Genomic DNA, 72,089 nt, shown 5'->3' on the forward strand with positions numbered 1-72,089 from the left:
ATATGGCTGACGTTTCTTGGCTTCAGACCTGAGCATGCATGGTTTTCACTATGCAAACTCCAATTTGTCCCTTTGTGACCCCTTTCTCCAGATTGGCAGTGGTTCCGTTTACACCAACAGTCTCTTCAAGCCCTCCAGGACATCTCCATCATTCTCTTCACAGTTCCTCCAAAATCTTCCCCTTAGCCACCCAAAAAAACTGTTCCAACATATCTGGTATTTGCAAACCACAGGAGCACCCCCACTCTCTGGTACCAAATCTGTTCTAGTTTGCTAGCTGCCAGAATGCAATATACCAGAAACAGAATGGCTTTTAAAAAGGAGAATTTAATAACTTGCTAGTTTACAGTTCTAAGGCCAAAAAAAGTCCCAATTAAAACAAGTCTATAGAAATGTCCAATCTGAGGCATCCAGGGAAAGATACTTTGGTTCAAGAAGGCCGATAAAGTTCAGAGTTTCTCTCTCAAGTGGAAGGGCAAATGGCAAACACAGTCAGAGTTTCTCTCTCATCTGGGAAAGAACACAGTGAACATGGTCAGGGTTCCTCTCTCATCTTGGAGGGCACCATGGTGAACATGGCATCATCTGCTATTTTCTTCTCCTGGCTTCCTGTTTCATGAGGCTCCCCAGGAGACATTTTCCATCTTCATCTCTGAAGTGCTGTCTGGTGGACTCTCTGCTTCGTGGTACTGCAGCATTCTCTGTTCTCTCTGAATCTCCTTCATTCTCCAAAACGTTTCTTCTTTTGTAGGACTCTAGAAACTTCTCAAGACCCACCCAAATGGGTGGAGACATGTGGTCACCCAATCCATCTTAACAACCACTTTTGATTAAATCACATCTCCAAGGAGATGTTCTGATTGCTGTTTCAAACATACAGTATTGAATAGGGGTTATCCTGCCTTTATGAAATGGGATTTTGATTAAACCATGGTGTTTCTAGGGGACATGCATCCTTTCAAACCAGCACACCAAACCATAGTACTAATTTCTATATATCTAGAAGAGCTGAAAGAAATGACAAACAGACATTGGCACACTGATGTTCATGGCAGCATTATTCCCAATCACCAAAAGATGGAAACAAACCAAATGCCCATCAACAGATGAGTGGATCAACCAAATGTGGTATATGCACACGATGGAATATTATGCAGCAGTAAGATAAAATGACATTCTGAAGCACATGACAAGATGGATGAGCCTTGAGGACATAATGCTGAGTGAAATTTGACAGACACGAAAGGATGGATACTGTATGATTCCACTTTTATGACCAGCCATAAAGATATCATCAGAGACTTATAATACAAAATATAGGGGATTTAGACATACATAGAAGCTAGAGATGGGTGAACTATTAGCTAATGAGGTTGAACTCCAATGTAAGGGAACAGATAGGAGTGAAGGTGATTCTCTAGTGGGTCTATAATTAATATTACCATACTGAAGATGAACAAGATTGAAAGGGGTTGTATAGACCTACTTGTCCCATTGACTCACACTAGAAATATGGATGAGATCTCATAAAAATTACTTCAAAGATCTGACTCTTGTATAAAGAGTGTTTAAATCCAGGGTACAGGGGGAAAACTGCTATTGCATGCTATGAGCTATGTTCAAAAGAAAACTATCAGCACAACCACAGCAACAGCAGAGGCAAATAATGGTGTGAGGGATAAGAGTTAAGAAGAGGTTTATATTTCCTATTTGATGTGTGTGTGTTTGTTGATTTTCTGTCTCTGGGAAACAATGAAATTATCTAAAATTGAGAATGTTGATGGACTGTGGACTTTGGGCCTTCTGTATGATGCCCAGTGAATGCAGGTAGCTGAAGGATGAACTGACAGAGAAGTAGAATGGCAAATGATAGTGTATACTTATGAATGAAGATTGTGTTGCTACAAAAAAGAACAGTGTTGTGAGGCATGCAACGATGTGAATGAGCATGTGGGACATTTGGTGTGACAAAATAAGCCAGAAACAAAAAAAAAAAAAACAATGGTGTGGCCACCTTTATAAAATGCTTATAAGAAAACAGAAGCTTGGATTGTAAGCTTTTAGACCAGACACATTAAGTCTAGAACAGTGATTATTATTTCTGGACTTTGAGAGGCTGTTTTATATATAGAACCTGATAATTAGAGATAAGAATGAAGCCAAACATGTTGAGCTTAAAGTAATTCAGAACATAGGAGTAAGGAAGACAGTGTCTATATTTTAGAAGCACACAGGGTCTTCGAGACCAAAGAAGAAAGGTTTATTTGATCTGGAACTGAAATTTTCTGTAGTGCATAATCTAACTCAGTTTATTCGTATAGCTCATTTGAACAGTTGAAACACAGAAAGCACATAGTAATAAAGAGATCCTTTAAACCTGCATAGATTATTGAAATGCCTGGAAACATCCTAGAGTATATTAAGCAGATAATCAAAGTATTGGCAAAGTCCCCTGAGGGAGGGAAAAAAGAATATGGAACTATTAAGGCTTACCATCAGGGAATCCCCTGATACTGTGTCAAACTTTAGGGATACCCAAATCAATAGGCCATGCACTTGATCACGAAGCTTACTCTTGTGAAGCTTATGTAGGTAGAAGAGAAGCTTAGACTACCTACAAGCATGCCTAAGAGTTACTTCTGGAGGACCTCTATTGCTTAGATGTGGTGTCAGTCTCTCTAAGCCCAATTCTCAAGTGAAATCATTGCCCTGGCCCATATATGGGACATCACATCCAGGAGTGAAAGTCTCCCTGGTGATGTGGGAGATGACTCCCAGGAATGAATCCAGACCTGGCACTGTAGGATCAGCAATTACATCCTGACCAAAAGGGGAAAAGAAGTGTAATTAATAAAGTATCAGTGGCAGAGAGAGTTCAAATAGAGTTGAGAGGCTACTATGGAGGTTGCTCTTATGCAAGCTTCAAGTAGATCTTGCTCCCTATTATAACCTTCCAACCCCAAACAGGACCATTCCAGCCAATCCTAAAGAACACCTAAGGTAATATATATGATTCCATAAGGGTTCCAGGCACTAGAGTAACTTTCCAGAAACCTATAGCCTACAGATGGGTTCCTGGTCCAGATAAGCCCACCCTCTCCAGAATATCAGATAGTTCCACCTCCCTACCCCATATTAGTGACAGACCCTTCTAATATCAGAAATTAGAATTGCCATAGCCCAAACAACCCCAATAAGAGGTATGAAAAGATCAAAGGTGATGGTGGAATTATACATAGAAGACAGGACTTAACAAATGAATATGAATGCTGAATCATTAAATTGATTTCTCTTTTAGTCTCCAGTATTTTAGAGCAGCTAGAAGGAAAAACCTAAAATTGTGAAATTGTAATCCATGTCATAGTCTGAAATATATTCTACAATTAATTGTGGTACTGTGCTTTGAAATTTACAGCTTTTTTGTATATATGCTATTGTTCACAAAAAAAAAGAAGGAAAAAAAGTTGATTATGATGACAAAAAAAAGTATTTAAGTCCTCTAGTCTCCTATGTTCTGGAGCAGCTAGAAGGAAAAAATCAAGAGAATCGTATGCTAGCCCATGATAAACTTTGGGATCTATCCTGTAACCATTTATTGAAGAGTGCTTTGAAAACTATTGCTTTTTTATTTATTTGCTTTGTATATATGTTATACTAAACAATAGAAAAGTTTTTTAAAAAGCATAACAAATTAAAGATCAAATTGTAAGCATTAACTATTATCATTAAATTCTGAAGTACTTTACTCTTTATATAAGCCTCAAACTCCAGCTAAAAATGTAATAAAGCTAATATAGTTAAAACCAAGATAAATCAATATACAAGGTAAAAAATATATATTGTCTGTATTTTAAAGTTTTTAACTCTTGTGTAAAATTTTTTTATGTTTATTTTGTCCAAAATTTGCACTGTCTTATTTAATCTGTCTAGTAAATTAAACTAATTCAACTCTATTTAATATAAAACCTGAAATAAGGAACAAAATCTTAATGTCTTGTTCAAGTTAATGTTTTATTCTCTACATTTCAGAGTGTTTGGGGCAAAATATAAAATAGTGTCTGCAAAGTCCCTTGGGAAAGATAAAAATTATTAGGAATTCCCCAGGTATCCAAGGCCTCAATTTTAAGGCTTGCCCTTCTAAAACTTTTTTCTATAAACCTATTTAAAATTAGTGCCTAAGAGCCATCTCCAGAAAATCTCTGCTGTTGCTCAAATGTGGTCTCTCTCTAAGCCAAACTCTAAGCTTCCCCCCAGAAAACTTCCTTCCTGGACATAATTTCCAGGAATATAAACCTAGCACTGCAGTGTGGAATACAGCTGACCTTAGCATCACAGAGAGCTAGCCCTGGCACTGTGAGACATGACCTCCAAAGATGAGCCTGGTCCTGAAATGGATGAACTGACCAAAAGGGGGAATAGAAATAAAGTTTGAATGGCTAAGAGATTTCAAATATAGTTGAGAGGTTATTCTGGAGGTTACTCTTATGCAAACTTCAGCCAGATTTTACAAACTGCCAAAATATGGCAAATCTCAACCAATAATGATCCTAGAAACCCTAAACAATATCTAATGCTGTATAGAATTTTACTTATTAAGTTTGTTTTTTCAGAAACTTAAAATCTCCAAGTTCTTCCAATGCCAAAGAAGTTCTGAAACCTAAAGATGCTAAGGTCTCCAAAAATAACAACTAATTTAATCAATTCATCCCTTTGTCCCTTAAATCTTACTAACAACTCACTCCTTAATTACCCTCCTATTAATTTTCCTCCTAAACCCATGCCTCTTACAATGTCTATCTAAGCTTGTTCACAGGTCAACAGCAGCCGTAACTAACAGCAGAATTCTGAAAACATATTTCTGCTACAGCAAAAATTTGAAACCTGCTCCTGTTGCAGCCCAATTAATGATTAATGATGCTTTGATGGCTCAAAGCAATTTTTCCTTCCACAATTTCACCTGGACACAGAAGGAAGTAGCCAAAAAGAAAACATGGTTTTCTCCATGCTTTTCTACCTCTAAAAATTGCTTTGAGCTAAACTAAAGCATACCCCCAAATCTAATTTCAGCTCTGGTCAATTTTATTCAAATAAAAAGGCAAGAATGTCAGTTCTCAGAAAATAAAACTTGACATACAAAATGGATTCTGTGGCATGGGGGCCCCTTCAGTTTCTCTCCCTCAGCAGCCCCTCTGACAAGACCTGATGTGCTGGCAAGATAGGTGAGCATGACTGTACCTACATCCTACTTGCCAGAGACCAGAGGCCAGACCAGATAACCATGAGTATGAAGTCATAATCTGCACCAGTCTTTTATCTCCCAGTGATGCCTACAGCCACACATCACTCCCACCCCTCTTGACTTGATTTTTCCTTTAAAACCACAAACTGTCAGAAAGAAAGTTGGAGCCATTTCTCTTTTGCTAGCAGGTATTGCTGGCTCCCACATGCCTGCTCTACCTTGCTTTCAATCTGTTTCTCTTTCTCTCTCAATCAACTAGTAAGCTTTAACTCACTGTCTCATGTGGAATACTTTAACCACCCTGTGCTTAACACATCCCACACTCCTTCTCCCCCTTTTTATGTATTTATTTGTTTGTTTGTTTATTTGTTTTTATCTTATTACTCATCTGCTCATACCCTGGATAAAGAGTGTCAGTCACAAGGTTGTCACATGGTTACAAGATAAAAGCCATACAGTTATAGAATCATCAAGAATCCACTTCACTGGGTTACAGTTAAAGAGCTTCATGTATTTTCTTCTAGTTTTTCTGATACAATAGAAACTAAGAAGAAATATCTATATAGTGCATATTAATAACCTCCAGAATAACCTCTTGACTCTATTTCAATCTCTCAGCCACTGAAGTTTTGTTTTGTTTCATTTATTTTACCCCTTTTGGTCAAGAAGTCATTCTCAATTGCATGATGCCAGGGCTAGGTTCATCCCTGGGAATCATGTTCCACATTGCCATGGAGACAGTTCTAGTTTGTTAGCTGTCAGAATGCAATATTCCAGAAATGGAATGGCTTTTAAAAAGGGGAATTTAATAAGCTGCTATTTTACAGTTCTAATGCCAAGAAAATGTTCCAATTAAAGCAAGTCTATAAAAATTTCCAAATTAAGGCACCAATAAGAGGTTATCTTCACTCCAGAAAAGCTGATGAAGTTCAGGATTTCTCTCTCAACTGGGAAGGCACATGGTGAACATGGCAACATCTTCTAGCTTTCTCTCTTGGTCTCTTGTTTCATGAAGCTCTCCCAAGGGCATTTTCTTTCTGTACCTCCAAAGTTCTCTGATTGGTGGATTCTGTGATTCTTGAAGCTGTGCTGTAGCTTTCTTGTGGCTCTGAAAGGGATTCTCTCTCCACAATGTTTCCTTTTTTAAAGGATTCCAGTCAAGGGCCATCTGGAATGGGCAGCATCACATCTCCCTTTAATCAAAAGTTAACACCCACATCAACTTCCCCAAGTTGAATTCTTGATATTCTCACAAGCAGTGTGGACAACCAAAGCAATAGGCTGAGCCTCAAATCTTGGGGGTTGTTCATATGAAACTTAACCCCACAAAGGATAGGTCAAGCTTACTTAAAATTAGGCCTAAGAGTCACCCCCAAGAGAGCCTCTTTTGTTGCACAGATGTGGCCTCTCCAGCCAACACAACAAGCAAACTCACCATCCTCCCCCTGTCTATGTGGGACATGACTCCCAGGGATGTGGACCTTCCTGGCAACATGGGACAGAAATCCTGGAATGAGCTGAAACTCAGCATCAAGGGATTGAGAAAAACCCTGGAATGAGCTGAGACTCAGCATCAGGGGATTGAGAAAACCTTCTTAACCAAAAGGGGGAAGAGTGAAATGAGACAAAGTGTCAATGGCTGAGAGATTCCAAACAGAGTCAAGAGGTTATTCTGGAGGTTGTTCTTACACATTAAGTAGATATCACCTTGTTACTCAAGATGTAATGGAGAGGCTGGAGGGAACTGTCTGAAAATATAGAGCTGTGTTCCACTAGCCATATTTCTTGAAGATGATTGCATAATGATATAGCTTTCACAATGTGACTGTGTGATTGTAAAAGCCTTGTGTCTGATGCTCCCTTTATCTACCTTGTCAACAGACTAGTAGAACGTATGGAATAAAAATAAATAATAGGGGGAACAAATGTTAAAATAAATTTAGTTTGAAATGCTAGTGATCAATGAAAGGAAGGAGTGAGGGGTATGGTATGTATAAATTTTTTTCTGTTTTCATTTTATTTCTTTTTCTGAATAGATGCAAATGTTCCAAGTAATGATCATGATGATGAATATGCAACTATGTGATGATATTGTGAATTACTGATTATATATGTAGAACGGAATGATCAAAATAAGAATGTTTATGTTTGCTTGTTTTTTTTGTTTTGGTATTTAAAAAAACTTTAAAAATTAAAAAAAGAGAAAAATCATGGAAATGTAACCCATACCAAACTTTAGAATCTGTTCTATAACTATTTGTTAAAAATGTACTTGAAAATTTATTGATTTTTTGTATTCTGTTATATTTCACAATAAAAATGTTAAAAAAAAAAAAAAGGTTAACACCCACAATTGAGTGAGTCACATCCCCATGGGAACAATTAAATAGCCCCCAGCCAGCAATATGAGAACATGGCTTTTCTGAGGTCCACCACAGATTCAAACTGGCACAAAGACTTACATCCCTGGGAGTCATGTCCCACTTAGGGGAGAGTGTTATGAGTGTATTTGCAGAGTTGGCTAAGAAAGAAAAGGAGGCCACATCTGAGCAACAAAATAGGTTCTATGGGGGGTGACTCTTAGCATTATTACAAGTAGACTTAGCTTCTTCTTTGCACAAATACATTTTATAAGGGCAAGACCCAAGATTGAGGGCTTGTCTTATTAAATTGGGAGTCCTTAATCCTTGCTATAATATCAGGAATTCCTGAGATGGGGAAGTTTAATATTTCCACATTTCTCCCCATTCCCTCAAGGGGCCTTTGCAGATACTTTTTTGCTTTCTGTCCAAAATACTTTGTGATCTATTGGGATATTACATTAACCTTTACAGGTTATCTCATTTTCTATTCTAGGTTCCATGTAATTATGTTGTTTGAATAAATTGAGCACACAAGTTAAATTAGATAGCACACCATGAAAAAAGTTTGTAAAAATAAACATTTCTTCCTTTGGTCTCACAAAGTAGTTGAAGTTTAAAACTGCAGTAAATATCATCCACTACCCTCTATTCTGATTTACTTCACTCCTAACCAAGTCCATATCATTCATATCTCTTTTAATTGAATCCTGGTCTCTTTCAACTTCTTTAACAGTTTCTACATGGGGTAGTACTGACTTTCATAGTAGCAGAACTCTAACTCTGAGCCTCAGATATCACACAGATACCCAAAGTTCTAAGGAACTACCAAGCACTGTGTTTTTAAACTTCCACTACTTTTGCCCCTATTATGGGTAAGGTTGAAACAGTGGCCACAGTTGTGACTTTCAGGGTGGCTGAAACAGCAGCTTAGAGCTAGCACCCAGTGAACTGAATTTGCCAATCATAAGCTGTGATCAGTGCTTGACTGTGCATCCCCACCCCCACCTTTCTTCTTTCCATCCACAGCATCCAGCCAGGTATTGGACCCCATGGCAGCCCACCTTGGGAGTGGGGAATGGGAACAAGCAGCCACTGTGGAGCAAGCTACTCACAGTTCTTTACCATTGTTTCTCAGCCTCTTAATCCCACTCTTCCCTGGATGCTGTATTGCTGTATAGCACTTGTGCTAGTTTCCAAGCTGCCAGAATGTGGTATACCAGAACTGGAATAGCTTTTAAAAGGGAGAATTTAATAAGTGACAGTTAGTTCTAGGCCTATGAAAACATCCAAACTAAGGCACCACAAAGAGGTTGCCTTCACTTATAAAAGGCCAATGAGTCTGGGACTGCTCTGTAGCTGGAAAGTCACATGGCTGGCATCTACTGGTCCCTTGCTCCTGGGCTCTGTTGCTTTCAGCCTCTGTTCCTATGGGAGTTCTTCATTTTACTTTTCCAAGGCTGGCTTTCATCTCTTGATTGCCCTAGGCATTCTCCAGGTTCTGGCTTGCTTAACATCTCATGGCAATGTCTGCTGGGCTCCAAGCAAATCCAAACATCCATGTTTGTATTCTCCATGTGTCGGTATATTTGTCAGCTCTGCTGTGAAGCTTCTGTCAGCTCTGAGGCTTCTGTCATTTCCTGACTCTCTCCAAAATGTTTCCTCTTTTAAATTATTCCAGAAAACTAATCAAGACTTATGTTAAATGAGTGTGGCCATATCTCCATCTAATCAAAAGGCCACACCCACAATTGGGTGTGTCACATCTTCCTGGAGAAAATGTAATCTAATGTTTCCAACCTACAATATCGAATCAGGTTTTAAAGAAATGGCTACTCCTCCAACATCGGATCAGGATTAAAATATGGTTTTTCTGGGGTACATAATACTTTCAAATCAGCACAGTCCTCCACTGGCCTCCAGAGCCCCAGAACAGTTATTTTGACAGCTCCCATCTTTCCAAAAACTGATTTGTAGAAGTGAGTCCTGGAGCTTCCTACTTTGCCATCATCCCTAGAAGTTCCCACCTTGTTCATTTTATTTTCTTTTAGGTGCATGGTCCAGGAATTGAACCCAGGTTTCCCACATATCAGGGAAGCATCTCCAGAGCCCCAGGATATAATCCATGTCCTCAGCATGACAATGATGATCCAGCTTAATCTCCCAGCATTAGTTATCACCTTGTCTGGTGTTTAGTTAAAACAAGCTTGTTTTATTAGAACAAGTTTAAGTTTGCTAAAGCTGATAGAATGCAATATGCCAGAAATGGATAGGCTTTTATAGAGGGGATTTATTAAGTTATGAGTTAAAATTCCAAGTCTGTGGAAATGTTCAAATTAAGGCACTAAACAAAAGGATATCTTCCCAGAGGAAAGGCAGCTGGAAGCCAGAACACTTCTGACAGCTGGAAAAGCTTATGGCTGTCATCTGATGTCTTTGCTCCCAGCTCATTATTTTCAGTTTCTGATCCCAGTGCCTTTCTATCCAAGAATCTTTAGGTTCTCACTTATCTTCTTCAAGGAAAACTGGATTTCATCACTTAGCTTCCCTTGGCTCTCTTCAGGTTCTGGCTTGTGAATCCTTGCTTAGCACTGTTGTATTCTGTCTTGCTCCTATCAGTCATGAGTGAGCTCTCTTAAAGGACTCTAGTAAATGGATTTCTCTGTTTCCCAGCATAACTCATCCTACCCATCTTTCAGGGTTCAGTATATATGTCATTTACTCAAAGAACTGTAACCCTCAGTGGTATTTATATGTTTTTCTCAGGTGCATCCAGGACTCTGTTCACCCCAAGATCTGTTAACACCATTTGAGTCTGCATATAATATTTCCTGAAGTTGGTTCCTGACTCACTTACATGAACCAACAAATTCCTTATTTTGTCAAAGCCATTTTGTCTTCAGATTTTTTCTGTTACTACCATAATCCTCAGTTATGGTGGATACAATAACTTCCAAGGTGTCAGGGGAGCTGCTTTAACCAAGGCCATGGAGAAATGGGCCATCAAACACAGTAGTGGAAACTGGGGAAGAAATATAACATGTGCAGGCTGTGCCCACTTGCATTCTCTCTGTTTTAGATATTCTCAGGCTACTTGAGAGCCCTCAAGGTCCTGTAATATTCTTCTAGTTAGTACAATGACTTCAGGTGGAAGAAGAGAAAAACAAGGCTATTGAGACTCAAAAAAACAGTAATAGGGCATCTGGTTCTGTGTCTAGGGATCAGCTCCTAGAAGGTGTTGTGAAAGTGGTCTTAGGAAAGGAGGCTGGGCTGTTGGCAGCATGTTCCCATAGGCAGCAGGAATTGGGAAATGTTACCTAGCAAATGGGTTAATTTGCCTGATGTACACAAAAGTCAATGCACTGACACTACAATTTTGAGAAAAGAGTGTTTTTACTGTAGAGTACTCAAGGAAGGAGTCAGTAGGATAGAGAAGAAAAACTCAAATCTGTTTCCCCAAGTCTAAGGAGTTTAGTGTTTTTATAAGGATTTAAACAAAGGGAGATGGAGATGATGATGTTTTTAGTTGTCATGTATTGATTTGTTTTGTTTGATTATCATTAATAGGAGTGTGAAATAGCTAGCCTGAGAAGTTTTTGAACATTGACAAAAGCCAGCTTGGGTAAGGGCAAACATTAGGTTATAACAGTGTTGTAAATTGCTCAGTTAACATAAAATAGCAACTAAAATTATAAATAAACGCCAATTACAATTACAAGCAAAACTGCTGTAGTCAATGATCATAATCTCCCCTTATTTTTCTTCGTTCCTCCATCTTGAGGGATTTGGGACAATAACCATTATGATGGCTTCAGGCTGAGGAGGGACATAATTATTAGGGGGCAAAGGAACAGAATTGTTTTGCTTGTAGTTGAAGATAGGCCTTGTTTTGGGGATGGGGCTGGCCCATCATCACTGTTCTGTTAGTTGTCCTAATTTTTTTTTGCAGGGCTTGGATGAAATACAGACACAAAACTTGAAGAATGGATGCTAATAATGATTAAAAGAGGACCTATAATCCTTTTATAATGTAGTTCTGAACCAATATTCTATTACTGAAGGAAGCCAATTAAATAAATCAAATGAGGGAGAGTTTGTGCCTATGGTATTAATTTGATTTTTCATTTGAATTTAATATTGTGATATTAGCAGACACATCAGTTATAAAGGTACAACATCGAGTTTTTATTATACCTCTGGCTTCTCCCTGAGAAGTGGTGACAATGTCTAAAGCTATTAGGTTTTGAAGAACTGAATTGCACGTAAGAGTGACTTCTGTGTTTAACAGAAAAATACTATTGAGACTGTCATTTAAGGATTGCCTAGTACATTTTTTAAGGTCTTCAGTGCCAATAATGTCATCTTTGATGCCTAGTGATGGAACAAATAAGGCTACAAGATGATCATGTTATGGAACATTGAGTGTGTTCATCTGGCTATTGGCAGTGGTGGGTAGACTGTTAGGAATTGTTTCCTTGATCCATAGAAAACCTAATGTGCAGGATCCTATTCAACCTGAGGACAACAAGAGCCATATACTGGTACCCCATAAATAGTTGGAGCTATCCAATAAATGCCAGGTCATCTTAACCAATCAGACCCAAATCAGTTGCTTTCTTGCAACATAATGTTTTTTTGGTATACCATTAAGAATATCCAGCCTATTTTTCTAGCATTTACATTGATTATACTATTGGGAATGATTCCTTTGCTTAACAAAGGGGGGCTGTTTAACTTAAATGGCCTCAGTTGTTTTAGTCTGCCAAAGCTGCCAGAATACAACACACCATAGATGAATTGGCTTTTAATAAAAGAGGATTTATTTAGTTAAAAACATATAATTCTTCAGAGAAAAGGCAGCTAACTTTCAATTGAGATTCTTTCTTATATGGGAAGTCACAGGGTGATCTCTGCTGGCCTTCTCTCCAGGCCTCTGGTTCCAACAACTTTCCCTGGGATGATCCCTTTTGGCATCTCTAAAGGCCTGGGCTGAGCTGTGAGTGCTGAGATGAGGTATGCTAAGTTGCTTGGGCTGTACCATGTTGAGCTCCCTCATTTAAGCATCCAGCCAATTAAATCAAACATCATTCATTGCAAACAGGCATGCCTCCTAGCTGACTGCAGATGTAACCAGCAACAGATGAGTTTCACATGCCATTGGCTCATGTCCACAGCAAAGAATTAGGCACCTTCACCTGGCCAAGTTGACACGTGAACCTAACTACCACACCAGGGGTTAACCATACCTTGCCATCCCATTGTTGTAAGTGTCCTTCTTCTTCCCTGACAGTTAAGTTTTTAATTAAATAATTGCTCAGCTCATTAAGTGGCCACTTGTCCAGTTATTTCATATGAAAAGTTAACCATATGCCCTGGGTCATTAATATTTATGGGTGAGTTATCTGTACAGTGGTTAGTTATATTTACAGCATTTAGACTCTAGCCATGTGTTTGTTGTTCTTTGATTAAAGTTTTTAAGTCTCTCCAGTTTGTTCCCTGGAGAGGTGAAACACACCAGGGCAGGCCAGAAGAACTGGAGAGTGGGAGTTGTCTGCATACCAAGCAGTTAGATCATTTCATGGAGGAGGCATAGGAATGTGCCCATTAGAGAAAGGGCTTCTTGAGGGAAACCAGGACTGAGGTATATAGATAAACCAAAAGGATAATGCATGGTGATGATTATTTCATTTTTTGTTTCTAAAACAATTGAAATTGTTCTAGCCCTTGGGAAGCAAGCAAAGATTATCCAGGGCATGTAAGATGATGATGTATAATCAAGGGGATAATGTACACAAGAATATATGGTTAGGCATCAAAAACTAACAATCGAGGCTTCCGGGTCAAGATGGCGGCATAACAACGTGCGCGTTTTAGTTCGTCCTCCAGAACAACTGCTAAATAACCAGAAACAGTACAGAACAGCTTCTGGGGCCACGTCAGTGACCAGACACACAGCGTACCCCAGTCTGGACCAGCTGGACCGGCTGCGAGCACCCCCCAAAACCGTGAGTTCCCAAAGCTGCGGCAGCCAGCGCCCCTCCCCCACAGGCCACTTCCAGAGGGGAAAGGAAAGGACTTTACCAGCAGCAGTGACTGGGCACAATCAAACGCCAATTTTGGAACTAATTAACAAATTCTGACTACTAAAAATAGGCCCCCAGCTTAGGTGAACCCAATCAAAGTGGAGGTTGCTCATTTTTGCCCCAGCACCAAGGGGGCAGGACTGACAGAAAAAGGGGGGAAAAAAAAGAAGGAAACAGGTTTTTGTGGCTGTGTATCTACAAAGGCTTGACTGCCTCTGGATACAGCAGCAGGACTTTTCAGGCTGCAACTACCCCAGGCATAGGCAGAAGTGAGTTCTTTTGGGGGCTTATCTGGAGCTTGTGCCTTCCCCAGGGGAGGGGTGAAGGCCCACCCAGGTGGAATCCCTCCATCAAGGAATTCAGACACCAGTGCTTGGTAATTTGAAGCCATTAAAACCAGCCTACAACCTCTCCTCTGTCACCAACAAACCCCCAGCCAAAGTTAAAGGTACTGCATCATCTTATGCTGGTGGGACCTGCAGTCAGACAAGCGCCACATACTGGGCAGGATAAGAAAAACAGTCCAGAGACTTCACAGGAAAGTCTTTCAACCTGCTGGGTCTCACCCTCAGGGAAAACCAACACACGTGACTCTTTCCTCCTGATAGGAGGCCAGTTTGGTCTGGGAAAATCTGGCTGGGGTCTATAATATCTAAGCAGACCCTCCTAAGTGTGTGTGTGTGGGGAAAGGTACCACACAAACAGGGCAAGAAACAAGAAAACAAGAACTGAAAAATTCTCCTCTGTTAAACAAAACTTAAGCTAAAGGTTCAGATAAAGCTGAACAGAATGTCAAAGAACAGATAAACAACAAATTTATCCAGCAAGAAAACCCTAGATAAAAGAAGTGAAAGCAATCTCCAGAATAAAATAATTAAGGTAATTAAATGCCTAGACACCAGCAAAAAATAACAAATCACACTAAGGAAATTGAAGATATGGCCCAGTCAAAGGAACAAACCAACAATTCAAATGACATACAGGAGCTGAAACAACTAATTCAGAATATACGAACAAACATGGAAAACCTCATCAAAAACCAAATCAATGAATTGAGGGAGGATATAAAAAAGGCAAGGAAGGAACAAAAAGAAGAAACTGAAAGTCTGAAAAAACAAATCACAGAACTTATGGGAATGAAAGACACAGTAGAAGTGATGAAAAAAACAATGGAAACCTACAATGGTAGATTTCGAGAGGCAGAACATAGGATTAATGAACCGGAGGACAGAACATCTGAAATCCAACAAGAAACAGAAACTATAGGAAAAAAAATGGAAAAATATGAGCAGGGACTCAGGGAATTGAAAGACAATATGAAGCGCATGAATATACGTGTTGTGGGTGTCCCAGAAGGAGAAGAGAATGGGAAAGGAGGAGAAAAACTAATGGAGGAAATTATCACTGAAAATTTCCCAACTCTTATGAAAGACTTAAAATTACAGATCCAAGAAGTGCGGCGTACCCCAAAGAGAACAGATCCAAATAGACGTACTCCAAGACATTTAATAACCAGAATGTCCAAGGTCAAAGAGAAAGAGAGGATCTTGAAAGCAGCAAGAGAAAAGCAACCCATCACATACAAGGGAAGCCCAATAAGACTATGCGCAGATCTCTCAGCAGAAACCATGGAGGCGAGAAGACAGTGGGATAATATATTTAAATTATTAAAAGAGAAAAACTGCCAACCAAGAATTTTATATCCAGGAAAATTGTCCTTCAAAAATGAGGGAGAAATAAAAACATTTTCAGACAAAAAATCACTGAGAGAATTTGTGACCAAGAGACCAGCTCTGCAAGAAATACTAAAGGGAACACTAGAGACAGATACGAAGGCAGAAGAGAGAGGTGTGGAGAAGAGTATAGAAAGGAAGACTATGAGTAAAGGTAAAAGGAAGGAAAATTAGATATGACATATAAAATCCAGAAGGCAAAATAGTAGAAGAAAGTACTACCCATACAATAATAACACTGAATGTTAATGGATTAAACTCTCCAATCAAAAGACATAGTCTGGCAGAATGGTTTAAAAAACAGGTCCCATGTATATGCTGTCTCTACTCAAAGGTCACGAGGCCAAGGACACAAATGGACATTTACATGTTTATAGCAGCATTATTAACAATTACCAAGTGATGGAAACAGCCAAAATGTCCATCAACAGACAGTTGACTAAACAAACTGTGACATTTACGTAAGATGGAATATTATGCAGCTGTAAGACAGAATAAAGTTATGAAGTATGTAACAACATGAATGGACCTTAAGGACATTATGCTGAGTGTGATTAGCCAGAAACAAAAGGACAAATACTGTATGGTCTCACTGACATGAACTGACGTTAGTGAATAAACTTAGAATATTTCCTTGGTAACAGAGACCATCAGGAGATAGAAATAGGGTGAGATATTGGGTGATTGGAGCTGAAGGGATACAGATTGTGCAACAGGACTGAATATAAAATCTCAGATATGGACAGCACAATACTACCTAATGTAATGTAATTATGTTAAAACACTGAATGAACCTGCATGTGAGAATGATAGAGGGAGGAGGACTGGGGACATAAATGAAATCAGAAAGAAAGATAGATGGTAAAGATCGAGATGGTATAATCTAGGAATGCCTAGAGTGTATAATAATAGTGAAATGTACAATGTACAAATTTAAGAAATGTTTTTGCCTGAGGAAGAACAAAGGAATGTCATTATTGCAGGGTGTTGAAAATAGATGATAATACTTTAAAATGTCGCCTTATGTGTGAGACTAAAGCAAAAAATGTTTATTTGTTATAAAATTTATATTTTGACTAGAGTATTTCCTAATATAACTCATGTAGATAGTTTGATTGAATGTCATAAGTACTTGGAATCTAAGGTAGCACATGAGATTTTGTTGGTTTGTCCAGAGTGATGCCCCGATGAATCCAGAGTGATTTGATCAGTCACTGGAAAAGTATTTGCAAGCTCCCTTCAGGGAATGGTGAGAGTGGGGAGAAATTCAACTTCCCCAAGTTGAATTCTTGATATTCTCACAAGCAGTGTGGACAACCAAAGCTATAGGCTGAGCCCCCAGGCTTGGGGTTTGTTCACATGAAACTTAACCCCACAAAGGATAGGTCAAGTCTACTTAAAATTTAGGCCTAAGAGTCACCCCCAAGAGAGCCTCTTTTGTTGCTCAGATGTGGCCTCTCCCTCCAGCCAACACAACGAGCAGTCTCACCACCCTTCCCCTCTCTGCGTGGGGCATGACTCCCAGGGGTGTGGACCTTCCTGGCAACGTGGGACAGAGATCCTGGAATGAGCTGAGACTCAGCGTCAAGGGACTGAGAAAAACCCTAGAATGAGCTGAGAATTAACATCAAGGGATTGAGAGAACCTTCTCAACCAAAGGGGGAAGAGTGAAATGAGACTAAGTGTCAATGGCTGAGAGATTCCAAACAGAGTTGAGAGGTTATCCTGGTGGTTATTCTTATGCATTAAGTAGATATCACCTTGTTGTTCAAGATGTAGTGGAGAGGCTGGAGGGAACTGCCTGAAAATGTAGAGCTGTGTTCCAGTAGCCATGCTTCTTGATGATGATTGAACAATGATATAGCTTTCACAATGAGACTCTGCGAATGTGAAAACTTTGTGTCTGATGCTCCTTTTAGCTACTATATCAGCAGAAGAGTAGAACATATGGAATAAAAATAAATAATAGGGGGAACAAATGTTAAAATAAATTTAGTTTGAAATGCTAGTGGTAAATGAAAGCGAGGGTAAGGGGTATGGTATGCATAATCTTTTTTTTCTCTGTTATCGTTTTATTTCTTTTTCTGTTGTCTTTTTATTTTTCTAAATTGATGCAAATGTTCTAAGAAATGATGAATATGCAACTATGTGATGATATTAAGAATTACCGATTGTATATGTAGAATGGAATGATCTCTTAATGTTTTGTTTGTTAATTTTTTTAATTAATAAAAAAAGTTAAAAAAAAAAAAGAATATATGGCTAAGTAGAACAATCTATATTTAACACTACCTTAACATAATTTTGTTCTTTAAAATAATTTTAAATCATTTATTGGTTTGAAGGTGTAACATGGTGATGAGAAATCTATGGGAGTGTACCTACGTTCAGAATTGGATCTTCTGGGTCCATCTGCTTCTATGTGTCTGTGAAAATGGTTGCACCTATGTGGTGATATTGTGAGCCACTGATTGTACACCATGTATGGAGTGTATGTGTGTGAAGATTTCTCAATAAAAGTATTTTTTTAAATAAATATTGATATAATGATTCAGCAGTGATATTCATTTGTTAAATCCTATCTTCTCTGTTATAACTCCACCTTCTCCTTTGATTTTTGTCCAATCTTTATGGATATTTGGACTATGCCCATTCTAACTTTTTCATGTGGGGGGAAAAGGCTGGCAATAATGTGAGATGGGAGATGGAACTAGTTGATGTTCTGGAGAGGCTGGCCCTTCTGGGTTTCAGGACTTATCTGACCTAGAAACTCACCTGGAGGTTGTAGCTTTCTGGAAAGTAGTCATAGTGCATGGAACTTTGTGGAATGTCAGATGGATCCATATGTGTTCTTTAGGGTTGGCAGGAATGGTTTTGTTTGGGGGTTGGCAAACCGTGGTGAATAACAATATCTAGCTTAAGCTAGCATAAGGATAGCTTCCAGAAAAGCCTCTCAATTCTATTTGAACTCTCTCAGCCACTGATACCTTATTTGTTACAATTCTTTTCCCCCATTTGGTTAGGTAGGTATTGTCAATTCCACAGTGTCAAGGCAAGCTCATCCCTGGGAGTCATGTCCTACATTACCAGGGAGAATTTCACCCCTGGATGTCATGTCCCATATAGGGAAAAGGGTAATGATTTTATTTGCAGAATTGGGCTTAGAGAGAGAGGCCACATCCAAGCAATAAAAGAGGTCCTCTGGAAGTAACTCTTAGGCATAATTATACATAGGCTTAGCTTCTCTGCTACATAAATAAGCTTCATAAGTGCAAGTTTCAAAATCAAGGGCTTTGCCTACTGTCTTGGGAGTCCCTAATGTCTGAGATAGTACTAGGGGTTTTCCCAGTGATAAAGCTTAATAGTTCCATATTTTTTCTCCCATGCCTCAAGGGACTTTGCCAATACTTTTAAATTATCTGCTCACATATTCTAGAATGTATCCTGGCATAATATTAAGCTATACAGAATTAAAAACCCTCATTCCTATTCTGGGCTCTATGTGTTTGGGCTGTTTAAATGATCTATCCAGAGAGGTTGAGTTAATTTATGTGCTATAGAAATTTTATGTTTTGGACAAAATCAACCTTTCTTCCTTGGGTCTCATTGAGTAAATGAAGTTCTGAAATACAATGTCCTCCTTACACCTGTATTCTGATTTACCTTAGTTCTGACCTGATCAGCTTTGTTCTTTTCTCTAATTGAAGCCTGATCTCTTTTTCAGTTTCTTTGACAGTTGTATGCTGCAATGCTGACTTTCAGACCTGCAGAACTCCTACTCTGAGTCTTAGGTGTCATACAGATGACAAAAGTTCCAAGGAAATACCAAGTTATACATGCACAGCACAGTCTTCCAAAAATCTAGAAATCACAATTATAACTCCAGACTAAATGTGACTGCTACAAAGCTTACAATCTAGGCTTTAGTTTTCTTATGAATATTTTCTAAAATAGACCACACAATATTTGCTTTTTTGTTTCTGGCTTATTTTGCATCACATAATGTCCTCCAGGTAATGAACATGATAAATGCACCTCATTACATGCCTCGTGACTTCATTCCTTTCTGTAGCCACACAATATTTGATCACATGTGTACACAGCAGTTCACCACTCTACTTCTTAGTCAATGTATCCTTCAGCCCCCTTCAACCATTGAGTATCATGCATAATGTGCAAAGTCAACAATCCATATCTCACATTATCCTCAGTTATATAATTATCAACCCTCTCAATTTTAGACAATTTTCATTGCTATCAAGAGCAAAATAACTGATAAGTACACCCTCACCAAATAGAAAATCCAAACATTCCCTTAACTCTTTTCCTTGCTCCCAATTATTTATCCCTGCCATTGCTGTGGTACTGTTGATGTCTTCCTATTAAGCATAGACCACAGCATGCAATAGCAGATTCATACTTTCAACTTATTTATTTATATTTGTAGTGTTAAATGGTGGGATACATGGATCTATACAACCCCTTTCAATCACATTCACCTTCAATATGGCAATATTATTTATAGACCAACTAATGAATTGCCTTCATTCCCTTACATATACATTCAACTCACTGGATAACCATTCACCCATCTGTAGCCTCCAGATATCTCTATGTCCCCTATATTCTATAGTATAAGCCTCTGAGTTTACCTTTACCAAGGTCATAAAAGTGAAATCATACTGCATCTATTCCCTTGTGTTTGGCTTATTTCACTCAGCATTATGTCCTCAAGATTCATTCATGTTGTCATATGCTTCAGGACTTTCATCTTACTGCTGCATAATATTCCATTATATGTATAGTCCATATTTTATTTATCCACTCATCTGTTGATAGGCACTTGAATTGTTTCCATCCCCTGGGAACTGTGAATAATGCTGCTATGAACATCAGAGTGCGACTGTGTTTGTGTCACTGCTTTCAGCTCTTCTGGGTATATGCCAAGTAGTGGTATTACCAGGTATAGGTTAATTTGATATTTAGTTTTCTAAAAAATTGCTAAACTATCTTCCATAGTGACTGTTACCATTATATAATCCCACCAGCATTGCATAAGTGTTCCAATTTCTTCACATCCTCTCCAACATTTGTAGTTTCCTGTTTGTTTAATAGCAGCCATTCTTGTATGAAGATCAAGTAGTCTTGATCTTCATTTCCCTTATAAGACTAATGAAAATGAGCATCTCTTCAAGTGCTTTTTTGCCCTATGTATTTGCTCTTCAGAAAAATATCTACTCATATCATTAGCCCATTTTTTAATTGGGTTGTTTGTTCTTTTGGTGTTGGGTTGTATGAGTTCTTTATGTATACAAGATATAAAATCTTTATCCAATATGTGATTTCCAAATATTTTCTCCCATTGAGTTGGCTGTCTCTTCACCTTCTTTTTTTAATGATGAACTTTAATGCATCTTCAAAATCAAATAGGTTTGGTATCTTGCTTCCATTGCTGCACAACTCCTTAGATCTTATTCATCAGCCTGCTGTTCATTTTTCATTGAAAATTTTCTTATATATTTGTTATTAACTGTGTGGCTTGCTGAATCAAAGCAGCTGAATTTGATACAAGTTTAATGTCATTTCCTTCAAGTATTAACACATCATTCTGGGCTTGAGATTCTGAACAGGTAACACCTTGCCTCATCTGAACCGTGCAGATTTATTTATCACCCAAGAAATTTTGGATTTCAACCAGAGACCCACATTGCTGAATAACAACCTTGATGGGGAAGTGACCGTACATAGGCCTCATCTTGTAATGGAATCCCAGTGTAACCCCCTTGATCATGTTCTATACATGAGTAGAGCTAGTGCAAACTGTAGCCAGCTTCTTTCTATTTCCACTTTTGTCAACCTGAAGCCTCTTCTTTTTCTCCTCAAGTAAACTGAGGTGTATATTGATATGCTTGAAGTCCCTATGCAAGGTTCTTCAGTTCTTCACAACAATTGTGCATCCCTTCAGCATGACGTCAAAATTTTTTGGAATGTTGGCAGTCTGATCGCTGAGAATGATCTTCGTTTTCACAGTAGATGCAGCAAAGAAAGAACATGTTTCATCATCATGTTCTTGTAGCCCATAAGGGCCCTGAGTATCGCTTCACCTTGAACAAAGTCTTTTAAGGCATAGAAGAACTTGATTTTAAGGAATTCCCATATATCTATTTTTCTTTCATTGCTTGTGCTTTGGGTATAAAGTTTAAGAAGCTAACTCCTATTAGTAGGTCTTGAAGATGTTTCCCTATATTTTCTTCTAGGACTTTTATGGTACTGGCTCTTATATTTAGGTCTTTGATCCACTTTGAGTTAATTTGTGTATAGGGTGTAAAGTAAGTGTCCTCTTTCATTCTTTTGGCTATTGATATTCAGTATTTCATGCCAATTTATTGATAAACTGTTTTGTTATAGTTCAGTGGATTTGAGAGTCTTGTTGAAGATATATAGATTTGGTGGTCTATTTCTGCACTTTTGATTTGATTCCATTGGTCATTCCTTCTATCTTTGTGCCAGTACCATGCTGTTTTGACTACTGCGGCTTTACAATAAGCCTCAAAATCAGGGTCTGTCAATCCTCCAACTTCATTAATTTTCATCAGGATATTTTTGGCTATTCAATGTCTCTTTTTCTTCCAAATGAATTTGATAACTAGTCTTTCCAGGTCTTCAAAGTGGGTTGTGGGAATTTTAGTTAGTATTGTGTTGAATCTGTAGATCGATTTGGGTAGAACTGACACCTTAACTACATTTAACCTTCTTATCCATGAGCAAGAAATGTCTTTCCACTTATTTAGATCTTCTTTAATTTCTTTTAACAATGTTATGTAGTTTTCTGTGTACAGGTCCTTTATATTCCTGGTTAAGCTTATTCTTATGTACTTGATTCTTTTAGTTGCTACTTTGAATAACATTTTTCCCTTAATTGTTTCCTTACTTAGGACATTGCTTGTGTATAGAAACAGTATGGATTTTTGCATATTAATCTTATATCTCACACTTTGCTGAATTTGTTTAGTAGCTTAAGAATTTTTGCCATAGATTTCTCAGAATTTTTTAAGTATTATTATGTCATGTGCTAATAATGAATGTGTGCTGATTTGAAAGGATGTATGTCCCCTAGAAAAGCTACATTTTAATCTAAATCCCATTTCATAAAGGCAGAATAATCCTTATTGAATACTGTATGTTTGAAACTGTAATCAGATCATCTCCCTGGAGATGTGATTTAATCATGAGTGGTTGTTAAGCTGGATTAGGTGATGACATGTCTCCACCCATTGATAAGTTTCTGGAGTCCTATAAAAGAGGAAATATTTTGGAGAATGAAAGAGATTCATAGAGAGCAGAGAATGCTGCAACACCATGAAGCAGAGAGTCCACAAGCCAGTGACCTTTGGAGATGAAGAAGGAAAATGCCTCCTGGGAAGCTTCATGAAACTGGAAGCCAGGAGAGAAGAAGCTAGCAGATGATGCCGTGTTCACCATGTGCCTTTCCAGATGAGAGAGAAACTCTGACTGTGTTCACCATGTGCCATCCACCAGAGAAACCCTGATCTTCATCGGCCTTCTTGAACCAAGGTACCTTTCCCTGGATACCTTAGATTGGACATTTCTATAGACTTGTTTGAATTGGGACATTTTCTCAGTCTTAGAACTGTAAACTAGCAACTTATTAAATTCCCCTTTTTAAAAACCATTCTGTTTCTGGTATATTGCATTCTGGCAGCTAGCAAACTAGAACAGAATGTTTTACTTCTTCCTTTCTGATTTGGATGCCTTTTATTTCTTTTTCCATGCTAGAACTTCTAGTACATGTTAAATAACATCAATGACAGAGGGCGCCCTTGTCTTGTTCAAGATCTTAGGAGAAGCACCATAGGTGCACCTCTCACCAGATTATTTATTGTAAAAAAATGCATTCATCTGTTTTATAATGAAAAACAAATTTTCAAAGGTATACTGATCTGCATTTATGTACAGACACATAAAAATCCAATTTGCTTTGAGAAAAAGATGTATAGGCATCTTTGTATAAATGATTTGATGGCTGTGTATACTTTGATTTTGTAACTTGTAATATTATGTCTACAATGAGGGGCTTTCTCTAACTTGCTTTATTTTAGAACACTTTGGTAGCAATAAAAACTTTAGATACATTTTTGTATGGTACATGTGATGTATATTAATACTTTATTTTTATTTTTAAGAGGAGCATTAAAAAAAGAGGTCAAGCATTATGTTGGGGAGGAAGAGGGTGGGTTTCAAAAATTGCATTTTTTATATTAAAAATAGAGCAAAACAAAAAAGATCTTAGGGGGAAGACCATTTCTCTCACCATTTAGTTCAATGCTGACTATAGGTTTTACAAATATGCCCTTTATCATAATAAATAAGTTTTCTTCCATTCCTACCTTTCAGAGTGTTTTTATCAGAAAAGGATGCTGAATTTTGTCAAATGCTTTTTCAGCATCAATCAAGATGATCATGTGATTTTTCCCTTTCAATTTGTTAATGTGCTGTATTACATGAATTGATTTTCTTGTGTTGAACCACCCTTGCATTCCTAGTACAAACTCCACTTGGTTGTGACGTATAATCTTTTTTTTAGATATTTTAGTAATTTATAATGTTATTCACATAGTCAACATAAAATATTGATAATAGACAAATAAAAGGGGGAAAGACTTTTCAGCAAGATCTTCTGGAAATCAAAGTATCACTCTGGTCGAACATAATAAAAAGAAGAGCATGTGAACAAACGTTATGTGAATGTAACAGAGAATTTTAGTTTGAAGGCATAATTAGAAAACAAACAACAAACCAACTTTTACTTCTAGCTATTGAAAAGCAAGTAAGAGTGAAGCAGAGAATCTCTAAATCTTATTTCTGTGAAGCAGCTTATAAAGGATAGACACAACTGCTGCAAACATAATGTGACAATGCTCAAGGTCAAGGATTCTAAGAAATTCTAGAAGTCTACATATATCATTGAGAACCATATTATTAAAAATAAAAATGAATATATATAACCTATATGGTATTAAAAACAGGCTTTGTGGAATAAACATAGAGTATATGTCACTTTTACCACTTTCTGAGAATAACAGTATAAAGACAAATCTACAAAACACTTTTGCCTGGAACTAAACAGTCACCAAACGGTCAATGCTAACCTTAACAAATGGCTACTGAACCCAGAAGACCCCACTGCTGCCACTTGGGAAAGATCTAGGCTCAGTATTCAGCAGGTCCCATCCTATCCCTTGATGTTCATTAATATAAATTGTTAACATAAATTTACATAATACTAAGTCCACAGGCTTTGAATATGGAGATCTAGCTGGAAAAAGGAGCAGCAAAGACAAAATAAGCTGAAATTCATTCGAAAAGCAACAGGAAGATTTTAAAAATACTTCCAGTTTAAATCAGAGTTTAGTCCACCAGCTTTGCAGAGCTATTGATATTTTACCATTGTTCTTTGAGAAAAGAAAAGAGATTCTACAATAAGCACATTCATTTGAGAAAAATACCATGTTGGTTAAGTTTCTGTAGCCCTTCCCAAGTTACTTTGTTCCACATATAAAGATTAGGACGTGTTCACACCTGATGCATCTCCAAAAATCTTTTCATGAAGACCCTGAGCTTCTAAACATATTCAATTGTAACAGCATTATACAGAGAGATCTGGATGCCTCCCACAGACCTATAACCTTTTAAAAGAGATCAAATTGAGTTCAAGAGATTTATCAAGAAATCTTTTTCTAAAACCATGTCTACTTTGGTGTTGCCAATGTGGAGTGGAACATTCATCTTGTTTTTATTCTGTAGCTCCAGTGGACATAAATAGAATCCTTGAGAATTATCAATAATACCATAAATCATTTCCAATTTGATGGAGCTGAGCTTCTCCATGGCTGCTGTACCACCATTGTTCTTAATCCACTCTAGAACCAAGCCCATGACAAGATGCTGAAGCACAAAGGCTTTTGTACAAGCAGTTGTTCCCAGCTTGGACTTTGCATTGCAGGATGGAGGGGCAGTCTCTGAGAGCAAAGCCCAACAGGTTATCATGGATGATTACCACTGTCACCTCTGCAGAGCCTTCATTCTTCTGGCACCAGCAGAAATGTCACCAAACTTGGAAACATGCACTGGCTTGGATAGGAAGTTTGAGGACATGTCACAAACCAACACTGCTCCTTTGATGTCAGGTATAAAATCAAACTCCTTTCCATGTACAGTCTCATTTGAAAGGGATACACATAGGAGGCATTCGCATTGAGGTTCCAGGTGCTTGGATCTGGGACTTTCATGTAACTCCAAAGTTTGGGGTGGACAGGATTCACAGTCCCAAACTTCTTGGCTTCTTCTGCAGCCTCAGCTGACCAAGCTCTGGTCACCACATAGACCACACACCTTTCTGCTTTCAGACCTATCAAGTTTAAGGGGACAGCACTGAACTGCTGCCACACCCACCATCTTGCACAAAAATGACCTTGTAGTTGTCTGGTATGGCTAATGATTCCTGCCCAAGATTCTCTGCAGAGTTAATAATCTTAGCAAAATATGATAATCTGTGGCTCATTTCAAGAAACTAATCTCAACTCCTTTGTAGTTTAATAATTCTTTATCTCCAACAATACTGAGTGCAGCAGGTTGACAGTAAAGCCAGAAGTTGATCACCTGACTCAGGGTATCTGTGCTGTGGCTGTGTGGGCTGCTAGCTAGCCAAGAATGACCAATCATGTGGACAGAGCATGTCTCCTGGCAGTGGCACAAGTCTGTGTAATTCTTTTAATGTGTTGTTGGATTCAGTTTGCTAGTATTTTTTGAAAATTTTGCATCTATATTTATTAGGGAGATTGTCTGTGGTTTTCCTTTTTTATAGCATCTTTACCCAGTTTTGGTATTAGAGTGATGTTAGCTTCATAAAATGAACTAGGTACTGTCCTTCTCTCCTCAATTTTTTGGAAGAATTTAAGCAGGATTGGTATTAGTTCTTTTTGGAATGTTTGATAAAAATCTCCTGTGAGGCCATCTGTCCCTGGGCTTTGCCTTGCAGGAAGATTTTTGATGACTGATTGATAATGACCTCCCTGTCATTTCTGATTATGTTTATTTGCATCCTCTTTTTTTCTCAGCTTAGCCAGGGGTCCATCGATTTTATTGATTTGCTCAAAAAACTTTTGGTTTTATTGATTGTTTCTATTGTTACTTTGTTCTCCAATTCATTTCATTCTGCTTTAATCTTTATTTCTCTTCTTCTAATGCTTGGGGTTAGTTTGCTGTCCTTTCTCTAGGTCCTCCAGGTGAGCAGTTTTAGTCTTCAATTTTTTTATCTTTCTTTTTTTAAATATAGGCATTTAAGGCAATAAACTACCCTCTCAGCACTGCGTTAGACACATCCCATAAGTTCTGATATGTTGTTTTCTCATTTTTGTTTGTCTCCAGATATTCACTGATTATTCTAGCAATTTCTTCTTTGACCTACCAGTTACATAAGAGTGCATTATTTAATCTCCATATGTTTGTGAAAGTTCTGGTGCTTGATGGTTATTAATTTCCAGCTTCATTCCATTGCGATCAGAGAGGGTACTTTGAATAATTTCAATCTTCTTAAATTTATGAAGACCTTTTTTGTGCCCCAGGATATGATCTATCTTGGAGAATATTCCATGAGTACTAGAAAAGAATGTATATCCTGGTATTTTGTGATGTAATGATCCATATATGTCTGTTAGGTCTAATTTATTTACTAAATTGTTTAAGTTCTCTATTTCCTTGTTGGTCCTCTGGTGGGTTGTTCTATCTATAGGAGAGAGTAGTACATTGAAGTCTCCCACTATTATTGTTGAAATGTCTATCACTCCCTTCAGCTTTACCAATGTCTGTTTCATGTACTTTGAAGCTCCTTGATTGAGTACATAAACATTATGATTATTATTTTTTCTTGGTAAATTGTCCCTTTTTTAATATATAGTGTCCTTCTTTGCCTCTTATGATGCCTTTACATTTTACAGCTGTTTTTTCTGATATTAGTATAGCTACTCTTACCGTATATATACAAATTTATTATTTATTCAATTTTAGTTTAAATTCTTTACAAAAATGTGCATACTTTAATTGATGAGTTTGAACAGATGAATGCATCTATAAAATCCAAACCACTATAAAGCTGTAGAACATTAATCTTCACAAAGTTTCTTCATGCCATCTCTCAGTCAATTCCTATCTCTATTTTTACAATGAAAATGACCTCATCCACCATGGATACAGTTTGCCTACTCTAGAACTTGTATAGTAATGGAATTGTACAGTTTGTACTCTGCTTCTTTTACTCAGCATGGGTTTGATGTGTGTATCAGTACTTCATTCTTTTTATTACTGAGCACTATTCAATTGTATGACTTACCACATATTTTTAAAGTTATTTTCTTTCAATTATTTTGTGAAAAATAATATATATACAAAAAAGCAATAAATTTCAAAGCACATCAAAACAATTAGTTATAGACAAGATATCAAAGTTTAGTATGGGTTATAATTCCACAATTTTAGATTTTTACTTCTAGCTGCTCTAAGATACTTGAGACTAAAACAAACATCAATATAAGGAATCAGCAATCATACTCATTTGTTAAACCCTATCTACTACTCTGCATAATTCCCCCATCACCTTTGATCTTTCTCCCACTCTCTAGGGGTATTTGGGCTATGCCCATTCTAACTTTTTCATGTTGAAAGATGTTGCTGATAATATGGCATAGGGGGATGGAACTAGTTGATGTTTTGGAAAGGCTAACCCTCTGCATTTCAAGACTTATCTGGTCCAGGGACCCATCTGGAGACTGTAGGTATCTGAAAACTTAGCCTAGTGCATGGAAACTTTGTAGAATCTTATATAATGCCCTAGGTGTTCCTTAGGATTGGCAGGAATGGTTTTGGTTGGTGTTTGGCAAGCTATGATAGATAGCAATTCTAACTGAAGTTTGCATAAAATTGACCTCCAGAGTAGCCTCTTGACTCTATTTGAACTCTCTCAACCATTGATGCATTATTTGTTATACTTCTCTTCCCCCTTTTGGTTAAGATGGCATTGCTGATCCCATGGTGCCAGGGCCAGGTTCATCCCTGGGAGTCATCTTCCATGTTGACAGGGAGACTTTCACCCCTGGATGTCGTGTCCCACATTGAGGGGAGGGCAATGATTTCACTTGCCCAGTTGGACTTTTTTTCTTCTCACAAAGGCAGAGTTTGCTACAGGCATTCCTTATTTGGACAGACCATATGCCCAAGTATAAATAATTAAAGGTAACACTATTTCTGCTCTTCTTTCCACATCATAATAGTGTTACATGCTCAATGTTAAGAATCAGACTTCTGTGTGTGCCAGGTATCAGGATGCTTGCCTTCAGATGAAGTCTTTCACATGTACCAGACTGTCACTTTTTAGTGACAAGCTGAAAGTCAGGGCACATTCCTGATCTGTCACTTGATAAGGGAAGAAACTCTCAAATAAGTGCACTCCTCTTTCAATACAACTTGAGCAGCTCATCTGGCTGGCTAATACCACAAATAGCCCTTGTCTTGTCCTCTGGCAGCTCTGCAGTGACTGATGAAAACAAGTGCAGTCCAGTCTCCAGTGTGCTGGGATTCCCTTGAAAACCATTCAGAAGGAAGCCATCATGTCTATTGTGCTGACCACAGCCTCTCCTCCACCACATCTCCACCTTTAATCCCTCCAATGAGCACACTTTTCTGAAGGATGTCTGACTCTTCTTGTAGTTGCAGACAATTATCCAGGAACAGAAGAGATTGGTCAACAGACTTTCTGGCTCTTTTTATAGAACTTGCTTCCATTCAAGATGCCTCTCCATCTGAGAGGCACTGGAAACAGTCTGGCCGAAGGGCCTGTTGAATTGCCATGAACTTGGAATCGGTCATTTCCACTCAGCCTCAAACAACCCATACAGACACAGATTTGTTTGTTACATAACTAGCTGGGCAGAGGTGACTGGACCATTCATGGAGCAGTACAAGAGCGATTCTAGCATGTCTATAAACTTTTCAACTCCTTCCTTATATTCTGCCAGTGATGACAGTGTGAGCTGATCCATGACTGGAACTCCATGGATATAATGCAGTGTGTGATCAGTCAGGTTTGGGGCAGAGCCTGGAATGCCCATGGTACACTGCCAGGTTTACCCAGGTTTGTTATTTTTCCAAGATGATAGCAATTAACTACTTTGATAAGACTCAGCTTCATCTTAAATGATTCCTCTAAGTCCTGCCAACCTCCCAACTTATTCAATCTTCAGACTCCTAAAACACCTCTCAGCTCACTACCACATGGCCAGCTTACAGAAATCTTACTCCTGCTTTCTTTTGGTTACAACTTGCATGAAACACCTTTTTCCATCCTTTCACTTTCAATCCATTTGTATCCTTGTCTCAGATAAGTCTCTTGTAAGCACCAAATAAATGAATCATATTTCTTAATCTATTCTGCAAATCTATATCTTTTTATTGGCAATTTTAGTACATTAACATTAAAAGCTATTATTGTAAACGTGGTTCTTGAATCTACCATCTTATCCTTTGGTTTTTATTTGCCATATCTGTATATTTTTTCCTTCTTTCTCTTTTTATCCTTTAAGTTACCCTTATTGGTATTCTTCAATTCTGTGCCTTGCCCCAGAACTTCCTCTTCTGCCTATTTTTTTTCAGCCTGCAGAACTCTCTTTAGTATTTCTTGTAGGTCCAGTCTCTATTGACAAATTCTCTCAGCTTTTGTCTGTCTCTGAAAATTTTAATCTCTCCCTCATTTTTGTTTTGTTTTGTTTGGGCATGAGCAGGCTCCAGAAATCAAACCCAGGTCTCTGGCATGGCAGGTGAGAATTCTGCCACTGAACCACTGTTGCACCACCCTCTCCCTCACTTTTGAAGGACAATACTGCTGAATACAGAATTCTTGGATGAAAGTCTTTTACTTTCAGGAACTTAAATATATCATATCACTGCCTTCTCACTTCCATGGTGCCTGTTGAGTATTTTGAACTCAGTCTTATGTAATTACCCTTCTATATGGTGGTTGTTTTTCTCTTGTGATTTCAGGATTTTCTGCTGCTCTTTGACATTTGACAGACTGATTAGTATGTGTCTTGGAGTAGGTCTATTTGGATCTATTCTATTTGGGGCTCATTGGGATTCTTTGATTTGCACATTTATTTCTTTTATAAGGGTTGAGAAGTTTTCCCCCATTATCTCCTCAACTAATCTCCCTAGCCCTGTACTTTTTTTTCCTTCTGGGACACTGATTATTCTTACACTTGTGTGCTTCATTTTGTCCATCATTTCCCTGAAACCCAATTCAAATTTTTGTGTCTTTTTGTCATTTGTTCTTTTTTTTCACTTTGTTTATTGTGATCAATGGTGTATTTCATCTGTCAATATTGTAACAATTTTGCAATAGAAATCCATTAGCAGTAAGCTGAAACATTACCTTTTTTTAAAGTAAATTTTTTAAACATAATGACAAACAAACACAAACATTCTTACCATATGATCATTCCATTCTTTTTTTAACTTTTTTATTAATTAAAAAAATTAACAAACAAAACATTAAGATATCATTCCATTCTACATATACAATCAGTAATTCTTAATATCATCACATAGTTGCATATTCATCATTTCTTAGAACATTTGCATCGATTTAGAAAAAGAAATAAAAAGATAACAGAAAAAGAAATAAAATGGTAACAGAGAAAAAAAAAGATTATGCATCCGATACCCCTTACCCTTCTCTTTCATTTACCACTAGCATTTCAAACTAAATTTATTTTAACATTTGTTCCCCCTATTATTTATATTTATTCCATATGTTCTACTCTTCTGTTGATATAGTAGCTAAAAGGAGCATCAGACACAAGGTTTTCACGTTCACAGAGTCTTGTTGTGAAAGCTATATCATTGTTCAATCATCATCAAGAAACATGGCTACTGGAACACAGCTCCACAGTGCCATTTGTTATTTATGCATTCAAATTCAATTGTCTTGAATTCTTGTTCACTTATTCTTTCTTCTGCTTCTTCATATCTGTGTTGCGTGCCTCTAGCATATTTTTTATTTGGTGTTTAGTATCTTTCATCTCTGAGATATCTGCTATTTTTCTACTTATTCTTTCAAATTATTATTTATGCTCTTCTTGTGTCTTTTTAATATCCTTTATATCATTAGCCAACCCATTGAATTTATTTAGTAGAGTTGTATGAACTTCTTTGATTAGCTGATCCAAGGTCTGTGTCTCCTCCAGTGTTTTAATTTGCTCATTAGGTTGAACTATATATGTCTGCATGTTCATATGCTTTGTGATTTTCTATTGACTTTGAGGCATTTAATTGTCTTGATAAGGTACTTTGATAGTTGATTTCCATCAGTTGTTTAGGTTGTGTATTTACAGGATGGACATGGGGCAGGATGTGGGCCATGGAGTGCAAGGTGTGGAGTCAAGGGGGTGGCATGGGGTATGGGTATGTGTGTGCATGCATGGGGTATGGGAGATCTGGGTGCAAGATGGACTGGGTACAGGGATCGGGGGATGGGTGAAAGGGTTTGGGGCTTGAGATGTGGCATGTCTTGGTGTGTGGGCATGGGATGGTCAAGGGGAATAACTTAGCTTGCTTCTTTATCCCCACTTCCCTTTCTGTGTACTGCTGAGGACTCCAGGCCTTCATTTGGAAAGGTGTGTGGTAGGCTCAGTGCACTAGTTGGATGGTCTCTATAATCTGGGAAAGCTCACTTACTGGCTTCCAGGTTCCCCAAGGGAGCAAGCTGCAGAGCTCAGGGGGTTGATATCCCAAGATAGCTGCAGTGGCAAGTACTTTCTGGACATGGCCTTTTATTCCCAATGGAGTCCTGATGGAGCTCACTGACCCAATTTTCTTCATCTCAATTCCTCAACTTTTTCACCCAGGATCTCCCTATATAGTGGAGACCATCACTGGTCATTCATACCCTGGAACCACTGTCTCAGTCACTTTTGTGTCAATTCTCTAAATGTTCCTTGGAGCAGGGGTGAATTGAGTCTATCTTATTCCACTATCTTCTGCAACTATCATTTTAAAAGTACCATCAAGCAATTTGGTATTGACAGTTATGCATTATCTTGATTAAGTATGTTCAGAAATTTGAATCTATGACCAATAAGCGTTATGGAATGACTGATTTCTAGTAATTAGACTGTGCTGGTTTGAAACTATTATGTACCCCCAGAAAAGCCATGTTCTTCTAATCCTGATTCAACATTGTAAGATGGGATATTTTGATTAAGTTGCTCCCATGGAACTGTAACATACCCAATTGTGGGTGTGATCTTTTGATGAGATTGAGACCTGACTCCACCCATTCAAGGTCAGTCTTGATTAGTTTATGGAGTCCTTCAAAAGGGGAAGCATTTTTAAAAAGCTTAGATGCAGACATTTGGAAATGCAGAAGCCCCAGGAGATGCCAGGAGATGAGAGATCCAACAAATGCTAGACAGGAACCAGAGCCCAGCCAATGTTGTCATGCGTCTTTCCACAAGATGCTAAGTTAAGAGATGAAACCCAGAATTTTACCATGGAGCAGTTAAGTCAGAACAGATACCTAAAGAGAAAGCCACTGGAATCAGAGTTAAAGACAACAGAACCAAGAGCAAGGACCAGCAGAAGACAACCATGTGCCTTCCCATGTGAACGGTATTTGCCTTCCTTCAGAGTCAAGGTATCTTTCTCTGGATGCCTTAGTTTGGACATTTTTAAGGCCTTAGGATAGTAAACTTGTAACTTAATAAATACTCTTTAAAAAGTGTGTTGATTTGAGTCTTCGGTGCACCCCAGAAAAGTCATGTCCTTTAATCATCATTCAATATTGCTGGGTGGGACCTTTTTGATTATCCAGAGAGACGTGATCCACACAATTGTGGTTGGTAACTTTTGATTAGATGGTTTACATGGAGATGTGTCTCCACCCATTCAAGGTAGGATTGCTTACTGGAGCCCTTTAAGAGGGAGCCAATTTGGACTTCCGGAGAAGATGGCGGCTTAGTAAGACGCGTGGGTCTTAGTTCCTCCTCCAGAAAAGCAACTAAAGAAACAGAAACAATACAAAACAGCTCCCGGAGTCACGATAGAGACCAAAAAGACAGCGTACCCCATTCTGGAACAGCTGAACGGGCAGGGAGAATCTGCTGCGGTGAGCTACCCGAGGGGCGCGCGTTTTCCTGGCCGGGGCGGCTGGTGACTGGGGTCCCCTCCACGCACGTGGCTCCCCGGTCTGACTGGGAACGTTGGATAGCGGGGCCCTCCCATCACGCTTGGTGTTTAGGGCCAGCTGGGCAATTAGGACCGGCACTCTCCCAAGCCGCGGCGGCCAGCGACACCCCCCTCCATGCGCGGTTTCCCGGGCCGACTGCTGTGCAGACAGACGAGCACCACGAGCGCCACCTACTGGGCAGGAAAAGAAAAACAGAGCCCAGAGATTTCACAGAAAAACCTTTCAACCAGCTGGGTCCCACACCCAGGGCAATCTGATCAAATGCCCAGACACCAGCAGAAAATAATGGATGACGCTCGGAAAATTGAAGATATGGCCCAGTCAAAGGAACAAACCAATAGTTCAAATGAGATACAGGAGCTGAGACAACTAATGCTGAATATACGAACAGAAATGGAAAAACTGTTCAAAAACCAAATCAATAAATTGAGGGAGGACATGAAGAAGACATGGGCTGAACAAAAAGAAGAAATAGAAAATCTGAAAAAACAAATCACAGAACTTATGGGAGTGAAGGACAAAGAAGAAAAAATGGAAAAAACAATGGATACCTACAATGGTAGATCTAAAGAGACAGAAGCTACAATTAGTGAACTGGAGGATGGAACATCTGAATTCCAAAAAGAAACAGAAACTATAGGGAAAAGAATGGAAAAACTTGAGCAGGGGATCAGGGAACTGAATGACAATATGAAGCGCACAAATATACGTGTTGTGGGTGTCCCAGAAGGAGAAGAGAAGGGAAAAGGAGGAGAAAAACTAATGGAAGAAATTATCACTGAAAATTTCCCAACTCTTATGAAAAACCTAAATTTGCAGATCCAAGAAGTGCAGCGCACCCCAAAGAGAATAGACCCAAATAGGCGTTCTCCAAGACACTTACTAGTTAGAATGTCAGAGGTCAAAGAGAAAGAGAGGATCTTGAAAGCAGCAAGAGAAAAACAATCTGTCACATACAAGGGAAACCCAATAAGACTATGTGTAGATTTCTCAGCAGAAACCATGGAAGCTAGAAGACAGTGGGATGATATATTTAAATTACTAAAAGAGAAAAACTGCCAACCAAGACTCCTATATCCAGCAAAATTGTCCTTCAAAAATGAGGGAGAAATTAAAACATTTTCAGACAAAAAGTCACTGAGAGAATTTGTGACCAAGAGACCAGCTCTGCAAGAAATACTAAAGGGAGCACTAGAGTCAGATACGAAAAGACAGAAGAGAGAGGTATGGAGTAAAGTGTAGAAAGAAGGAAAATCAGATATGATATATATAATACAAAAGCCAAAATGGTAGAGGAAAATATTATCCAAACAGTAATAATACTAAAAGTTAATGGACTGCATTTCCCAATCAAAAGACATAGAATGGCAGAATGGATTACGACCCAGCAATACCACTGCTAGGTATCTACTCAAAGGACTTAAGGGCAAAGACACAAACGGACATTTGCACACCAGTGTTTATAGCAGCATTATCTACAACTGCAAAGAGATGGAAACAGCCAAAATGTTCATCAACAGACGAGTGGCTAAACAAACTGTGGTATATACATACGATGGAATATTATGCAGCTTTAAGACAGAATAAACTTATGAAGCATGTAATAACATGGATGGACCTAGAGAACATTATGCTGAGTGAGACCAGCCAAAAACTAAAGAACAAATACTGTATGGTCCCACTGATGTGAACCGACATTCGAGAATCAGCTTGGAATATATCATTGGTAACAGAGACCAGCAGGAGTTAGAAACAGGGTAAGATAATGGGTAATTGGAGCTGAAGGGATACAGACTATGCAACAGGACTAGATACAAAAACTCAAAAATGGACAGCACAATAATACCTAAGTGTAATGTAACTAGGTTGGAACACTGAATGAAGCTGCACCTGAAATATGGTTTTTTGTTTGTTTGTTTGTGTGTTTGTATCTTTTGTTTTTGTTTTTTTTCTTTTTCCTTTATATATATATATTTTATTAGTATTATTATTTTAATTCTCTTCTCTATATTAACATTCTATATCTTTTTCTGCTGTTTTGCTAGTTCTTTTCCTAAATCGATGCAAATGTACTAAGAAATGATGATCATACATCTATGTGATGATACTAAGAATTACTGAGTGCATTTGTAGAATGGAATGATTTCTAAATGTTGTATTAATCTCTTTTCTTTTTTTTGATTAATAAAAAAAATTAAAAAAAAAAAAGAGGGAGCCAATTTGGAAAAAGCTTAAGAGCCACAAGAGCCCATACAACCAGAGACCTTTAGAGATGAAGGAAAATACCCCCATGGGAGCTTCATGAAACAAGAACCCTGGAGAGAAAGCTAGCAGACATCATGTTCACCATGTGCCTTTACGATTTAGAGAGAAACCCTGAATTTCACCTGTCTTCTTGAACCAAGATATCTTTCCCTGAATGCTTTAGATTGGACATTTCTATAGCCTTGCTTTAATTTAGACATTTTCATGACATTAGAATGTGTAAAGTTGCAACTTAATAAGTTCCCCTTTTAAAAGCTGTCCTATTTCTGGTATACTGCATTTCAGCAGCTTTAGTAAACTAAAATTGATTTAGATCTATTAAATATAAAAGGCACAATTAATAAAATTGTGTAAAACCCATCATTCATGGGTTTCAGAATCAAGGAAACTTCTTTTTGTAAAAGATAGAAATGTTAAGTCAGATTGAGTCACTACTTCTCCAAATTTAAGGACAGATGGATTTTCACACCTCCACTGCCAGGAATGGCCATGGTGAGAGGTCTCATGCTTGCCCTTTCAACAGCAAGACACAACACACTGTGTGAGTTGATTTCCTTTAGCCTGGTTTATTTGTCTTTTGATCAGAACTGCTCAGTCTAAGACATTCATAAACTGTCTTTTTGCATTCAGTACAATAAGGCCTTAGACCTGGGCAGTAACCAGGAATGGTTTTGGCTGTGATGGTAGTTTTCCTTCATGTGGTTGTTTCCATTCTTCTTTTATAGACTATGATCAATGAAAGCAAAACCAGTAAAACTCATTCTATGAAGACATAAAATGACAAAATAAATGAAGCATAATTAGAATACATTTTCCTAGATGTAAACATCTATATACCTATAGTTTAGAATCAATAGAAAGGGTATAGTGTGGGCTTCAAGGCCTAGGTTTCTTGGTCATCCCATGTTCATTGTTGGAAGACTTAATATTGTTAGGATGTCAAAATTACCCAAAATGGTCTGCAGTATAATGAAATCCCAATCTAAATTCCAACAGCTTTTTTTTTTTTGCAGAATTGAAAAGCCAATCCTCAAATTCATATTGAATGGCAAGCACCCCTGTTAGCCAAAACAATCTTGAAAAAGAAGAATAAAGTTGGGGAACTTGCACTTGTCAATTTCAAATTTTACTACAAAGCTTCAGTAATGAAAATAGCATGGTACTGACATAAGGATATATATAGAGAGACAAATGGGATAGAACTGAGAATGGAATAGAAATAAAACCACACACCTATGCCTAATTGATCTTTTAAATGCAATTATATTGAGATATATTGTATATTCACATATCATTTAATCATCCAAATTGTATAATTGGTGGTTCACAGTATCATCATACAGCTGTGCATTCATCATCACAACTGATTTTTGAACATTTTCATTACTCCAAAAAAAGTAAAAGCAAAAATAAAAGCAAATAAGAACACCCAAAACATCTTATACCCCTCCCCCATCATTTGTTTTGTTTTGTTCTCTGTCTTTTTTTTTCCTTCCTCATATGTTCATATACTGGGTGTTCTAGTGTGCTGGCTGCAAGAATGGAATATACCAGAAATGGAATGGCTTTTAAAAAGGATAATTTATTAAGTTGCTAATTTATAATTCTAACACCATGAAAATGTCCCAATTAAAGCAAATCTATAAAAATGTCCAAATTAAGGCACCAACAAGAGGTTACCTACACTCAAGAAAGGCTGATGAAGTTTAGGGTTTCTCTCTCAACTGGAAAGGCATGTGGAAAATATGATGACATCAGCTAGCTTTCTCTCCAGGCTTTTTCTTTCATGAAGCTCCCCCAGGGATATATTCCTTCTTCATCTCCAAAGGTCTCTGGCTGCATGGGCTCTGTGATTCTTGTTGATCAGATTAGATAGAGTGCTACAGAAAATATAAGTTTTGCACTAAATTCTGCTACCCTCTATAAAATGCTTCCTCTTTTAAAGGATTCCAGTAAACTAATCAAGACCCACCTAGAATGAGTGGAATCACATCTTCATCTAATCAAAAAGTTTATACCCACAATTGTATGTGCCACATCTCCATGGAGATAATCTAATCAAAAGATCCCAACCTACATTGTTGAATAAGGATTAAAAGAGGTGGTTGATCCCACAAGATTGGATTAGGATTAAACCATGGCTTTTCTAGGGTGCATAATCCTTTCAAACCAGCACACTGGGTAAAGGGAATGTCAGTCACAAGGTTTTCACAATCATATGGTCACACATTTAAAGCTCTATAGTTATTCAGTCATCCTCAAGAATCAAGGCTACTGGATTCAACAGTTTTGGGTATTTCCCTCTAGCTACCCCAGTACATAAAAAACTGAAAAGGGATGTCTATATGGATAAGAATAAATTTCAGAATGGCCTCTTGACTCTACTGAAATCTCACAGCCAATGAAACTTTCTTTTGTTTCAATTCTCTTCTACTTTTTGGTCAATAATTCTTTCCCAATTTCACAGTGCCAGGGTCACACTCATCTGTGGGAGTCATCTCCCACATTGCCAGGGAGATTTAAATCCCTGGGAGTCGTGACCAATATAGCGGGGAGGGCAATGACTTCACCTGCAGAGTTTGCTTAGAGAAAGAAACCACATATGAGCAACAAAAAAGGTTCTCTGGGGATGGCTCTTAGGCATAATCATAAATAGGCTTAGCTTCTCCTTTGCAGGAATAAATTTCATAAGGGCAAGCCCCAAGACTGAGGACCTGGTCCATAAAACTGGCTATGCCCAATGTTTGCAAGAATATCAGGACTTCTCCAGGTGAGGAAGTTTAATATTTCTAGCTTGTTCCTCAGTCCCTCAAGGGGACTTTGCAAATACTTTTTAATCTTCTGCCCAGATTACTCTAGTATATATTGGGGGCATCACACCAACCTGTACAAAGCAACAAAATCTCATTCCCTATTCAAGGTTTCACATGGTTATGCTTTTTTAATAAGTTGACCTTACATGTTAGATTAGATAGAGTGCTACAGAAAATATAAATTTTGCACTAAATAAACATCTCTTCCTTTGGTCTCATACATAAGTTGAAGTTTTAAAATATAGTTAATATCATCCTTTACCCTTTAGTCTGATTTTCCTTATTCTTCCTAGATCAGGTGGATTCACATTTCTAAATGGAGTCTGATATCTTTTTCAGTGTTTTAACAGTTGCTGTATGGGATAATGATGACTTGCAGAGCTTCAGAACTCTAGTTCCAAGTCTGTTTCACACAGATACCCAAAGTACCAGGGAACAGCCAGGTTATACACAAAGAGCTCAGCACCTCAGAATTTAGAAATAACAATTACAACTCCAGAATACATGTAACTGCTGTAAGAATTTACAATCTAGGAATACTTACAATAAGATTTCACCTGATAGTCTAGGCTCTTGGATTCAATTTTCAGGGTTTGCACATTATCATAGTCCACATTACTGAGGCATTATAATATTTGCTTTTGTTTCTGGCTTATTTCCTCAACATTCTGTCCTCAAGATTGGTTCATCTTGTTGCAAACATCGCAACTTCATTCCTTCTTGCAGTTGCTCAATAATTCATGGTTTTGAGGGAACCACTGCTCCCCCTTCCATTCCTCAGGTGGTGAAAACTTAGGTCACCTGCATCCATAGCAAAAAAACAGACACTGCCACCATAAACACCAGTGTGCAAATGTCCATCATGTTCCTGCTCTCATTTCCTCCAAGTACACACCTAACATAAGGTACTACCACCCTTAGCCTCCTTTGGAGTCACCACACTACCCTCCAGAGGAGCTGGTTGCACCAGGCTATTTCCCTACCAACTGTGTATAGGTGCATCTCCCTCTTCACATTTTCTCCAGCACATGTATCTCTGTTCATTTTTAAACAGTTATATTCACACATCATACAGTCCAACCTAGGTAAGAAATCAATGTTTCCCAGTATAATCACATAGCCATGCCTCCTTCACCACCAAAATCTATATGGTGATATTTCCATTTCTTCCACAAGGAATCCCATACACCTTCTCCATAACCCACACTTATTGACATTTCATTTTGGCATGTTGCCTTTGTTACATTCAGTGGAAGCATATGACAATGTTTCTGTTAACTATAGATTCAAGTTTACATTGATTTTATAGATTATTGCATTACCACAATGCATATACCATTGCATTTATAGATCCAACTATAGATCTTAGTTTGCAATGTTGACATTCATTTTTTCTCCCACATGTAAAACCATCTTATATTTGTACTTTTAATCAACATCATTGTCCACTCTAGGCATCACTAAGTTACACCATCCCAGTCTTTAACCTCTGTCTTTCTTTCAGGTATTGTACATACCTCCACCCCTCCTCCCTCAAGCATATTCACACTCGGCTTCATTCATTGTACTTACAATATTGTGCTACCACCGTATAATATTGTGCTATCCATTTCAAGAGCTTTACAATCAGTCTGGTTGAACATTCTGTACTCCTTCACCATAAAATACCCATCCTCCACACTCTTTCTATCTCCTGAGAACCAGTGTTCTTAACTTTAACTCTCAAAGTTCACTCTATTGTTAGTCCATATTAGTGCAGTCCTGTGACCGGCGGCTTACTGCACACCCCACGTACCTGAACCCCGTCACCCATTCCCATTCTCTGTACTCCAGGTGCCCCCACCCCACCAGCCCCCAGTGCACATACCTGCCCCACACCCCACCACAAGTGCAACCCAAGTCACCTCTCCTACACCCCTCCCAATCACTACCTCCCCCTCCCTGTTCCCTGCAGGCTTATGCCAGCACATAAAGGCTGTGGGCACTAACCTCCATAACCAGGTTACCCCTATCCCACTTCCCATGGTGTCACACAACCTGACCCCACCCCCCTGAGCTCTGTGCAGCAGTTTATGGTACTCCTAGGTCCACGCATGCACACGGATCCCAATCATGTCATTCAGCCCTGGGAACCACACTTTACCACAGTCCTAGAACTGCTCATGCATACGGCCTTCAGCCACATTTCTCAGCTCTGAGAAACTGCTGACTTGTGCAGCCAGGTCATATCTACCCCCAATCCATGAAGGCATAATTTTGACCTGCTGCCACAGCTCTATGCATGTGCACAGAAGGCTCCATGCCTTACACCAGTGTAAAATCAGAGTTATGGCCCTCAGACTGGTGCACCCACACAGCTACATCTTCCCTGGCTGTTGGGCGCCCATGTTCACAAGCATCACTGTAATATCCCCAACCTGTGCCTATACCTGCCCTGAAACAAATCACCACACTGAGTGTGCTACCCTGTACCCTGCTCCCTGCTGTACAACCATCCCACAAACACAAGGCCTTAGACTACTGAAAGACAGGGATACAAAGAGATTGAAAGTGAAAGGATGGAAAAAGATTTTCCACACAAGTTGTATCCAAAAAAAACTGGACTAGCTATACTAACATTGGACAAAATAGATTTTAAATGTAAAGGCATCATAAGAGACAAAGAAGGACACTATATACTAAGTAAACGGTCAGTTCAACAAGATGATCTAACAATCATAAATGGTTATGCTTCCAATCGAGGAGTTCCAAATTTACATGAGACAGACATTGGCAAAACTGAAGGGAGCAATAGATGTTTCAACAATAATAGTAGGAGACTTCAATACACTACTCTCCTCTACAGATAGAACAATCAGACAGAAGATCAACAAGGAAATAGAGAAGTTAAATAACTTGATAAATGAATTAGATCTAACATACATATATATGTCATTGCACCCCAAAGCACGAGGATATACATTATTTTCTAGTGCTCATGGAACATTATCCAAGATAGATTATATGCTGGGGCACAAAACAGGTCTTCATAAATTTAAAAACATTAAAATGATTCAAAGCGATTTCTCTGATCACAATGGGATGAAGCTGGATCTCAATAACCACCAAAGCACAAGAACATTCACAAATATATGGATATTAAATAACACATTTCTAAACAATCAGTGGGTCAAAAGATGAAATTGCTAGAGAAATCAGTAGCTATCTGGAGATGAATGAAAATGAGAGTACAACTTATCAGAACTTATGGGATGTGGCAAAGGCTGTGCTGAGAGGGAAATTTATTGCCCTAAATGCCTATATTAAAAAACAAGAAAAAGCAAAAATTGAGGACTTAGCAGCACACCAGGAGGAACTTGAGAAAGAATAGCAAACTAACCCCAAATCAAAAAAAGAAGAGAAATAACAAAGATTAAAGCAGAGACAAATGAATGGGAGAACAAAAGAACAATAGAAAAATCAATAAAACCAAAAGTTGGTTCTTTGAGAAAATCGATAAAATTGATGAGCCATTAGCAAGACTGACAAAGGAAAAAAGAGAGATGATGCAAATAACAAAATCAGAAATGAGAAGGGATGCATTACCACAGACCCTGAAAAAATAAAAGAAGTCATAAGAGGATACTATGAGCAACTATACACCAACAAACTAGACATCTTAGATGAAATGGACAAATTTCTAAAGACACACAAACAAGCTACACTGCCTCTGGAAAAAATAGGAGATCTCAACAAACCAATCACAAGTAAAGAGATTCAATCAGGGCCAGATGGCTTCACAGTGGAATTTTAGCAAACATTCCAGAAAGAACTAACACAATCCTCCTCAAACATTTCCGAAAAATTGAGGAAAAAAGGAAGTCTACCTAACTCATTTTATGAAGCTAATATCATTTTAATACCAAAACTGGGTAAAGATGCTATAGGAATGCCTAGAGTGTATAATAATAGTGACTAAAATAGTTAGCTTTTCAAAATCTTCAAAGTAGGTTATTGGAATTGATTGGTACTGTGTTGAATCTATAGATCAATTTGAAGAGAAGTGAATCTTAACTATATTTAGCCTTCCTATCCATGAGCAGGGAATGTCTTTCCACCTATTTAAATCTCCTTTGACTTCTTTTAGCAATGTTATGTAGTTTTCTTCATACAAGTCCTTTTGACTAAATGTACAAATTTAAAAAATGCTTTTGCATGAGGAAGAACAAAGGAATGTCATTATTGCAGGGTGCTGAAAATAGATGGTAACTGATATTTTAAAATGCCACCGTCTGTGTGAGACTAAAGCAAAAAATGTTTATGTGGTACAAAATTTCTATTTTGACTAGTGCATTTCCTAATATAACTTATGTAGATAGTTTGATTGAAAAAGAAAGATGCTATAAGAAAGGAAAACTACAAGCCAACCTCCCTAATGAACATAGATGCAAAATTCTCAATAAAATTTTAGCAAATCGAATCCAACAACACATTAAAAGAATTATACACCATGACCAAGTGGGGTTTATACCAGTAATGCAAGGATGGTTCAACACAAGAAAATTAATGTAATACAGCACATTAACAAATTGAAAGGGAAAAAATCACATGATCATCTCGATTGATGCTGAAAAAGCATTCACAAAATTCAGCATCCTTTTCTGATAAAAACACTCCAAAAGACAGGAATCAAAGGTAACTACCTCAATATGATAAAGGGCATATTTGAAAAACCAATAGCCAGCATCCTACTCAATGGAGAGAGACTGAATGCCTTTCCCCTAAGATAAGGTACAAGACAAGGATGCCCACCCTTACCATGAGTTCTAACTAGAGCAATCAGGCAGGACAAAGAAATAAAAGGCATCCAAATTGGAAAGGAAGAAGTAAAACTCTCATTATTTACAGATGATATGATACTTGGAAGATCCTGAGAAATCTACAGCAAAGTTACTTGAGCTAATAAACAAATTCTGCAAGATGGCAGGATATAAAATTAATGCACAAAATATCAGTAACATTTCTATACACAAGCAATGACCTAGCTGAGGAGTCAGTTAAGGAAAAAATTCCATTCAAAATAGCAACTAAAAGAATCAAGTACTTAGGAGTGAACTTAACTAGGGATGTAAAGGACTTGTATGAAGAAAACTACATAACATTGCTAAAAGAAGTCAAAGGAGATTTAAATAGGTGGAAAGACATTCCCTGCTCATGGATAGGAAGGCTAAATATAGTTAAGATTCACTTCTCTTCAAATTGATCAACACAGTACCAATCAATTCCAATAACCTACTTTGAAGATTTTGAAAAGCTAACTACAAATTCTGGGAAAGAGACCCTGAATACCTAAAAGCATCTGAAAAAGAGGAAGAAGAAGAAGAAGAAGAAGAAGAAGAAGAAGAAGAAGAAGAAGAAGAAGAAGAAGAAGAAGAAGAAGAAGAAGAAGAAGAAGAAGAAGAAGAAGAAGAAAAAGGAGGAGGGGAAGGGGGAGGGGGAGGGGGAGGGGAGGGGGAGGGGGAGGGGGAGGGGAGGGGAGGGGAGGGGAGGGGGAGGGGGAGGGGGAGGGGGAGGGGGAGGGGAAGGGGAAGGGGAAGGGGAAGGGGAAGGGGAAGGGGAAGGGGAAGGAGAAGGAGAAGGAGAAGGAGAAGGAGAAGGAGAAGAAAGTGGGAGGATTAATACTTCCTGACTTTAAAACCTATTATAAAGCACAGAGGTCAAAACAGCTTGGTACTGGCACAAAGATAGAAGCTTTGGCCAATAGAATAAAATCAAGAGTGCAGAAACAGACCAGCAAATCTATGGTCAACTGATTCTTGATTGGGCATGGAAGAACTGGGTATCAATAGCCAAGAGAATGAAAGGGGACCCCTATCTTACACCCTACACAAACACTAACTCAAAGTAGATCAAACACCTAAATATAAGAACTAGCACCTTAAAGGTTCTAGAAGAAAATGTAGGGAAACATCTTCAAGACCTAGTAATAGGATGTAGCTTCCTAAACTTTACATGCAAAGCACAAACAACAAAAGAAAAGTTAGACAAATGGGAACTCCTTAAAATCAAATGCTTCTTCACATCAAAAGATTTTGTCAAAAAGGGGAAGAGGCAGCCAACAGAATGGGAGAAAATATTTGGAAATCACATATCAGACAAAGGTTTGATTTCCTGTATATACAAAGAAATCATACAACTCAAGAACAAAAGAATAAACAACCCAATTATAAAATAAGCTAAAGATATAATAGGCATTTTTCTGAAGAGCAAATACAGATGGCTCAAAAGCACATGAAGAGATGATTATTTTCATTGGCAATAAGGGAAATGCAGATCAAGATTACAATGAGATTCCACCTCACACCTATAAGAATGGCTGCTATTAAACAAACAGGAAACTATAAATGTTGGAGAGGATGTGGAGAAACTTGGACATTTATGCACTGCTGATGGGAATGTATAATGGTGCAGCCGCTATGGAAGATTGTTTGGCAGTTCCTTAGGAAACTAAATATTGAGTTGCCCTATGACCCAGCAATAGCACTACTTAGTATATACCCAGAAGAGCTGAAAGCAAGGACACAAATAGACATTTGTGCACCACAGCTCATAGCAGCATTATTCACAATTGCCACAAGATGGAAACAAACCAAATGCCCATTAGCAGATGAGTGGATCAACCAAACGTGGTCTATACATGTGATGGAATATTATGCAGCAGTAAGACAAAATGATATCCAGAAGCACATGACAAGATGGATAAGCCTTGAGGACTTAATGCTGAGTGAAATTAGCCAGAAACAAAAGGATAGATAATGCATGATTCCACTTTTATGACCAGCATAAAGGTATGATCAGAGGCTTGTAGTACAAAATATACGGGACAGAGATACATAGAATCCCGATATGGGTGAACTGTTAGAATATGAATGTTGAATCATTAAGTTGATATCTCTTTTAGTCTCCAGTGTTTTAGAGCAGCTAGAAGTAAAAACTTAAAATTGTGAAATTGTAACCCAGGCCAAACTCTGAAATATGTTCCACAACTAATTGTGGTGCTGTGCTTTGATACTTATAGCTTTTTTGTATATATGTTATTTTCCACAAAAAAGAAGGGGGAAAAGTCGGTTGTGATGATAAAAAAAGTATTTAAGCCTTCTAGCTGCCTATATTCTGGAGCAGCTAGAAGGAAAAATCTGAGAGGATTGTATGGTAGCCCACAACAAACTCTGGGATCTGTCCTATAACTACTTGTTGAAGAGTGCTTTGAAAACTATTTTTCTTTTCTTTCTTTGCTTTGAATATATATTATACTATACAATAAAAAAGTTAAAAAGAAAAGAAAAGGTGGGGGGGGTTGGGTGGTGCAACAGTGGCTCAGTGGTAGAATTCTCAGCTGCTATGCTGGAGACCTGAGTTCGATTCCCAGAGCCTGCCCATGCCAAAAAAAAAAGCAAACAAACAGAAAAAACACAAGTGAGAGTTTAAAATGTTTTCAGACAAACAGTCACTGAGAGAGTCTTATGGTGAAAATGAAGATACTCCAGAAGAAATCCTGTTTACTGTGAAGTATAAATAAAAAAACTTCTTTATACTTTAATGGAAAAAGCTCATATGTTACTATATTATAATAATAGCATGCACACTACAGTCCAGAAGACTAGCAAAGTTTTCTGATAATGAAGAAGAAAATAAATTTCAAGAGGAAAAATGGGATTATGTTTAAAGATATCTCACATTATTAGATCTTATCTTAGTTAAGTAATAGTGCAATAAAGGCTTAAAAATAATTTTTAACATAAAAGGCTCATTATAGATGTAGTTATTATGGATGAAACTCATGAATTTTGTGTGTGAATGCATCATGTGGCAATATGCTCACAATTTATTGCAACACACTATCTGAAAGGAAATAAAATAAGTTTAATCTGGCCAATTTTAAGCACTTTAGTAGAACAGAAATTTCAAACTGAAAACTGAGAGTTTTAAAAAAGGATGGGAGATAAAAATGTTGCACAACTATTTTGTATTTTTTTTAAATAATAGATGCGCTATGTAATCTTTGTAGAATATATAATATGTTGATAAAAATCACTATAATACTACCTCAAGATAATCATTGTTAAAGTCTTGGTATAAATTCCCTACATCATTGTGTCCCATCTCTGTGACATAAAGTGTGATACATGAACTGGCTGCCTGATCACAAACTGTTACTACTCCAGGATATTTCATTAAGAAAGTTGCTTATTTCAGTTGACTATGTATTTGTTTCAAAACTTTATTACCTTGCTGAGTACTGACATTTTGAATAACACTATACTAAATATTAGCAGTGTTTTTCTCTCTCTTCTTCAATTATCTATTTATCATTTATATACCTATGTCAATATAAGAATATAATTTACTAAGGAAAAAAGACAAGATGTACAGATGCATGATTGGCCCATTTCTCCTGCCCCTAAAACTTTTCCCTGAGCACCACAGTGCCCAGTCCACTAAACCTCACCACTTCCTGAAGCAAAGACTTTGTAGAGGCATTTATATTGGGGGCAAGTCAGAAGGCAGAGGTTTAGGGGTTTTCTTTTCCTCTAGAGTAAGGTAGTGGTGCTAGAATATTGAGGACTAGAGACAGGGGTTTTTTATATTTGTTGATATGGGATATGAATCAGATCACTTTAATACTCTTTGAGAGATGAGGGTTTTTTAATTTTTTATATTACTATAGGTTAGCACACTGGATCTATTCAAATGCCACCCCTAATGCTTTGGTTTTCTAGGCTGCTTAAAGCAGAAGCTAGGGTTGGTTTAAACAATGGGAATTTATTAGCTTACAGTTTGAGGCTGAGAAAATATCCAAATCAAGCCATCATCAGGATAATGTTTTCTTTCCAAAGACCAGCTGCCTAAGATTCTTGGGTCCTCTGTCACATGACAAGGCACATGGCTTGTCTGCTGGTCTTTCTCTTCTGTTCTGGGTTTTGCTAATTTTGGCTTCTTACTTCTGAGGCTTTTTCTTTCTCAGTTAGACCCTTACATGGAGCACTATTCTCTGAGGATTCACTTTCCAGAAACTCAGGATTTTCCAAACCATTAATTTCTGGTTCCTTTGTACCCAGGAGTTCAGTTCTCAGATTATTCCTTCACTCTCACAATTTACTACAAGTTGCAAAGAGAAAACAGACTGAACTTTCCACATTTAGCTTGGAAATCTCTTCAGCTAAATATCCAAATTTATCACTTCCAAATTCTACCTTCCATCTCATGTCAGAACGGTATTTTACTAAGTTCTCTGCCACTTTACAAGGATCACCTTTCTCCCAGTTTTCAATGACAGGATCATATTTTTTCCTAAGGTCTTATCAACTACCTTTAGCATCTATATTTGTACCAACAAATCTCTTCAAAGCAATCTAAGCCTTTTCTATTAACCACTCCACAATTCTTGCAGCCTCACCCATTACCCAATTCCAAAGTCATTTCCACATTTTTGGTATTTGCCATAGCAACACCTCACCCTCCTAGTACTGAAATCTGTTTTACTTTCCTAGGCTGCTTAAAGCAGATACAATGAAATTGGTTGGATTAAGCAATGGTAATTTTATTAGCTTATATTTTGAGTCCAAGATATTGTCAAAATCAATGATCACCAAGGTAATGCTTTCTTCCCAGAAATCCTTGGCTCCTCCCTTCACATGGCAAGGCAGGTAGGTGGTGGTGTCTCTTTGTTTCTCTCTTCTCTTTTGGGTTTCGTTGATTTCAGCTTCTAGCTTCTGTGGCTTTCTTACTCTCTCTCTTTGTTTTCATTGTATTTAAAAATAACTCCAGTAATAGGATTAAGTTCCATTCTGAATGAGGTGGGTCACATCTTAACTGTAGCAGTCTCATCTAAAGATCCTATTTACAATGGATTTATACAAATAGAAATGGATTCAATTTAAGAACATCTGTTTCTGGGGTATATATAGCCTCAAACTACCACATCTTCTCATGACTGCCACATAAGAGTAAAATGAAGAGATGGAAGTATGATTTGTTGATCCAAAAAGCATGTCAGTTAGGAGGAAATGTGCAATGTGTAGATAGAGAAAGTGGGGGTGGGTGATCTAATGTTAATTGAGCCCAAAAAGAACAGCAGAGGTTAAAGAGAGAGAAAAACATGGACAACACCTGGAAAAAAATAAACAAGTTGTAACTCCATAAGAGTATCCAAATCAAATTCCACAGTTATTTGTCCCTCCTTAACTACCCACTTGTATCTCTCTCTAATCACTTGGGCCACCAATGGGCATATCAAATCCACAAGTCTAAAATCAAATTAATAATTTTTTTCTCCATCCACTTTTACTTTTGTTTTAACTACCCCCTCCCCTGGTAAATAGCTACTGCTTTCTAATATTCACCAAGTCAACAATACTTGAAATCATCTTTCTAATTCCTTTTTTCTCACGCCCTATGTATAATCCATCTACAAATTCTATGAAGTTTATTTTTATAACCTACCCAGAATTTGCCAATTCTTATTATTTATGTACTACCACTCTTCTTTAGAGCTCTGCTATAGTCTATCACCTCTGCCCTAATAGAGTTGTCAGAGGGGATTTTTTAAAAAGCATAATGGAGAGGGGCTGACTCAATCAAGAAAGCTTTGAACAGCCAGCAGAATTGGCAGGAACCTCTTTCTAGAATCTGTAGGAAAAATTTAAGTGATTTTAGTGCAGGGCCAGTACTGAAAGAAAAAGAAAATAGCCACTTAAAACTGGTAGGGGGTGGGCCATGGTGACTCAGCAGGCAGTTTTCACCTGCCATACCAGAGACCCAGGTTCAATTCCTGGTGCCTTCCCATGTAAAAAAAAAAAAAGGGAGAAAAAAAGAAAGAAAGAAAAAGACATAAAAGTGGTAGGATCTTGTGACACCCTGACTGGCCCATTCCCCATCCTCTCATCAGGTGCAGAGTCAATCTACATATAAAGTGTGGAACCCTGGCCCCAGTTCTGGAGGGAGCAGAATGACCCTGGGGGTTGGTGGGAGTATGTTCTCTTCTGTTCAAACTCACCAATGGCTCTTTTTTTAACTAGGAAAAAAATCCAAAGTCCTTTGCATGGTGTATGGTGCCTATGTAAGTCTGCCCATAGCTAATTTTCTGAAAAGTTCACTTTTCACTTTTTACCTACTCCTTCCTCCCCACCTCACATTCTCCATTCTCACTGTTTACTTGCTATTTGTTAATTATTCCAAGCAAGGTTTTCAGAATTTTGAAGCTGTTATACCCTACCCTTGGAAAGCTCTTCCTTTACATCTAGGCATAGTTTACTCATTCATTTGCTATAGGTAAAATCTGAGAATTTCTACACATCTGATCTTTTATTTATTTATTTATGTTTGTCTCCTACTCTCATGTAAAATTCTTTTTTAAAAAAAAATCTTTTTATTATCACAAGACAGATACAGTAACAACCATGTTAAGATCCACTTAAATTTTTTTTTTTTTTTTGCATGGGCAGGCACTGGGAATTGAACCCGGGTCTCCAGTATGGCAGTTGAGAACTCTGCTTGCTGAGCCACTGTGGCCCTCATGTAAAATTCTTGAAAGAGGCATTTTGTTCATTTGAATTAACACATTCCAGCACCTAGAATTATGCCTGATCTATAGAAGGTTCTTATTTAATGTAATATCTGGTAAACAGATGAATGGTTACTTTCACTAGAACATTATTTAATTCTATGCCCATTGTTTGTTTACATATAAATATCACAAGAATTCATTATCCTTGAAGATAGGGCTTGCTCTAGTTTGGGTCATCCAATAAGCTGATGTTGAGATTGAATTAGATGTGCAGGAGGTTTACTGGGGGAAATGTCTGTGAAGGAGGAAAAGGATGGAGCCTGGCAAGGTGGGCAGAATCTTCAGAGTATGATGCAGGTCTAATCTCGGTGAAAGAGAGGGATAGGAAGGAGGTTTGGGGAAGAAGAGTCTCACTCTGCATTGGACTTCCAAGAAATTTTCAGCCATAACAATGGGGACTCAGTCCTTGTGTCAAAGTTGCTGTTTAAGGAATCTACACCACTTACAGCAATAAGCCTGCATTATTAATCCATCATATTGAGTAATAGGTAGAAACAGCCTGTGGGAAATGCATACAGAGCAAATGTAGGAGGAGATCCAGAAATGATAGCAGCTGGGGTCATCACACAGTTATGCTTTTTGCAGCAGGAGATCTAAACAGCACATTTTCCCAGACACCACAAGGTCTAATTTTTATATCCACAAGTCATATCACAACACATTACCAAATCAGTGAACACATGAATAATGCTATTTTCCATGCCTAGGATGCTCTTTCCTTTTATTTGCCCATTTTATCATTACAATCTATCCTTCCAGAAAAAGATGGCCTCCATAAACAGACTCTGAATGTTGCAAAATATCAATAATTTAATGCTATCTGTGTGCAAGCAGCAACTATTCTGTTTTTTTTTTTTCTTATACAGTTATCCCTTCTGCATCACAGCTTTCCCCTGTGGTTTCAGTATATTGTAGGTCACCATAAGAAATTAAATGGGAATTTGGGGGGAGATTTTTAGAAGCTACAGGTGGCATGTGAGGGGCAGCAAGTGACACACAAAAGACTAAAAATGTAGCGATATCTTAAAAAGTTTAATAAAATTAAATTCATAGTAAAAAAACTGTGGTTCTAGGCACCTGTTTGGGGATGCCAAGGGTTTCTACCAGTCTCTCACGTAACATCACATGGTGGTCTTTGCATCTTGAATTTCTCTTATCTTGTGTCATTTAAACACCAAAAGCTCTATTAAAATCTTGAGTCCCAAGTACAGTGTTCCTAGTGGTTTAGAAAGTTCTGTTCTAAACTCTGTTTCCAAGAAACAGAAGAAAGTGATGAATTTGAAGGAAAATGTAGAATTGTGAGATAGTCTTCATTCAGGCACAATGCTTGCAGTTACAGCATTGAAGAGTCAACTGTAAGGCATATAAAGAGAAAGAAAAAGAAGTCCACAAAGCCATTGCTGCAGCTACACCAACAACTGCAAAGCATTTGCATAAATCAGGAGATCCACATCTCTCACATAGAAAATGGAATATTCTTTTGGGTGCAGAATCGTTATAAAAAAGGTATTCCAGTAGACTCTTGCATCCTATGAGAAAAGGCTAAGCCCTTATATGATTGCCTAAGAAAAATGAAGGTGAAGGGTCTACCTCTTGGGGATTACAGGCCAGCAAGGGCCAGTGTGAGAAATTTTTTAAAGATTTAGGCTATGCAATGTAAAAGTAACAAAAAAAGGCAGCATCTAGATCAAGAGGTACCTAGGTAGTTTCTTGAACACTGAAAAAAATATTATGAGGATTTTCCAGATTGTGGGATTGCCACACTCCTAACTGCCATGATATGGAGGGGATAACAGTAATTTGTCAGCCTTACACTGGGTCTCAGTCATTAAAATTAAAGAATTAAATTTTGATTCTGTGTCTTCCTCAATTATCATTTCTTATGAAATACAATAGTGCATAAAGAGAAGCATACAATTCACCATCAAAATGTAAAATGAACACTTACAAATCCTGGAACAAATTCAGACATCTCAGGAAACTAAACTACATATTCCCTTAAAACATAGAAAACCAGTAGGAAAGAAAGTTTAGGGCTCTGGTTTATGAAACTGACATTCAAAGAATTTCTACCTTCTCTTTTAATCTAAACATTTTATTTACTTTACATTAGGGTAAATCCAAGTTAGTGTGATCATTTAAAATCTTTAATTCTAAAGTTCCTAGCTGCATATTTAGTTCAGATACATTTCTTTTCTGTATTTATCATGGAATCTGTCTTTAAATTGGTAAAACCATGACTATAAGAATAAATCGATACTATAAATTGCATAACAAAGGATAAAAAAGTCTGTTCCATAGTCCATGGGTTCTTGAAAATCTCAACATTTTTTCTTTTTTTAGAATTTCTGTATGTCAGGGACTCTTATAAGGTATATATATTTCCTATATTTTAGTTCATCCTAATAATAACTCTTGAGAATTAAAATTATTACTCCATTTTGGAGATGATAAAACTGATGTATAAAATGGGCCCACAACTGAACAACTAGTAAGTGATAACACTTACAAATAAACCATGCTGCCTGACTCCAGAACCAGATTCCAGACTCTCTAGAGCCTGCATTAGCCTGCAGATTACATTTTGATCTGTATTTTGGCAAAAGTCTTCCAATCAGCCTCCCTATCTAGGGTATTCTCTCATTTTAAAGTATCCTCTAATCAAATGCTAAGGTAATTTTATAAAATATAAGACTGATTATGTTATTCTGCAACTTAGAATATTCACTCCTTTCAGGTCAAAAGTTAATTTCCGGGTGGGCCACGGTGGCTCAGCAGGCAAGAATGCATGCTTGCCATGCCAGAGGACCCGGTTTCGATTCCCAGTGCCTGCCCATGAAAAAAAAAAAAAAAAGAAAAAAAGTTAATTTCCGACTGGGGCCAAGATGACAGCTTAGCTAGGTGTGGGATTTAATTCATCCTCCAGAGCAGCTAGTAAATAGCCAGGAACAGTACAGAACAACTGCTGGGGCCATGTCAGTGACAGGACACACAGAGTGTCCCATTCTGGAAAGCTGGACTGGCTGCAAGCCCAACCAGAACCCTGCAGGGCTTCCCAGGCTCCAACTACCCCAGGCATAGGCAGAATTAAGCTTGTTTGAGTGTTTGTCCGGAGCCTGTGCTTTCCCCAAGAGAGGTAGGGTCCAGCTCAGGTGGATTCCCTCCCTCAAAGAATTCAGACACCAGGGTCCAGAAAACTGAAGTGATTAAAGCCAGCCTACAACGTCATCTCTGTCTCAACTATGCCTTCAGCAAGGAGAGCTGGCTGGAGCTAAAGGTACTGCATCACCTTATGCTGGTGGGACCTGTAGGCAGACAAGCACAACATACTGGGCAGGATAGGAAAAATGCAGTCCTGAGGCTTCAAAGGAAAGCCTGTCAGTCTGCTGGGTCTTACCCTCAGAAAAAACTATCAGATTTGAATCTTTCCTCCTGAAAGGAGGCCAGTTTGATCTGGGAAAATCTGGCTGGGGTCTATAATATTTAAGTAGAGCCTCCTAAGGTGGGGGGGGGGCACCACACAAGCAGGGCAAGAAACAAGAAAGCAAGAACTGAAAAATTCTGATCTGTTAAACAAAATCTAAGCTAGAAGTCTAGAATAAGCTGAACTGAATGTCAAAGAACAGATACACAACAAAGTTACCCAGCAAAAATATCCTAGGTAAAAATAGTTAAAACAATATCCAGAATAAATTAATTATGGTAATTAAAATGCCTAGATCCCAGCAAAAAATAATGAATCAGGAGCTTCCGGAGAAGATGGCGGCTTATTAAGATGTGCAGATCTTAGTTCCTCCTCCAGAACAGCTACTAGGGGAGTAGGAACGATACAGAACAGCTCCCGGAGCCACGACAGATATCAAAAAGACAGCGTACCCATTCCTGGAATGGCTGACTGGCTGAGAGAACCCGCTCCAGTAAGATCGCCGAGGGGCGCGGGCTTCCCCGGGTGCGGTGGCAAGCTGCCGGAGTCCCTCCCTTCCTCCTTCCCGGGCCAGCTGGCAGAATTGGGCAGGCGGTTCCCTCAAGCCGCGGCGCCTGGTGCCCCTACCATGCATGGCCCCCGGACCAACCGAGAGAATTGGATCGGAAATCCCCAGGCCGCAGAGAACGGTGACGGGAGGGGTCCATCCAAACACGTGACTCCGCGGGCCGGCTGGGAACGGTGCACTCTCCTGGGCTGCGGCGGCTGGCGCCCTCCCACCACGCTTGGCGCCCCAGGCCGACTAGGAAATTCGGTTGGGCGCTCTCTCGGGCTGCGGCGGCCGGCGACCCTCCCCGCGTTCGGACCCCCAGGCCAGCTGGCACTCTTCCAAGCCGCTTCGGCGGGCGAACCTCCCCCACGGTGAGAGCTTTCCAAAGTTAAAGGACCCACAGCACTTTTTACTGGTGGAACCTGCAGACAAACGTGTGCCACAAGCGCCACCTACTGGGCAGGATAAGAAAAACAGAATCCAGAGATTTCACAGAAAAATCTTTCAACCTGTTGGGTCCAACACCCAGGGAAATCTGACTAAATGCCTAGACGCCAGCAGAAAATAACGGATCACGTTCAGAAAATTGAAAATATGGCCCAGTCAAAGGAACAAACCAATAGTTCAAATGAGATACAGGAGCTGAAACAACTAATGCTGAATATACAAACAGAAATGGAAAACCTCTTCAAAAATGAAATCGATAAATTGAGGGAGGACATGAAGAAGACATGGGCTGAACATAAAGAAGAAACAGAAAAACTGAAAAAACAAATCACAGAACTTATGGAAGTGAAGGATAAAGTAGAAAAGATGGAAAAAACAATGAATACCTACAATGATAGATTTAAAGAGACAGAAGATAGAATTAGTGATTTGGAGGATGGAACATCTGAATTCCAAAAAGAAACAGAAACTATCGGGAAAAGAATGGAAAAATTTGAACAGGGTATCAGGGAACTCAAGGACAATATGAACCGCACAAATATACGTGTTGTGGGTGTCCCAGAAGGAGAAGAGAAGGGAAAAGGAGGAGAAAAACTAATGGAAGAAATTTTCACTGAAAATTTCCCAACTCTTATGAAAGACCTAAAATTACAGATCCAAGAAGTGCAGCACACCCCAAAGAGATTAGACCCAAATAGGCGTTCTCCAAGACACTTACTAGTTAGAATGTCAGAGGTCAAAGAGAAAGAGACGATCTTGAAAGCAGCAAGAGAAAAACAATCCATCACATACAAGGGAAACCCAATAAGACTATGTGTAGATTTCTCAGCAGAAAACATTGGAAGCTAGAAGACAGTGGGATGATATATTTAAATTACTAAAAGAGAAAAACTGCCAACCAAGACTCCTATATCCAGCAAAATTGTCCTTCAAAAATGAGGGAGAAATTAAAACATTCTCAGACAAAAAATCACTGAGAGAATTTGTGACCAAGAGACCAGCTCTGCAAGAAATACTAAAGGGAGCACTAGAGTCAGATACAAAAAGACAGAAGAGAGAGGTCTGGAGAAGAGTGTAGAAAGAAGGAAAGTCAGATATGATATATATAATACAAAAGGCAAGATGGTAGAGGAAAATATTATCCAAACAGTAATAACACTAAATGTTAATGGATTAAACTTCTCAACCAAAAGACATAGACTGGTAGAATGGTTTAAAAAACAGGACCCATCGATATGCTGTCTACAGGAAATGCATCTTAGGCCCAAGGATAAACATAGGTTGAATGTGAAAGGTTGGGAAAAGATATTTCATGCAAATAACAATCAGAAAAGAGCAGGAGTAGCTATTCTAATATCCAACAAATTAGACTTCAAATCTAAAATGGTTAAAAGAAACAAAGAAGGACACTATGTATTAATAAAAGGAACAATTCAACATGAAGACATGACAATCATAAATATTTATGCACCAAACCAGAATGCTCCAAAATACATGAGGCAAACACTGAAAAGAGAAATAGACACATCTGCCATAATAGTTGGAGACTTCAATTTCCCGCTCTCATCAATGGACAGAACATCTAGACAGAGGATCAATAAAGAAACAGAATTTGAATAGTGCAATGAATGAGCTAGTTTAACAGACATTTATAGAATATTACACCCCACAACAGCAGGTTACTCCTTCTTCTCACATGCTCATGGATCATTCTCAAAGATAGACCATATGCTGGATCACAAAGCAAGTCTCCATAAATTTTAAAAGATTGAAATAATACAAAACACTTTCTCAGATCATAAAGGAATGAAGTTGGAAATCAATTACAGGCACAGGGCCAGAAAATTCACAAATATATGGAGGCTCAACAACACACTCTTAAACAACCAGTGAGTGAGGAAAGAAATTACAAGAGAATTACAAATTACAATAACTATCCTGAGGCAAATGAAAATGAAAGCACAACACATCAAAATTTATGGGATGCAGCAAAGGCAGTACTAACAGGGAAATTTATTGCCCTAAAAGCTTATATCAAAAAATAAGAAAGTGCAAAAATTGAGGAATTAGCTGTCCACCTGGAAGAACTAGAGAAAAAAACAGCAAACTGAAATCAAGAAAAAATTCCATTTACAATTGCAACCAAAAGAAACCAATAAAATACTTAGGAATAAATTTAACTAAGGATACAAAAGACCTATACAAAGAAAACTACAATAAATTCTTGAAAGAAATTACAGAAGACCTAAATAAATGGAAGGGCATACAGTGTTCATGGATTAGAAAACTGAATATACTTAAGATGTCAATTCTACCTAAATTGATTTACAGATTCAATGCAATACCAATTAAAATCCCCAAAACTTACTTTGCAGAAATAGAAAAACCAATAGCAAAATTTATCTGGAAGAGCAGGGTGCCCGAATATACCAAGAAATATCCCAAGAAAGAAAAATGAAGTCAGAGGTCTCACGCTACCTACTTTAAGGCATATTATGAAGCTACAGTGGTCAAAACAGCATGGTACTGGCATAAAGATAGATATATTGACCAATGGAATTAAATAGAGTGTTCACATATGGACCCTCTCATCTATGGACAATTGATTTTTGATGTCAGTCAAGCCAACTCACCTGGGACAGAACATTATCTTCAATAAATGGTGCATAGAGAACTGGATATCCAAATGCAGAAGAATGAAATAGGATCCATATCTCACACCTTATACAAAAATCAACTCAAAGTGGATCAAAGACCTAAACATTAGGTCTAAGACCATAAAATAGTTAGAGGAAAATGTAGGGAAATATCTTATAAATCTTATAATAGAAGGTGGTTTCCTAAACCTTGCACCCAAAGCACAAGCATTGAAGAAAGAAACAAATGAACTGGAATGCCTCAAAATTAAACACTTTTGTGCATCAAAGAACTTTGTCAAGAAAGTAAGAAGATAGTCTACACAATGGGAAACAATATTTGGAAACAATATATCAGATAAAGGTCTAGTATCCAGAATATATAAAGAGATTGTCAACTCAACAACAAAAAGACAGCCAACCCAATTACAAAATGGGAAAAAGATTTGAACAGACACTTCTCAGAAGAGGAAATACAAGTGGCCAAAAGGCACATGAAAAGATGCTCAACTTCCCTGTCTACTGGGGAAATGCAAATCAAAGCCACACCCACCAGAATGGCCATTATCAATGAAACAGACAATGAAAGTGTTGGAGAGGATGTGGAGAAAGATGCACATTTATCCACTGTTGCTGGGAATGTCAAATGGTACAATTGCCATGGAAGGCAGTTTGGAAGTTACTCAGAAAGCTAAGTATAGATTTGCCATATGCCCCAGCAATACCATTGTTAGGTATCTACTCAGAACCAGGAGGGCAAAGACACAAACAGACATTTGCACACCAATGTTTATAGCAGCATTATTTACAATTGCCAAGAGATGTGCAGCCAAAATGTCCATCAACAGACAAGTGGCTAAACAAGCTGTAGTATATATATGATGCAATATTATGCAGCTGTAAAACAGAATAAAGTTATGAAATGTGTAACAACAGGGATGGACCTTAAGGACATTGTGCCAATTGAGATTAGCCAGAAACAAAAGAACAAATACTGTATGATCTCACTGATATGAACTGACAGTAGTGAATGAACTTGGAGAATTTCAGTAGATAACAGAGATCATCAGGAGATAGAAATAGGGTAGATGTTGGGTAATTGGAACTGAAGGGATATGATTGTGCAACAAGACTGATTGTAAAAATTCAGAAATGGATAGCACAATACTACCTAACTGTAATACAATAATGTTAGAACACTGAATGAAGCTGAATGTAAGAATGATAGAGGGAGGAGGCACAAAGGAAATCAGAAGGAAAGATAGGACGATAAAGACTGAGATGGTATAATCTAGGAATGCCTAGAGTGTATGATGATAGTGACTAATTGTACAAGTTAAAAAATGTTTTTGCATGAGGAAGAACAAAGGAATGTCAATACTGCATGGTGTTGAAAATAGATGGCAATTAATATTTTAAAACTTTAACTTATGTGTGAGACTAAAGCAAAAGATGTTTATTTGGTACAAAATTTATATTTTGACTAGTGCATTTCCTAATATAATTTTTGTGGACAGTTTAATTGAACACCATAGTCATGGAACCCTGAGTAGGGTATGAGATTTTGTAGGTTTGTCCATAGTGATGCCCTGATCAATCCCAGAGTAATTTGAACAGTGAATAAAAAAGTATTTGCAAAGTCCCTTGGGGGAATGGTAAGAAGAGGGAATATTCAACTTCCCCAAGTGGAGAATTATTGATATTCTCACAAGCAGTGGGAACAATAAAAGTAATAGGCTGAGTCCTCAATCTTGGGTTTGTTCATATGAAACTTAACCCCACAAAGGATAGGTCAAGCCTACTTAAAATTAGGCCTAAGAGTCATCCCCAAGAGAACCTCTTTTGTTGCTCAGATGTGGCCTCTCTCTCAGCCAACACGACAAGCAAATTCACTGCTTTCCCCGTCTCTATGTGGGACATGACTCCCAGGGGTGTGAGCCTTCCTGGCCATGTGGGACAGAAATCCTTGAATGAGCTGGGACTCAGCACCAAGGGATTGAGAAAACCTTCTCAACCAAAAGAGGAAAGAGTGAAATGAGACAAAATAAAGTGTTATTGGCTGAGAGATTCCAGAGTTGAGGGGTTATCCTGGAGGTTATTCTTACACATTAAATAGATACCACTTTTTTAGTTAAGTGTAATGGAAAGGGCAGAGGAAACTGCCTGAAAATATAGAGTTGGGTTCCAGTAGCCATGTTTCTTGAAGACGATTGTAAAATGATATCGCTTTTGCAATGTGAATGTGTGATTGTGAAAACCTTGTCTCTGATGCTCCTTTTATCCACCTTATCAACAGATGAGTAAAACATATGGATTAAAAATTAATAAATAATAGGGGGAAAATGTTGAAATAAGTTTAGTAGATTGAAATGCTAGTGATCAATGAAAGGAAGGGTTAAGGGATATGATATGTATGAACTTTTTTCAGTTTTCTTCTTATTTCTTTTTCTGAATTGATGCAAATGTTCTAAGAAATGATCATGATGATGGATGTACAACTATATGATGATATTGTGACTTATTGATTATATATCAAGAATGGAATAATCATATGGTAAGAATGTGTTTGTATGTTGTTATGTTTAATAAATAAATAAATAAATAGTTTGTATCCTAGAATTTGAAATAAAAAATAGTTTCCATAAGCATAATTCTTACTCATAAACCCATTGTAACCATATTTCAATGTTTACCATTTGTATGCAATGAGCAAATAACCAGCAATGATTCTTAAAGCATCTGCAGATGTTCCATAGACTCTCTATTTGAAAGAGATGTGAGTGTGGCCTGAAATTAATGATAATCAACCCCAAAATTCTATCTGCCAAATACTAGCTTAATAAGAGTAGTGTTTTTAAAAGTAATGAATAGGTAACACTTTCAAGTCATATTAAACTAACGATGCAGAACAGTGCACATTGGTTCATATACTTTTGCATTGGTATCCTTCATTTACTCCCTTTTATCCTTGATATGGTATCATTCACGTAGTGATAATCTGACTTCAATATGACTTCTTATCGCCCTTCCCCTCCTCTTCTTTTCTTTTCTTTTCCTTATCATACTCATTCTCTTCAAAATTCAGGTATCACGATTTTTTTGGTATGCTGTATCCCGGGAGACACATTTCATTCTTTTCCATGAGAGTACCCTGTTACTGCAGCACCATTTGTTGATTTTTGTCTGTTTGTTTGCTTGTTTGTTTTTTGGTGAAGTGCATGGACTTTGGTGTCAAACCCAGGTCTCCCGCATGGCAGATGAGAATTCTACCACTGAACTATCCTGGCACCCCCACCATTTTATTTTTAATTTATGTATCATATTATTTATTTTCACTGGAAAAATTATATACATATACACACACACATACACTGAAATAAAGGCTTCATGGGTAGAAAGATATTTTTAGTAGTTTATACAGACATTATTTCACTCTCCCTTTCTTATACACAGGTAATTTATATCTTATTTTCTTTCTTCATTTACAAATGTAAGTGATGACCTTGCTTCACAGAGAAAACCGATGTAAACTGAAGAAAACTTCCACAAGCTCCCATCACCACATCTGCCCACTTCCCAGCACCTAGCCAATATGCTCTAGTCCAACTCTTCATTACTACAGATGAATTATCAGTGATTTCTTCACATAGTTTTCAGTAGTGCCTCTATTTCACTGGCAACTCTTTCTCTTTTTTTTCTGGGTTTTCTTAATCTCTTAATCTAGACTGCCTCATATTTCAGTCCTTGGGTCTCTCTATTCCTCCCAGTACGCTCATTCACTAGGTGATCTCATGGCTTTAAATACCATCCAAAGCTTGACAAATCCCACATTCATATGTCCTATCTAGAATTTCCCCCTAGACTTAAGATTGTATATCTACAATCTGTTTCCTAATTTTCTTCCTCAAATATTTTCCACTTACTTCCCACATTTAGTGAATGTCACCTTCATTCTTCCAGTTGCTTAGGTAAAAAATGTTGCAGTTGTCTGTCTTTTTTTTTTATTCTCTAAACTGAAAAATCTATAGACTCCACCTTCAAAATATATCCAAAGTGAGACCTTCATTTGTACCCCCACTCTTATCCCTTGGCCTGAGCTACCAACTGCTTTTGCCTGAATATCTACTATAGCCTCAAAAATGTTCTCCCTCCTTCTGCTCTTATGCCCGTGTTTTTTCAAGTTAGCAGCCTGGGTACTTCCTTTAAATATATAAGACTATGTTTCTTCTCTGCCAAAACCCTCCAACACCTCCCCTTTTCATGCTAAGCCAAACCTTAAATCCCGATCATACCCTGTAAGGCCATGCAGTTATAGCTCCTTGACTCCTTTCTCACCTTTTCCCCTCTCTCCTCATGGCTCCCTATGAGGAGACAGCTGCACTTATCTCCTTATTCTTCCTTAGATTTGCCAGACATGTGTTCCATTCAGGGATGCTGTACTTGTTTCTTTTACCTGGAGTGCTTTTCCCCAAAATAATTGCATGACTTTATTTCCACTCCTCAACTGCCTCCTTCAGATCTTTGCTCAAATGTCTCTTATCCAGGTGGCTTTCCCTTCCATTCTGTTTAAATTTTCGAATGCACTTCCTGTACCACCTTACCCCCTTCTCTGATTTATTTTAATCCTTAACACTATGACTGTCTGAGATAATATTTTATCTCTTATATTTGTATTGCTTTTCTCTCTCTACAAGAATTTAAACTCAAGAGGGCAAGAATTTCCATCTGTTGAGGTATTTCTGACTAGAACTGTCCCTGGAAGATGGTATGTGCTCAATAAATATTTGTTGAATGTTGTTGTGGCATAGGAATAATGGAACTATGTAACTGCTGCAATATTCTTCAAAAAGAAAATTAAAATCTATTAATATATTAATTATATGCATGCTGTATTTTTGGTACAAATTTGAAAATGTATAAAATAATTGTGGACATAGCTGCATTTGTTTACCCACCTTTTCATTACTATTTTCCTTTACAATAGTACTTTCTCACTAGTGATGACAGTTTGAAAGGACTGTCACCAAAGAAGCTTTATTTTTCCTTCCATAAAGGGTATGCATATGCTAAGGAAATTGTCCTTCAATTCTGGCTAATAAAATCTCTGGAGCTGCTCTTGTTTCTATCTGTCCCCAAACATGACTTTACAGCTTCCTTCCATTTCACGAGTGTCTCCATATCTTTCCAATAAATTACTTTTAAAAATCAGGAAAAAAATGATTTTACTATGCTTATCAGAGTTTCATAACTAATTAAAGAAACACTAGTGAATATATATTAGCTAAAGGAGCATCAGTGCATAAGTTATGCTAAAACAATGTTTGAAAGGATGAATCAGTAAGTTTCTTTTCTGCATAGAATGCAGCAATTCTCAGGAGAATGTCATTCCCTATATAAAAAAAGTTTGGGTAACCTACATAATCATAATTTATTTTCCAGAAGGTGAGGCATCAGAGAGCAGAAGTCACAAGTCAATGAGGTGAAATTAGTCCCAAAGGGTGGCAATCTCTTTGCAAAACATAAACTAAGTTTGGCCAAGTATGGGAGGAACCATAAGAGAAGGCAAAAGAAGAAAACAATTAAAATTGCTAAGCATTCTTAAAAGTGAAGTCTGAGTTAGCATCCCTGGGTGCCTCAAACACAAGGGAATGCCACACTCACTTGCCAGCTCTTTTTCAGAGATCAGATCCTTGTGACAAAGATTGAGCCCTCTTTGGTAGCACACAAGATTGAAATTCCACCTAACACTTCAACACTTCCTTCACAGGAAGGGGGGAAAAAACTACAAGAAAAAGTATATTGCCACTTGGGAAGGGGTAGAAGCAAAAGGCATATGCTTGTGGAAGATGGGTAAGACTGAGTCATGTGCCTGAGATCCTGAACTGATTCAAAGCAGAGACCTTCTACCAAGAGGAGGTACACATTACACATGCTCTCATACAAGTCCCTCTGCCAATACAAAGCAGGGTTTGGCTACTATGGTCAGGAAGGCCAGAGATTTTAAGACCCAATATTTAGATTCAGGTACACTAGGCTTGCTTAAGATTAAGACCAATGCAGGAGAAATAAGAAACTAAATTGCAGATACCTACTGCCTTCTACCAAATAGCAAGCAATAGCAGTTGATTTCTGGGGGGTGGGGGGGAAATAAGAGTGAAGAAAGAGACCATCTCTATGACACAGGCATGCCAGACCTGATTAAAATTGAAGTGGAGTAGATATTAGGAAAGCATTTGAGACTGAAGAGCCTACACTAAGAACAAGATATCAGCAGTCCATAATTAGAGACATTTGTGTCCACCACTGTGTTATACAGAACTCAATCATAGCAACATTGTTAAAGAAGCAGCTATCTCTTGACCAGGCACCCCTTTCTAGCGTGCCTCAATCAAAGTCATGAACCTGGAACATTTCCTTACTTGGAGTCTGGGTAGTGAATCAGGCTTCGCCCAGATTCTTCTTCCTTATAGGGTGATCCTTCCCTATTCCAGATGTACAGTGAAATTCTTTGTACTTCTTAAGCATGTATCTCATATGGCACCTAGCCAACCCCACTAGTATATCTGTTTCCTGGGAGAAGGGAACAAGGTCCCCATCACCACTGCAACCAGAAGGGTATGAACAGATAATCACCCTGCAATTGGCTGTCTGGACGTATTCTCCAGGCATGAGAGTCCAATGCCCACTACTGAAGCTGACTTGTTCTGTTTCTTTCCTATGTGAGTAAAGCCTTGTTCTAGTCAGTGCTTGTTATGTGTGTTGTCTTCCTCGGTGACTATTATACTGCAGTATCATGGAGAGGGCAGGGAGTTTGGACTCCGGCTCCTTGCAGCTGGAATTTGCATGATCTTTGCAATCCTCTATGCAGTGAAACCTCTGCCTGGGATTGGAGCCAGCGCTTACTTGTTCAATAGTTTAGTACAGCAAGCAGGGCACCAGTGAGACACACTATGGCATGGTGAAACACAAGGGTTTATAAAACACCTTTGTCCCAGGTGTTTCTGGTACCCTGGACAGTGACAGACTGGGGAACATTTTGGTCTTTTTCTGCTACAGGGAGAAAAGTGGGACATGGTTTATCCCCCTGTAAACTAAGATGAATTAATATGATGGGCCAAACAGAGCTGTGGAAATACAATCCAATAGGACCAGGGAGATGATCCCCTGGATCTTGGTGGCTTTGCTCACCAGGAGCGCTGGACATGATAATTTGGGCACCAAAACAGAAACCAGGAAGACCCTCTCAGACCATATATGAAAGGTCTGTCTGGTTATGTTTGGATATGAGTCCCAGAAGAGACCGCATACCATACAGTCTCAAACCACTGATGTTGTTGCTGAAAATGAAAAAGTAGAATTGTTATCTTTTTCAGATAGAGAGATCAAAAAGTTGAACACCAATATGGCCAGAAACCCAGTGAATCTCATGCTGCCTGGCTTGTGTACCTGTTTAATGAAGATGCCCTGCAAACTCTTATTGTCCTGAGCCAAAAGGCATAGTGTGGGAACTCTGAGAACTGATTCCTTACTGTATCATATACTTACCTTCATTGAATAGTGCAAGCAACTGGAAAAGAGATGGGTATCAGCTTATATCAACCTTTTTGTGGGTAGTAGGGAGCATGACTGAGGTGTATTCCACTGCAAGAGACTTCCCCCAAAGCAGGGAATCATAGCAGATGGTATAAGAGGCTGATACTGTCATCCATACCAAAACAATTGATGCTTGGTTTGATGACCCCATCTCCCTGGAGGTTGTAAATGAAACTATCCCAGATGACTGTGGAAGCTTCTGAGGCAGAGCCCCCTCACTATGGAATATTCTGCTATTCCTCTTTCTAGGAAGCCATGGGAAATTTACATCATGATATCCCACTATGGGGAGAAAACAATTGGGAAGTAGCTGCTATGTCCATGGGAAAGGAAGCCAAACGGTGCAAACCAAACCTGGGGTGGAGAAACTGCCTCCAGGAAGTCACTAGAGGAAATATAAATAGGGAACTAAACCATGACCTACCCACAGGTACTATATGGTTTTGGTTATTGAAACAAGGTATAGAGAGAACTGTAATAGGTAGGGTACCCACAGAAGACCTCCACCAATACTACAAGGCAGAGAGATGTGAGCTTCTAGCTTAGAAATCAAGACTTTCATTCAGGCCATTAAATAACAAGGGGAGTAGCTCCTGAGATTGGAAGATTTGCTGCCTTGCAAATCCCCCCCTCACAACTCACAAGGAACCTGCCAAGATATCTCCCCACCTTATCAATCTCTGTCTCATACTGAAGGGGATAGCGATTATTGGTATGAGTTTGGAGAGTCAAATAAGGAAAAGAAACCTCCCCAAATTTATCCCAATCTCACTTCTTTTAAGAATAACAAGGGGGACTTCCTGGAAGATGGCGGCTTAGTAAGACGTGCGGATCTTAGTTTCTTCCACAGGACAGCTACTAGGGGAGTAGAAACGATACAGAAAGCACCCAAAGCCACAACAGAGATAAAAAAGACAGTGTACCCCATCCTGGAACGGCTGGCTGGCTGAGAGAAGCAGCTCGGGTGAGACCACTGAGGCGTGCAGGCCTCACTGGGTGGGGCGGCAAGCGGCCGGAGTTACTCCCTTCCCCTTCCCGGGCCACCTGGGAGAATTGGAGAGGCGGTCCCCTGAAACCAAGGTGGCTGGCGCCCACACCACGCGCAGCCCCCCAGACCAACTGAGAGAATTGGATCGGAAATCCCCAGGCCGTGGAGACCGGTGATGGGTGGGGGAGGCCCCTTCCAAACCCGTGACTTCCGGGGAACGAGCACTCTCCCGGGTGGGCCGCTGCCGCTGGCGCCCTCCCGCCACGCTTGTCACCCGGGGCCAACTAGGAAATTCGGACGGGCTCTTTCCCGGGCTGCGGCGACCAGCAACCCTCCCTGCGTTCAGACCCCGGGCCGGCTCAAGCCGTTTCGGCTAGCGAACCCCCCGGACGGCAAGAGTTTTCCAAAGTTTAAGGTCCCACAGCACCTTTTACTGGTGGGACCCGCAGACAAACGTGTGCCACGAGCGCCACCTACTGGGCAGGATAAGAAAAACAGAACCCAGAGATTTCACAGAAAAATCTTCCAAACTTTTGGATCCAATACCCAGGGAAATCTGTCTAAATGCGCAGACGCCAACAGAAGATAACGGATCACGCTCAAATAATTGAAAATATGGCCCAGTCAAAGGAACAAACCAATAGTTCAAATGAGACACAGGAGCTGAGACAACTAATGCTAAATATACGAACAGAAATGGAAAACCGCTTCAAAAACGAAATCGATAAATTGAGGGAGGACATGAAGAAGACATGGGCTGAACATAAAGAAGAAATAGAAAAACTGAAGAAACAAATCACAGAACTTATGGAAGTGAAGGACAAAGTAGAAAAGATAGAAAAAACAATGGATACCTACAATGATAGATTCAAAGAGACAGAAGATAGAATTAGTGATTTGGAGGATGGAACATCTGAATTCCAAAAACAAACAGAAACTATCGGGAAAAGAATGGAAAAATTTGAACAGGGTATCAGGGAACTCAAGGACAATATGAACCGCACAAATATACGTGTTGTGGGTGTCCCAGAAGGAGAAGAGAAGGGAAAAGGAGGAGAAAAACTAATGGAAGAAATTTTCACTGAAAATTTCCCAACTGTTATGAAAGACCTAAAATTACAGATCCAAGAAGTGCAGCACACCCCAAAGAGATTAGACCCAAATAGGCGTTCTTCAAGACACTTACTAGTTAGAATGTCAGACGTCAAAGAGAAAGAGACGATCTTGAAAGCAGCAAGAGAAAAACAATCCATCACATACAAGGGAAACCCAATAAGACTATGTGTAGATTTCTCAGCAGAAAACATTGGAAGCTAGAAGACAGTGGGATGATATATTTAAATTACTAAAAGAGAAAAACTGCCAACCAAGACTCCTATATCCAGCAAAATTGTCCTTCAAAAATGAGGGAGAAATTAAAACATTCTCAGACAAAAAATCACTGAGAGAATTTGTGACCAAGAGACCAGCTCTGCAAGAAATACTAAAGGGAGCACTAGAGTCAGATACAAAAAGACAGAAGAGAGAGGTCTGGAGAAGAGTGTAGAAAGAAGGAAAGTCAGATATGATATATATAATACAAAAGGCAAGATGGTAGAGGAAAATATTATCCAAACAGTAATAACACTAAATGTTAATGGATTAAACTTCTCAACCAAAAGACATAGACTGGTAGAATGGTTTAAAAAACAGGACCCATCGATATGCTGTCTACAGGAAACACATCTTAGACCCAAAGATAAACATAGGTTGAAAGTGAAAGGTTGGGAAAAGATATTTCATGCAAATAACAACCAGAAAATAGCAGGAGTGGCTATACTAATATCCAACAAGTTAGACTTCAAATGTAAAACAGTTAAAAGAGACAAAGAAGGACACTATATACTAATAAAAGGAACAATTAAACAAGAAGACATAACAATCATAAATATTTATGCACCGAATCAGAATGCCCCAAAATACGTGAGGAATACACTGCAAACACTGAAAAGGGAAATAGACACAAATACCATAATAGTTGGAGACTTCAATTCCCCACTCTCATCAATGGACAGAACATCTAGACAGAGGATCAATAAAGAAATAGAGAATCTGAATATTACTATAAAGGAGCTAGACTTAACAGACATTTATAGGACATTACATCCCACAACAGCAGGATACACCTTTTTTTCAAGTGCTCATGGATCATTCTCAAGGATAGACCATATGCTGGGTCACAAAGCAAGTCTTAACAAATTTAAAAAGATTGAAATCATACACAACACTTTCTCGGATCATAAAGGAATGAAGTTGGAAATCAATAATAGGCGGAATGCCAGAAAATTCACAAATACCTGGAGGCTCAACAACACACTCTTAAACAACGAGTGGGTCAAAGAAGAAATTGCAAGAGAAATTAGTAAATACCTCGAGGCAAATGAAAATGAAAACACAACATATCAAAACTTATGGGATGCAGCAAAGGCAGTGCTAAGAGGGAAATTTATTGCCCTAAATGCCTATGTCAGAAAAGAAGAAAAGGCAAAAATGCAGGAATTAACTGTTCACTTGGAAGAACTGGAGAAAGAACAGCAAACTAACCCCAAAGTAAGCAAAAGGAAAGAAATAACAAAGATCAGAGCAGAAATAAATGAAATTGAAAATATGAAAACAGTAGAGAAAATCAATAAGACCAGAAGTTGGTTCTATGAGAAAATCAATAAGATTGATGGGCCCCTATCAAGATTGACAAAAAGAAGAAGAGAGAGGATGCAAATAAATAAAATCAGAAATGGAAGAGGAGACATAACTACTGACCTCACAGAAATAAAGGAGGTAATAACAGGATACTATGAACAACTTTACGCTAATAAATACAACAATTTAGATGAAATGGACGGGTTCCTGGAAAGACATGAACAACCAACTTTGACTCAAGAAGACATAGATGACCTCAACAAACCAATCACAAGTAAAGAAATTGAATTAGTCATTCAAAAGCTTCCTAAAAAGAAAAGTCCAGGACCAGATGGCTTCACATGTGAATTCTACCAAACGTTCCAGAAAGAATTAGTACCAATTCTCCTCAAACTCTTCAAAAAAATCGAAGTGGAGGGAAAACTGCCTAATTCATTCTATGAAGCCAACATCATCACCCTCATACCAAAACCAGGCAAAGATATTACAAAAAAAGAAAACTACAGACCAATCTCTTCATGAATACAGATGCAAAAATCCTCAATAAAATTCTAGCAAATCGTATCCAACAACACATTAAAAGAATTATACATCATGACCAAGTAGGATTCATCCCAGGTATGCAAGGATGGTTCAACATAAGAAAATCAATTAATGTAATACACCATATCAACAAATCAAAGCAGAAAAATCACATGATCATCTCAATTGATGCAGAGAAGGCATTCGACAAGATTCAACATCCTTTCCTGTTGAAAACACTTCAAAAGATAGGAATACAAGGGAACTTCCTTAAAATGATAGAGGGAATATATGAAAAACCCACAGCTAATATCATCCTCAATGGGGAAAAATTGAAAACTTTCCCCCTAAGATCAGGAACAAGACAAGGATGTCCACTATCACCACTATTATTCAACATTGTGTTGGAGGTCCTAGCCAGAGCAATTAGACAAGAAAAAGAAATACAAGGCATCAAAATTGGAAAGGAAGAAGTAAAACTATCACTGTTTGCAGATGATACTATACGTCGAAAACCCGGAAAAATCCACAACAAAACTACTAGAGCTAATAAATGAGTACAGCAAAGTAGCAGGTTACAAGATCAACATTCAAAAATCTGTAGCATTTCTATACACTAGCAATGAACAAGCGGAGGGGGAAATCAAGAAACGAATCCCATTTACAATTGCAACTAAAAGAATAAAATACCTAGGAATAAATTTAACTAAAGAGACAAAAAACCTATATAAAGAAAACTACAAAAAACTGTTAAAAGAAATCACAGAAGACCTAAATAGATGGAAGGGCATACTGTGTTCATGGATTGGAAGACTAAATATAGTTAAGATGTCAATCCTACCTAAATTGATTTACAGATTCAATGCAATACCAATCAAAATCCCAACAACTTATTTTTCAGATATAGAAAAACCAATAAGCAAATTTATCTGGAAGGGCAGGGTGCCCCGAATTGCTAAAAACATCTTGAGGGGAAAAAACGAAGCTGGAGGTCTCGCGCTGCCTGACTTTAAGGCATATTATGAAGCCACAGTGGTCAAAACAGCATGGTATTGGCATAAAGATAGATATATCGACCAATGGAATCCAATAGAGTGCTCAGATATAGACCCTCTCATCTATGGGCATTTGATCTTTGATAAGGCAGTCAAGCCAACTCACCTGGGACAGAGGAGTCTCTTCAATAAATGGTGCCTAGAGAACTGGATATCCATATGCAAAAGAATGAAAGAAGACCCATCTCTCACACCCTATACAAAAGTTAACTCAAAATGGATCAAAGATCTAAACATTAGGTCTAAGACCATAAAACAGTTAGAGGAAAATGTTGGGAGATATCTTATGGATCTTACAACTGGAGGCGGTTTTATGGACCTTAAACCTAAAGCAAGAGCACTGAAGAAGGAAATAAATAAATGGGAGCTCCTCAAAATTAAACACTTTGGTGCATCAAAGAACTTCATCAAGAAAGTAGAAAGACAGCCTTCACAATGGGAGACAATATTTGGAAATGATATATCAGATAAAGGTCTAGTATCCAGAATTTATAAAGAGATTGTTCATCTCAACAACAAAAAGACAGCCGACCCAATTACAAAATGGGAAAAAGACTTGAACAGACACCTATCAGAAGAGGAAATACAAATGGCCAAAAGGCACATGAAGAGATGCTCAATGTCCCTGGCCATTAGAGAAATGCAAATCAAAACCACAATGAGATATCATCTCACACCCACCAGAATGGCCATTATCAACAAAACAGATAATGACAAGTGCTGGAGAGGATGTGGAAAAAGAGGCACACTTATCCACTGTTGGTGGGAATGTCAAATGGTGCAACCACTGTGGAAGGCAGTTTGGCGGTTCCTCAAAAAGCTGAATATAGAATTGCCATACGACCCAGCAATACCATTGCTGGGAATATACTCAAAGGACTTAAGGGCAAAAGTCCTTTGAGACATTTTGCACACCAATGTTTATAGCAGCGTTATTTACAATTGCAAAGAGATGGAAACAGCCGAAATCTCCATCAACAGAAGAGTGGCTAAACAAACTGTGGTATATACATACGATGGAATACTATGCAGCTTTAAGACAGACTAAACTTATGAAGCATGTAATAACATGGATGGACCTAGAGAACATTATGCTGAGTGAGTCTAGCCAAAAACTAAAGGACAAATACTGTATGGTCCCACTGATGTGAACAGACATTCGAGAATAAATTTGGAATATGTCCTTGATAACAGAGTCCAGCAGGAGGTAGAAACAGGGTAAGATAATGGCCAATTGGAGTTGAAGGGATACAGACGGTGTAACAGGACTAGATACAAAAACTCAGAAATGGACAGCACAATAATACCTAATTGTAAAGTAATCATGTTAAAACACTGAATGAAGCTGCATCTGAGCTATAGGTTTTTGTTTTGTTTTGTTTTGTTTTGTTTTGATTTTACTATTGTTACTTTTATTTTTTTCTCTATATTAACATTCTATATCTTTTTCGGTCATGTTGCTAGTTCTTCTAAACCAATGCATATGTACTAAGAAATGATGATCATGCATCTATGTGATGATGTTAAGAATTAATGATTGCATATGTAGAATGGTATGATCTCTAAATGTTGGGTTAATTTCTTTTTTTCCGTTAATTAAAAAAAAAAAAAAGAGAAGGGATAATTGGAGCTGAAGGGATACAGACTGTACAACGGGACTGGATATAAAAACTCAGAAATGGACAGCACAATACTACCCAATTGTAATGCAATTATGTTAAAACACTGAATGAAGCTGCATGTGAGGTATAGGTTTTTTGTTTTTTTTTTCTTTTTCTTTCTAT

The 72,089-nt window shown here is 38.2% G+C and overlaps 2 pseudogenes; both read right to left on the bottom strand.

Moving 5' to 3' along the window:
- Window positions 1–25,009: 25,009 nt before the first annotated feature.
- On the bottom strand, window positions 25,010–26,158 carry LOC143690439 (phosphoserine aminotransferase-like; annotated as a pseudogene).
- A 2,665-nt stretch (window positions 26,159–28,823) lies between these two features.
- On the bottom strand, window positions 28,824–37,288 carry LOC143690440 (queuine tRNA-ribosyltransferase accessory subunit 2 pseudogene; annotated as a pseudogene).
- Between the last annotated feature and the right edge of the window lie 34,801 nt (window positions 37,289–72,089).

Source organism: Tamandua tetradactyla, chromosome 7, assembly GCF_023851605.1.
Source record: "Tamandua tetradactyla isolate mTamTet1 chromosome 7, mTamTet1.pri, whole genome shotgun sequence".
NCBI lineage: Eukaryota > Metazoa > Chordata > Mammalia > Pilosa > Myrmecophagidae > Tamandua > Tamandua tetradactyla.